Raw genomic sequence first — 72089 nt, forward strand, 5'->3', positions numbered from 1 at the left:
TGCTTGAAACAATCTTATTTTTCCACAATTTTCAAAGGGTGCCAATAATTTTGTCCAGCCCATTTTTGGAGTTTGGTGACATTATGTCCAATTTGCTTTTTTTTCCTCCCTTTTTTGGTTTAGTTCCAATACACACAAAGGGAATAAACATGTGTATAGCAAAACATGTGTTACTGCAATCCTTTTCTGTGAGAAAAATTTCAGGGGTGCCAACATTTCAGGCCATAACTGTATATGTCTTCTTGGGTAGGCTGCCCAATTGCGTCTTCTGCCTAGCACAACATGTTTTGCTGGCTGCCCGCATTTATGTGGCATCCCAGTGGAAGATACCCTCCCTGTCTCTAACAAGGGTTGTAGACAGTGTCAACCTTATTATGCTGAACGAGAAACTATTGGCAATCCTTGAGGATGCTGTGGAGTGCTTTACTAGCGTTTGGGGCCTTGGATGTCCTCCTCCCACTGCATGCCCTTGTATTAATCTTTGTATTGGTATGTTTGGGGGTAGTGGTCAGTCACCATACTTTTGTTTCTTTACTCATTTTATGTTTTTTGTTTTTTTCGTGCCGCTTATATGTTGCTTCACTTTATAGCACTGAGATATTGGATTTTTCTTCTGTATTGTATCTGTGGTTTTCGCTTTGATTTACAATAGGACTCTGTTTATGTTATTGATGGTTTTTCTTGCAAACAATAGAAGCTTCATGGTAGAAACCGTTTAACTGGTAGAAACCTTCCAGCTGTGTTGGCACTGATCAATTTTATTTCTTTCCTTTTCACATACTTTTTGTATAGCATTTTTTGCCCTGAAAAAAAATATATAAAAAAGAAAAAAAACACTTTTTTGGTAATCCATTATGTTTTTGTGGCAAACAACGATTTACACGTACAGTTTTTGAAATTTATGGATGCTGTATATTAAAAAAAAAGTGTCACTGACCTAAGAAATTGTGTCAAGCGGGCAAAAAAACAAAAAAAAAAAACAAAATAGCATTGTGTTTTATATTTCCCTAGTGGCTTCCAGCTAAAATCTGGACATTGTTTTTTTCTGAAAAAAAAAAACCCATCATGCATTGTCCATTTTTTCTTTCCAGACGTTTTTCCAAAAAAAACACCATGAGGGGCATATACTTGTGAAGTGGGCAGGGCTTGCGGTGGAGGGGTGTGCGAGCAGGTGAAAATTTTAGCATAAATCTCTGCAAGCTTATAGCTGGTGAAGATTTCTCAGACTGCCTCCAATGCTACCAGATTTATCAACAGGGGTAAAAAATCCAGTGAACTCCTGCAACTCCTAGGGGTGGGGTTTACTTTAGATCGGTGTGTGAAATGTCTGTCTGTGAATCTCACCCCGTGAGGAAGATTTATCAAAACCTGCGCAGAGGAAAAGTTGACCAGTTACCCATAGCGACCAATCAGATAGTCTTATTTTTCAGAGGCCTCTTTAAAAATGATAGAATCAATCGGATTGGTTTCTATGGGCAACTGCACCACTCTTCCTTTTCCCAGGTTTTGATAAATCTCCCCCATGAGTGAAGCCTCTCTGTTAATGCTTCACCAGGATTTACCCATTGTTTCTGCAATACTACATTGTATATCGTGCAAGACTAACTTCAGACAGTCACACTAAGGCCATGTTTACACGACGGAATAGCCAGCGAAAAAAATCTGCTTGGAAATTCTACTTCACGGAATCCACTTGGAAATGCATCGCCGTCTATGGAGACCTGGTGTACATTTTCAAGCAGCCCCAGTGCCACCTGGAACATGGCTGGGGCGACATTTTCGAAAATAGTAATGAAACATGTGGTCCTAGTGAATCGAACTTAGATCATCACAGAACCCCTAGGAAGTTTGGAGTCCTAGTCTGACCACTGGTCTAAAGACCCTGACAGATGTCATCAAAAATGTGCTCAGGCCTGGACTAATAGGGACCTAAAAATATGCAAGTAACACTTCAAGTTTATATGACATGCCAAACAGTCTTTTTAGTTGTTCGCATAAAAATCATTTTTGTTTTTTTCCAGAGCACTTGTCGGAATTTTTCTAATACGGATTTGTGCAGGAGCCATGTTTGGTTACATGATCAGGATAAGATGTCATTGGGACAAAGCAGGGGAACCCTTCCCTAAATGTATGTGTTCTGGGTATAGAACAACAAGCTATGGTACCAACCTTGGTTCCTATGACCGCTATGACTACGGGCAATCAGGATCCCACAACCCATTTTTTGGTGGCGGGATACAGCTCAGGGACAGAGAGAAGTGGGGGTATTTGCAGAATCCACCATATCCATGCTAAAAACTAAAGATCAGGAGATGCAGATCTGTAACCTCACGAATATAGTTTTAACACCAGATGAATTAGAGGTACTGAAGAGGGGGTTGTCATTTACCCCCACCCCAAAGTACAACTCTTTTGATTGGGTGAAAGATATTAACTTGTTCGCGAGAAAACTTTGCCAAGCGTTATATAGGGTAAAAGCTGATGATTGGTTCCCTTTAATACTGTAGTTAGCCATGTACTGTATTAGCCCTTATTGCAGTGAAAATATACCCGTTTGGACAGTATAGTAAATTACTGTGACTGCTATTGCTGGGGCTAAACACCAATGTGGTTCATGCAGCCAAAGATTGCTATGTCACACCGCTGCACTGCATCTAATGATGCTAAATGGATGGATTACTTTTGATTAAAAGGGGTACTCTGCCCTTAGACAGCTTATCCCCTATCCAAAAGGTAAGGCATAAGATGTCTGATCGTGGGGGTCCCGCTGCTGGGGACCCCAACGATCTCCCTGCTGCACCCAGCATTCGTTTAGAGCGTCTGGTGCAGACGGGACGGAGGCACGTGACTTCACGGTCATGCCCCGCTCGTGACATCACGGACACGCCCCATCAATGCAAGTCTAAGGGAGGGGGCGGTACCATGACATCACGAGCGGGGTGTAACCACGACGGCACGAGCCTCCACCCCGCATCGGCAGTCATCCGGCACGGAGCGACGTTCACTCCGTGCACAGGATTTCTGGGATGCCACAACCAAGATCGCGGGGGTCCCCAGCAGCGGGACCCCCCAAGATCAGACATCTTATCCCTTTTCCTTTGGATAAAAAAAGGTCATGGACACCTGCAGGTTACTTTGTGACTCCATTCACTTTGATTAGCTGCAGACTATAGAAGCTAGGGCCACACAAAAAGATATAGTCTGCGACACGGAATTTCCAAGTGTAACTGCGCTTAGAAATTACACTTGGAAATTCCCATATAGCAAAATCCCATTGCGGTCCACCACTGTAACAGGGATTCTGCTTTATTTTCAGTAGAATACAAGCAGAATATATTGGCATTTATGGGAATGGCAATGTCCATGCGCTGCTGTCCAACTGATTCAGTAAGAACAGGCCACTCTCCGAATCTGCGGACGGAATTTTTCTGGTCGGAGATTCTGCATATGAACCCTTCCAAACATTATCTGAACTGAGCAGCTAATGAACGTTAATGGAGTCACAAAGCGACCCGCAAGTTTCCATGACAATTAAACAAAAAGGAATCCATCCAATTAGTTTCATTAGGTGCAATGCAGCGGTGTGATGTGGCAGTCTTTGACTGCATGAACCATCCATGTTGCTGTGTAGTCCTAGTCTTTTAACCTCAACATGGTAGATCACTTCAGGTACTTTCACACATACACAGATTTGATGCACAGGATTTTCTGCTGCAGATCTGTGTAAACTAAATGACTGATCACAGCTTCTAATCTGCAGTTACAAATCCTGCGCATCAAATTTGCACAGGATCCTTTAAGTGTGAACGTACCCTTAGGGTACGTTCACACGAGCGGATTGTCGCAGCGTATTCGCTGGTTAAGGCCCGCTCTATGCTGTCTTTACATGTGCCTACTCGTAGTGGCAATACCGTTCCGGTGCTCGCGTCATGTATAGGACATAAAAGTACATCCTGGTGCGTTAAGTGCCAGGGCACCAGGATGTACATTTACATCTTATGTCATTAAGGGGTTAAAATACTGGTTTGGGAACCTACGATTTTTTTTTTTTTGCGAGAGGTTATACATTTTTCTTTACATTTCCTACCTGAGTGCAGAATATGATCGCATAAGTGAAGCTGAGCTTTGTCATATGACATGAGATTAATTGATACCTAAAAGGCTAAGTTTCCACTTTGGTTTTTTTCTGGCAATTTCTGAGCCAAAGACAGAAATGTATTCAAAAGGAATGGTAAAAATAAAGGAAGGACTTACACTATTCCTCCCTTATGGATCCACTTTGGACTTTAGCTCAAAAACTGCCAGAAAAAAATAAACCAAGTGGAAACTTAGCCAAAGAGAGACAGTGAGAGTTCTGCTTACCCCGCCCATATAGATTGGGCAGGGTACACAGGACTCTCCCAGGAGTGGAGTGTCACGCCCCCTCCCATAGACTTGCATTGAGGGGGTGGGGTGTGAAGTCATGAGGGGCGGGGCTATGACGACACGACCTCCCGATGCCGGCTCAAGCATTTGGAACAGTTTGTTCCAAATCCTGAGCAGCAGAGTACCCCTTTAAGCTCCAAAAAAAACCTGTAGATTCTGTACTAAAACTGTTTAACTCCTGCTGGTATTGGACATATGTGACTTTCAAGGTTTCTTTAATTAAAAATTAAAGCAGACAATACAAGGTAGGGCAGAAAAATAGATTTTATTACATGCTCTGTTAAAGGGATTACATATTTTAACAATTCACCCATTCAATCAGTCTTGTAGAACTTTAAATACAGCAATGTGCTGCAAAACCATCCAACAGCTGCTCAACCTAAAATAGAAGAAAAAAAAAACCTAATATTTATTGTAGACCCTCATTCAAGAAGGTTGTATCCAAAACGCACATCCTCACACCATAGAAAGACACACAGGAATGTACGTTATTCTTTTTTCCTATCCTTTTTTTTTTTATTTTTTGCTGACATATGTGCAGAAGTGTTAGTCAAAAACAAGGACGGTTGACTCAGCGGTGGATCAGCCACGTTCTGTGATTTATATTTTAGAAGGAGTGTTTCCCCTGAGGTCTACTTTGTAACAGTCTTACAGAATCTTGCAGACTCACTACCTGAGAGGCAGCATGAAAAAAGAAGGTCTGAAGATGAAAGCTACATATCCCAAATTCAGAAACAATGAGTGTTATAAAGAGTAAAAAATAGCTCTTTATCTACAGGCTTGTAAAATATGTTTAAAATAGCCAAAAAAGGCACTGCATGGTTTTCCATTCATTACCTATCAGGAAAGTCCCTGCTCAGTGACCAAATACTGGCATTGTAAGGCCATAGCCCTCTTATAGCTGGGCAGGTGCCAATGGAATTATAAATAAAAGGGGAGAATGGTTCTCATACCCTTTGCTATAGTAAGGCATCGGCTCTGTAGTGTATGGTCAATAACAGGTCTAAGTTCCCAAGCACCACTGTCCACAGGCTCGATAAAAACTACTACCGAGCCATCAAGAGAGATCAAACAGTAAAGCTATTCAGACCAGTCCCTCGCCCATCCACCGTTGCAGCAGACGGATAAACATCTTTGATTCAAGTCAGATATTAGAAAAAAAATATTACATATAATCTCAGTGGCTAAAAACATCAATCACTAAAAATTCCTTTGGCTTTGAGATTTTTTTTTTGTTCCACCAAGTAAATGCGGGGTGAAAAACAGAAGGTGTTAATATGACAGTGTAACTAGTGATAAGTAGCCCTATGTTTACACCATCTGCACAGTGTTTTTGCCATACATGTCTTCGTAATAACAATACCCTGTACATCACTGGCATTACCATTAAGCAGGGGTGTGCTGTCAGCACCTGGACAGTAAAGCCTTTATCTTGAACTATAATATAAATACCATATAGATCCATTTCTAGCGAGACAAGAAAAATAATCTTTTGTGATGGCATCATGACAGTAAAGCAGGTTTCCAAAAAGACACGACTGACTGCAAAGGGCAACAAATGCCAGTGAGTGCCAACAGTAACCAAGGCAAGTGCATTCAGTTAAAAATATGCATATGGCCAGACATTGGCAAGTGGAGAATTAAGGAATCTGTGAAAAAAAAGTGATGTAGGTGTCCCATTTAAGCAGCCTGATCCTTAGCGAGTGTTAAGTTATTGAACTTTCTAAAGTACCTGTGTGTGCCCTTTCAGTTATCAGCATCTTGGCATTGCACCTTCCTCATTCATGTTACAGCCTGACATATTATATTATATGAAAGCTAAACAGTAGTAGAGAACCGAAAACCATAGGTACACGGTACCATTATAAAAAAGGACACTGTCTTCTACTAGTGCACCAAATTGATGGCACTAATAGATCCCTGCATTCACTGCTTACATGCCGCTAGACATGCAAGCCATTAGGAGTGAAAGCCATAGCCAGTTTGCTTGCTAAGGGCAGAGGAATTTCCCCTTGAAATTCTTATTCTGCTTATGAATATCAGTTTTTGTTCCTCTTCCTCTGAGGCCAAAGGCACAGCGAGTGAGAAGTTTGGAAAGACAAAAATAAAAGAATATTTGATATATAAAAAGTCCCCTGAAAAAACAAAGTCAAGACCAAAGAGTCTTAAGGTGCCCTTAGCTGTCCAAGACTTGCGTAAATGTCCTCAGAGTAACTGAGCTCCTCAAAGATTGGGATGAGGCTTAAAAGTTCTGTGTCTCCCATGTCATCAAACCACGACTGCACCGGTACCTGCAAACAGAAGACTTAGTTAGTATCTCATGATAGAGGGATGTGTGCCATTAAATGCATTAAAGGGGTACTCCACCCACAGACATCTTAATCCCTATCCAAAAGGATAGGGTATAAGAAGCCTGATCGCGGGAGTCTCATCCCTAGGACCCCTCAAGATTACCATGCAGCACCAGTGCCTCAACCAGCATTCTAAAACAGAGGCCCTTATTTACTAAGAGTGGAGTGTAGGTTTCTTTGCGGGTTTTAAATCCCTACAATTTATTTTCCGGTGTTTACTAAGGCTTCCCTAAACTTATTTTACACATGCTCTGATCTGTGGGGTTTTCCTCAGCTCAAATCCACCACATTTTATGTGAAAACCTCAGTAAATATGTTGGGTTTTTGTGAAACTGTTGGGAACACGCCCCTTTTACCAACGACCACGCCCCTTTTTTGGGTTTTCTTTGCAAAATGGAGAGTTAGTCAGGATTTTCTCAATTCTGGCGCAAAATCTGGCGCACAGAATTTCTGGCGCACAAGCCGACAAACATGTCGGGTTTGCAATAGTAAATGAGGGCCAGTATGTTTAGAACGCTGGATTTGGGCGGCTGGAGATGTGACGTTATGTCACTCCCCCTCATGACAGCACACCATGCCCCCTCCATTCATGTCTATGGGAGGGGGCGTGATGGCAATCATCCTTGAAGTGCAAATACTAGAATCCCCTAATGCCATTTCGAATGCAAAAGCACAGTAGAAGCTTCTGTATTACATGTGAACATCCACTTTAAACTTTATAGAATTAAAAAAAGGTACAGCTATCCTTTAGTACACTTTTTTTTATACAATGCCGTCCATGTGCCGCAATATGGCTTCTCTCAAGATCTTTATTTTAAAGGCTATGGACACCTTTGCACTGTTTATTTTATTGTTTATTCGTTTCCTGAATGCAACATTTCTAAATAGTCTTCAATCCAATTTTTTGGTAACATTTAGCTGCAAATGAAAGAAAAGATAAGTCGGTCACATGGACTTTCTACTCTCCCTGTTAAAGATAGCAGCATGGAGGAGGGAGGTTACACAGCAGCTCAGATTGTGGACAGTGGGAGGAGAATCTCCGGAGGGCATGGAGAAAGAAAGGAGAGCAGATACAAGGCAGTCTGCAGGAGGAATCAACAAAAGGGCAAACAAACATATGAACCTAATATTTATTGCTGCAGACTCCCTATTCTGCACATTAAAACAAAAAAAAAACTACTAATTTTCAAGCAAAGCTTATGATGTTCCAGTGTTCATGTAGCAGAAAGAACTTTTAATCTTTGTTCTAAAGCAGCTTCAGACATCTGGTATTGTTAATGGTTTCCTAGCAACCGATCCTTATTACCTCTCAATACAATCTGTCAGCAATACTATTGTGTGCAATAATTAAAAAGACGGAGCCTGGAAAATAACAGAGACTCTTAATGATGACCTGTAGCTTCACAAGCGGAAAGCCACGGCATCTGCAGTTCTGCAAGGCAGACAATAATGTTAAATACTGAAGGTTTAATAACATCTATAGACCAGAAGTAGGAGAAAAATAAATCAATAGTCTGGATACTGAAGCAGCTTACCTAGTTATACTAGAAGCTATTTAGCAACATACATAAGTCTTTTGGAGGACGCACGAACAACGCCTCTTCCAAGAACACATTAAGATCACATTATCTTTAACACTTACAGCATTTTCTGGATGGAAGATGTAAGATGCTGGAGAGTTGTCTAGAATGATCGTCTTCTTCAGGTCCCTCCCCAGACGGCTCAAGTCTTTGACATAGCAGCCCTGGTGGAATACACAGGCTTCCCTGAAGAGACGGGAACGGAAGACTCCTTCCTTGTCCAGAAGATCAGTCACTGGATCGGCATACTACAAATAAAGATTGCATCAAAAGAAGTTTAGTCACCATAGGAATCTACATAGTATTAGTGATGTTGCCAATTACAGATGGAAACATGTTGCCATAGTCTGTATTGTAAAAATCCAAAATTATATCTCTGTTCTATACAGTCTACTCCTGTGACCCAAATGTCAGTAGAACCGTATAAGCTATAATCCGATCTGCCCTAAAAATCCTTCCTCAGACTGGAGATCAGACTGAAGTAATGTTCGAACGAGGATTCTTAAGACACATATTTGCATTAGGGATTAGCTTATTTTGAACAAAAATCATCAAAGCCCTTTTTTTAAGCCATAGCTATTTAAGCAAAGAAAGAAAAAGAAAAAAAAAAATAATAATCACTCCTACAGATATCTCTTCCTACTATTCAGTTAATTTTATTCTACTATTCTCCTTTGTCAGACATTTTCAGGTAGAGAGAGGATAACTGAAATGTTCTTCAATCAGTTAAGGACGCACGGCGTACAGGTACACCCACGATCCTGAGTCATTAAGGACTCAGGGCATACCTGTACGTCCTGAGTCTTGTTAAAGGGATTTAAACCATTATCACGAGTGGAGAATGCTTTAAAGGGGTACTCCGGCCCCAAGACATCTTATCCCCTTTTCAAAGTATTGGGGATAAGATGTCTGACTGTGGGGGTCCCGCAGTTGGGGACCCCCACAATCTTGAATTCAGCACCCACCACGGGGAGCTGCACGCCGTACTGCCAGCGGAATTTGAAGTGAAAGTAAAACTATCCCGGCAGCTCAGCGGAGCTTATCGGGACTATTGCGACAGAATTGCGATGTCCCGATCAGCTTACTGGACAACAGGAGGGTCCTCACCTGCCTCCTGGTCATCCGATCGGCGATCTACTGCTCCAAGCCTGCTCATCAGACTGGAGCAGCAGAGCGCCATTAACACTGATTAATGCTATGCTATGGCATAGCATTGATCAGTGTATGCAATCAAAAGATTGCAAGTTATAGCAAAAAAAAAAAAATGAATACATGTGAATAAGTGGTACCGCCCCGTGCGTAAATGTCCAAACTATTAAAATATAGGGTTAGCTAAACCATACTGTCGATGGCGTACACGTAAAAAAAATACCAAAATTCTAAATTGTACATGTTTGGTCACTTCATATACCACATAATAAAAAGTGATCAAAAAGCCCCATCAAAACAAAAATGGTACAGATAAAAACTACAGACCACGGCACAAAAAAAAGAAGCCCTCATATAGCCCCATGTGCGGAAAAATAAAAAAAAAAGTTATAGGGGTCAGAAGAGGACAATTTTAAGCATACAAATTTTGGTGCATGTAGTTATAATTTTTTTTAAGTAGTTAAAATAAAAATAAAACATAAATTGGGTATCCCTGTAACCGTATGGACCTACAGAATAAAGATAAGGGGTCATCTATAACAAAAAGTGCACTGCGTAGAAACAGAAACCCTAAAAAATTTGCTTATTTTATTTCACCCCACAAATATTTTTATTTTTATTTTGCAGTGACATCAGTCATTTTACCCAAAAATCTATGGCAATACGGAAGAAAAAAAAAAAGAAAAAACACCATTTTGTAACTTTTGAGGGTTTCCTTTTCTACGCAGTACATTTTTTGGTAAAAAAAATATACCTAATCTTTATTCTGTAGGTCCATACAATTAAAATAATACCCTACTTCTATAGGTTTGATTTTGTTGTACTTCTGGAAAGAATCATAACTACATGCAGGAAAATTAATACGTTTAAAATTGTCATCTTCTGACCCCTAAAACTTTTTTATTTTTCTGCGTATGGGGCGGTATGAGAGCTCATTTTTTTTGCGCCGTGATCTGAAATTACCATTTTTGTATTGATCTGACTTTTTGATCGCTTTTTATTCATTTTTTCATGATATAAAAAGTGACCAAAAATACGCTATTTTGGACTTAGGAATTTTTTTGCGCATATGCACTTGGCCCAGCAGTTTAATTAATGATATTTTTTTATAGTTCGGATATTTATGCATGCGGCGATACAACATATATTTTTATTTACATGGTTATTTTTTTTAAATGGGTAAAGGGGGTGATTTGGACTTTTATTAGGGAAAGGGTTAAATCACATTTATAAATTTTTTTTTTAAACACTTTTTTTGCAATGTTATAGCCCCCATAGGGGGCTATAACACTGCATACACTGATTGCCATCACTGTTCACTGCAAAGCCATAGCTTTGCATTGATCAGTGTTATCGGCGGTCAATTGCTCAAGCCTGAATCTCAGGCTTGGAGTTATCAATCGCCGATCGGACGTGCCGGAGTAGTGACCCTCCGCTCGCGTCCTAGCTGATCGGGACACCGCATTTTCACTGCGGTAGTCCAGATCAGCCCCGCTGAGCAGCCAGGAAGGTTTTACTTTCGTTTTAGACGTGGCGTTCAAAGTTGTTTGTAAAGGGTTAATAGCAAGCAGCACCGCGATCGCTGTTAGCCTCAGGTCCCGGCTTCAGTTACATGTCGGGACAGACCAGATATGACAGCGGTCACCCCGCATTATATCGCGGGAGCCAGCCATGGACGTAAATATACGTCCGTGGTCGTTAAGGGGTTAAGGTGAAAATGGGCTGAGTCTTTAAGGGGTCAACAAGATGACTGATAATAAAAGTCCGGAAAAAATAAATTTCCATGGTTACTTTTCCCTTGTGTATCGTCACTATTGATTTATCAAAACACATGAGATAGGCGGTTCATCTTAGGGTGCATTCACACCACTTTTTGTACATACGGGTGCCGGTGTAGTGCTGCAGAATGTGTTTTGCCATAGAATGTGATAGGGTGACTCAGCACTTTTCAGTGCTTCAGCATCACAGCCCCATCACATTCTATTGGCTGACACTCGCACACCCAACCGCTACCATTGGTTACTGTGGGGTGCGAGTGTCATGTGACATATCTTTATCCACAAACACTGTTCATTGGAGTGCGACTTTGGCTACCACAGCTAGAAGATGTCTCTTGCTGTGATAGCCGAAGCTTCATGGGGGCTCGCGCTTGCTTAGCGTGTCAAGCCTGCACCCACGGCTCACAGTACAAGATGACAGTGGGAGGATGGATGTCTCCTCCCGCTGTCAGCAGGCCCTGTGCCCGCGGCTCACAATACAAGATGACAGCGGGAGGATGGATGTCTCCTCCTGCTGCCAGCCAGCCCGCGGCTCACAGAGTACTGAATACCCTGCATCAGTGCTGCAGCTGTATATTCAGTGCTGCAGCTGACATGTAACACATTCCCTGCAAGGGGGACACAGCGCCCGTGGGGGATATCAATATGTAAGCGCAGCGGCTAACAGTTAATCCCTCCCCCACCATGGGGACCGTGCACCTGTGGGGAGAATCGGTTATCATGGCAGGGAAGGGGTTAACTGTCAGCCGTTGCGTTGATACACCGATTCCCCCCACGGGTGCACGGTCCCCATGGCAGGGGTTAACCGTCAGCCGCTGAACTTATACACTGATATCTCCCATGGGCGCTGTGTCCCCATGGCAGGCAATGTGTTACAATACCCAGCCGCATCGCTGATCCTAGGTATTCAGTACACTGTGAGCCGCGTGTGCAGGGCCTGCTGACAGCAGAAGGAGACATCCATCCTCCCGCTGTCATCTTGTACTGTGAGCGGTGGGCGCAGGGCTGACACACTAAGCGAGCGTGAGCCCCCCATGAAGCTTCGTCTATCGCAGCAAGAGACATCCTTTTGCTGTGGTAGCCAACGTTGCACTGCAATGAACAGTGTTTGAGGATAAATATATGTCACGTGACACTCGCACACACCCCCAGCCCCTGCAGTAACCAATGATAGGGGGTGGGTGTGAGAGTGTCAGCCAATAGAATGTGATGGGGCTGTGATGCTCAAGCACTAAAAAGTGCTGAGTCACCCTGATACATTCTATGGCAAAACACATTCTAAAGGCACTACACCGGATCCGGCGGGGGGAGGGGCAAAACGGGCGCTCCCGTACCCCGGCCGGATCAGCCCGTGACTCCATTTACTTTAATGACCCAACCGGAGTCAAACGGTGACTCCGGTTGGCTCAGTTTTGACCCGTATGCGGTTTCCTGACCGGACCTAAAACCGTAGTATACTACGGTTTTAGGTCCGGTCCAAAACCGCATACGGGTCAAAACTGAGCCGACCGGAGTCACAGTTTGACTCCGGTTGGGTCAGTAAAGTAAATGGAGTCACGGGCTGATCCGGCCAAGGTACGGGAGAGCCCGTTTTGCCTCCCCCCACCGGATCCGGCACCCGTATGTACAAAACGTGGCGTGAATGCAGCCTTATTACACAAAAGTGATGGTGTGCCACTAGGATGATCTGTGTTGTTCTGACCACTGGGACCCACACTGATCCCAAGAAGGAAGGGGACGCAGCATGGACTAGTGCTGCATCATCCTGTTTTTTTTTTGTTTGTTTTTTTGCAGTTGCCACCTGCTTCATAGGCAGCTACAGTATAACCCTTTTATACTTAGAAGATGGTGGCATACTAAGTCAGCATTGATGCCCCTTTATTCTAAGGATCATTTGGGGTCCTAGAGCTTGGAGCTCCACCAATCATAAGGTGATGGCATATAATAGCAATAAGCCATCACTTTATAGATAAAATATTTAATATTCTAAGGCCTCTTACAAAACAACCAATTACAGCTCATTGTTGCATATTACGTTTCCATACAACAAACACTGGAGAACATAATCAAAAACTGTCTAATTCTTAAACAGTATAGCCTCGGACTAAAGACAGTCACAAATGTGTGCCAGAAATTGTGCATTTAAGCTATGCCTCCATTCTGGTGAGAATATGCCCACTTGCTGGCACATCATGCCCACTGTCAAGCAAAAGTGTGGTGCAAGTCATGCAAGCCAATTGCACCAGATTTTTGAAGTAGGCAGTTTTGCAGCACATGTTGATGGAGCCATTCTATCCTAGAATACTCAAATTTTTCCATTATTGTAGAAGCTTCTTCTTACCTTGGCAAGGCTAGCAGTAAATAGTACACATTCATAGAGCTCTCCCATTCTTTCCAGAAATTCATCCACATAAGGCCTCTTGAGAACATACACCTTAAAAGGAAGAAGTAATATGAGAGAAACTGGCCAATTAGATCTTGGTCTTACCATGGAACACAACCAGTTGTCTAACATCTACAAGTTGTTACATAGATGTCCCACTGTAATAAGACTGGCACATGTATTCTTGTATTTGGTACTGTACACTACATATATAGATGCAGTCACTAATCTACTGTTATACACCCCATATATCGCTACAATGTGAAATAGTGAGTGTGCAGCCCATGTGACAGGGTTTGTGTCCCCTCAAAATAATTAAACACACAGCCATTAATGTCTAAACCTTGGCAACAAATGTAAGTACACCCCTTAACGGAAATGTTCAAATTGGGCTCAAAGTTTCAGGCTCTTGGCAATCCTCGTGTAACCTCGGCATGTTTATGCAGAGCAACAAGTTTTTTCATATCCTCAGAGAGTCCTTTGCCATGATGAACTTCCAGTGACCAGTATTACAGAGTGTGAGAGCGATAACACCAAATTTATGACACCTGTTCCCCATTTACACCTGAGATCTTGTAACATTAAGGGGTCACATGACATCAGGGAGGGAAAATGGCTTATTAGGCCAATTTGGACATTTCCACTTAGGGGCATAGTCACTTTTGTTGCCAAGGTTTAGACATTAATGGCTGTATGTTGAGTTATTTTGAGGGGACACAACATTAACCCCTTAAGGACACAGCCCATTTTGGCCTTAAGGACACAACCAATTTAATTTGTGTTTTCGTTTTTTCCTACTCGCCTTTTAAAATCCATTACTCTTTTAGATTTCTATTTACAGACTCATATGAGGGCTTGTTTTTTGCACGACCAGTTGTACTTTGTAATGACATCAATAATTTTACCCTAAAATGTATGGTAAACCCCAAAATAAAATTTTTTTGTGTAAGGAAATTTAAACAAAAATCATAATTTTGCTAATTTGGGGGGGGGGGGGGGGGGGGGGTGTTGGGGTTGTTTTCACGCTGCACACTTTACGGTAAAAATGACATGTTTTCTTTATTCTATGGGTCGATACGATTAATATGATACCCATGTTACATACTTTTCTATTACTGTACTGCTTTTAAAAAATCTTAAACTTTTTTATTTTTTTTTTTTAATTTACAAAATCAGTACGTTTAAAATTGCCCTATTTAGACCACCTCTAACTTTCTTATTTTTTCCATATTCAGGGATGTGTGAGGGCTCATCTTTGATCTGTAGTTTGTTTTAGTACCACTTTTGTGTATATGTTTTTGCAGTTTGAGGTGACAAACAAGCTGAAATTTTTTACTCTATTTAATTTTTTTTTTTTAAACGTTTATGCCGTTCGGGATCATTAACATTATATTTTTTATAGTTCGGACATTTAAGCACGTGACAATTCCAAATATGTTTATTTATCGTTTTTTTTTTTTTTTACACTTTTGTGTATTAATATGGGGAAAAGGGGCGATTTAAAAACTTTATTGGCGGAGGGACTCACTTTTTTTCCACTTTTTTTAAAAAAACTTTTCTTTTACATTTATTTAAAACCTTTTTAGCCCCTATAGGGAACTATTTATAGTAATCATTAGATTTCTAATACTGTTCATGCTATGCATAGGGCTTAGTACTGATCAGCATGATCGGCGATCTTCTGCTCTGCTGGAAGGCAGATCAGCGCAGAAGACCCGGGAGATGGACGGATGCAGGTGAGGGGACCTCCGTCCACCATCTTGGCTGATCTGATCCCCGCGGCAGTGCCATGGGCGATCAGATCAGCCATTTATATTTATCACGGCATCTGAGGGGTTAATGGCAAACATGAGAGCGAATGCAGATGTCCGCCATTACCGGCGGGTCCACAGCTGCTGATAGCTCCTGCACTCACTTCACAGCTGCGACGTAAATGTAAAGCGCTGTGCGCAAAGTATCGCTATGCAGCGCTGTACGTTTATGGCGCGTGTTAAACACTTACACAGGATGTGCACTCACTACTTTACATTGTAGCAGAGTGTAATTTCTTCAGTGTTGTCACATCAAAAGATATAATGAAATATTTTTATATGTGAGGGATGTACTCGCTTATGACATACTTATGGTACATTATAGTCAACATATAGATATGGTTGGAATATAAAGTCCTAATGCTATAACCCCCAAAGGGTCAGGTATAGACACACAGGGCATATTCAGTTCCTTTACCAAAGATGGAGTGCTTCTTCCTCTGAATGGAAATCCCAACCTTCTTCAGATGTAATATCAGCTACTTCCTGAAACAAGTAATCAAGAGTAGGCCGCGCTGTGAGGAAACAGCCTATCCTGGATTACTTGAACCGGGCTACAGCCAAGACTATGTGAGGTCTTCACTGTTTCTTCTCACAGTTATAGGGCAAATAAAAGTGATTAAAAAAGAAAAATATATATAGTGTCCACGCCTTACCTGATGAGTGGTCCCCTCAATCTCTACGGGAACGATAAAATCTGCATTGTTGATTGGCTACACGAATAATAAACAGAAAGGTAGAATAATTTAATTCAAAAAAGAACATTCTCTACAGTCACAAAAGGTCCTCAGTAAAAATAAGTTGAAAATCTCCCAATGACACATCTGTAAATAATATTTGTGTATACAATCACATTCTGTGATGTCAAAACCTAATGTTTAAACAGAGATAAAGGACATTACACAAGCACTAATCTTCCTACAGTAGCAGACTGTGTATTATATGGTTCTGGATACCTTACCACTGTCTATTGGGACAATCCTGGATTTCGGGCACTTTCTTGGGAAGACAACCACATACTCTGATGTATCCCGTGGCATCAAAAGCACAAGGCTTTATTTTTCTTTCATGATACTCCGGATGAGCACCACTTTCAAATGTATTTATGTCCCATGATTCAGGTGAATACAATGGTGTAGCCGGGAGCAGTCAGCTTCCTCCTCCACCATTTACTCTGACAACACTGTAGGGCGCCGCAGCAATGCACTAAAGTCACTACACTTACCTGTGCAGCTAAGAAGAGGCCTGCACAAGGAATAATGTATCATTTCACTATAAATTATGAAAATATTAACAGCGGCCTTAGATTTTTGTGACCTGTATAAAAAGCACTTCCGGGGAGATCCATAGCCCATAGCAACCAGATTGCTTCTTTCTCAAAAATAAAAGGAAGCAATCATATTGGTAGCTATGGGCAACTCAGCAACTTTTCCTATGGACAGGTTTTACAAAATCTCCCCCTTAGTCTTGTTCTTCTATATTGTCATTAATGGGTTTGTCCAGCATAAGGAGATTTTAGTATGTACCTGGCAGACAGTAATGGACATGCTTAGGAAGGATCTGCGCTTGTCTTGGGGCTAAATGGCTATGTTGTGAAATTACCATAACACTGTGGCTAGCTGTTAGTGAACTGGGTATTTCCTGTTTGACTTTTTCTTTATTGACTACAAATCCCACAATTCCATCTTCCTCCCTCCCACACATCAGCCACCCCACCCATTGAAACATAAATGAGCTGCATCCATTCAAATCAGTGTGGTTTTCAATCAGGGTGCCTACAGCTGTTGCATTAGTTGCAGATTGATCCCTCCACCCATTGAAGCAGACAGGCTCCCTGTCATCAGCTGACTAGTGAGGTCAGGTCTCAGCCGCATTGCAAGCTGGGAAAAATCCGAAATAACAGTCATTTTGTATGCTGGTAAAAATATTGGAGTGAAAATCACAAAAAGAATTGTGAGAAAACCGTCACACACAGGTACAGACACTATATTATGAACTACACTAACTTCACAGCCCCTGTAGCATAGTCAAATAAAAAAAATTCCTGGAATACCCCTTTAAATCCCTTTGTAACTTCTAAAATTTTTATAATAAAGACAAGATAGGAGCCATCATCTCATACCACGCATTTTCTACCTTGTAAAGAGCAATACCCATGTACTTCACCATTTTCCATACAACATAATAGAATATTCACCTGTATATAGTTAATCCGTACCTTAAAAGAGCTATGAACCAGCGTTTCGTCTAAGTCTATCACCATGCATATTTTTCCTTTATCTTTCGGCACTACCTCAGGGAGTAATGAGGTACCTGGAATCTGAGAAAGAAAAAAAAAAAAAACATGTAATATATTAACTTACCTGGGCGCTATAAAAACAGCATTATGTGGGAAATACAAACAACAGCCTAATCTGACACTAATCATCTATGGTAAACAACAAGCAAAGGAAATAGGAAAGGTCAAGACTAAAGTGTTCTATAAGCGCCTGCTAAACAGGTCTTTTCTCCTGCCCCACCTGACGAAACATGCATCAAAAATTAGCCAGAAATATGTGTATATATTTAGGTATTTTGATCAAATCATGCCACGTAAATGGGAAAAAAAAAAAACAACAAAAAAATTTATATATATATATAATATATATTTTACACACACACAGTGATCCCTCAACTTACAATGGCCTCAACATACAATAGTTTCAACATACAATGGTCTTTTCTGAACCATTGTAACTTGAAACCAGACTCAACATACAATGCTATGGAATCTGTGAAACATGAATGGATATTTCACTGGTAAATCCCCTGCATTCCTAAAGTGCATGCACTGACTGGTGTCTGGTAGCGCCCCCTACAGTACAGGGAGGTATTATATGTTCTGTACTCTTTACCTGTACCAGGGTTAGCTGCTCCTTTGGACATCAGGTGAGGGCGGTTCCAATTATTTTATTTTTTTTAAAAGGACATTGCGTGTTCTGTACAGGACCCAGAAGCAGCTTCTGTCCTCTAGTCCGGGCATGCTGGGAGTTGTAGTTTTGTAACAACTGGAGGCACCCTCTTTGGGAAACACTTAAATAGACAGTGATTACAGCTCCCAGCAGATCTTTATTACTTTTATATGTAAGGATTTGCTTTATCTGTATTAGGTATCTACTTATTTTTCTTTAATCCTCACTTTTTCCTATTTTTGGATGATATTCTGGGGCTTCAGAACCAATTACCAGGTTTCCATAGAGTTATGGTCTCAACATACAATGGTCTCAACATACAATGGTCGTGCTGGAACCAATTAATATTGTAACTTGAGGGGCCACTGTGTATGTATATGTATATATATATATATGTATATATATATATATATATATATATATATATATATATATATATATAAAAAATAGAATGTTTTTTATATTTTATTTTACATAAAATATTTTACCAATTTGTTGAGTTGAATTAAAAAGTAAATACAAGGATGTTCAATAATAGTGCTGCCCATTTTCATGCATGTTTCATTGAAAAGGTGCATGGTACCAAATACACTAGTGGGACTTAAAAAATCCTAAGGGTTTCCCAACTGGCAGCCATTTCTCTTAAAGGGAGTGCTCACTATCTTTCTGCAACACAGGGGGGGGGGATTAAATCTATTAAAGCAGTCCTAATGTACCCTCTGGAATAAAAATGGTTTTACAAATACAGGAAGACATCACTTCAATGACCATCGGTCTTCAATGTATCTACCTGGAAAGGATGTAAGAGTGAGCAGAGCTAGCCGAGGATTAGATCCTGCGACCTGCAGGTCACACAGATGCTTCCAGGCAGGAGTCTCAGCTGGCTGAGCACCCTCTTCGGTCCCACTGGCTGAAGCATTAAAAGTGCAGGTAGGAGAAGCTTATTGGTGAAGCTGCATTTCACATATTTATTTCTTGAGATTTTATGAACTATGCACAGAAAATGAAAATGAGAACAAAAGTCTGGGGACAGGGTCGGAGGGTTACAAGAAATGGAATAACCTGAGATAAGTAACTTCACACCGGCATGAGATTCATTGTCATCTTAAGATGCGACAACACAACTTTTAGGGGCACTGTGTGACTGGCCCTAAAAGGGGACACAATCTGTGAACAACCAGAACTAGAGCGATGGCAGAGCCTCTCTGATATCTGCCACATAAGAACATTTGGTTTCACTAAGTAGCCCTTAAGTGATATTCCTGTTCTTAAAGGGGTTATCCAGGAAAAAAGACTTTTTATATATCAACTGGCTCTAGAAAGTTAAACAGATTTGTAAATTATGAATACAGTAGAGAATAGAATAACAGCGGCACTCACCGGTCTCTTTAAAAAGGCTTCTTTATTAATACATACTCACAACATGAAATGCAGTAAGGTAGAGGGACCCGTGCAGGGGGGGGTAAGTAGTAGGCAACAGACTCTGTTTCACGAGCTTCATCCAGCCATATCTACCTGGAATTCTGTGCTGCTTCTTATACAGGTGGGCGGCCAATTGCAAACGCTCTGGACCGCCCTCCTCTCCTGACACACCTGGCAAGTTCTCATTAGAGTCTCACCATTGGCTAACCACCATTTTATTTAAAGAAAAATACAGAGAATACATGGCTAGAGAAATGTACCCCGAAAGGGAATTTTGCATGTAAGTCATGTAGTTTCTGTAAGTATAATGCAGAGTTAAAAACTATGAGATTGGGTGCAATTACGCACACAGTAACCGACCTTATTACTTGTAGAACTAAAATTTGTGGTATATGTCATCTATTGCCCCTGTGGGTTCTATTATATAGGCAAAACTATAAGACAATTATGTGCTCGTATTAGGGAACATCTATATTCGTTCCGTACCTTGAAAGGAGCACCGCGTCTTATTGCCCATATGATGGAAGCCCACAAAGGACAATTGGATCATCTCAAATTTTCTGGGATAGAAAGAGTTAAACCCAAACCGGGGATAAGTTTGGACCAATACCTATTGCAAAGAGAAACATATTGGATTGTACAAACAGCAGCAGCAGGTCCTCTCGGATTGAATGATAAAGTTTATTATGCACCATGTTTTTAAATATTCAGTTTTTAATATGCACATGTCTTTGTATATGCTTTCTTATACTGACGCACTCACAAAAATGGTGATGGTTAGCCAATGGTGAGACTCTAATGAGAACTCGCCAGGTGTGTCAGGAGAGGAGGGCGGTCCAGAGCGTTTGCAATTGGCCGCCCACCTGTATAAGAAGCAGCACAGAATTCCAGGTAGATATGGCCGGATGAAGCTCGTGTAACGAGTGAAACAGAGTCTGTTGCCTACTACTTACCCCCCCTGCACGGGTCCCTCTCCCTTACTGCATTTCATGTTGTGAGTATGTATTAATAAAGAAGCCTTTTTAAAGAGAAGACCGGTGAGTGCCGATGTTATTCTATTCTCTACTGTATTGAAGATTTGAACTTTGCTTCTACGTCAGAGCACCACCACATCTCTATTGGTTTGTCCTAGTCACACGCCCGCCGTACAATCCAGTCTAGCCAGTAGGAGCAGTGCCGAATATCACATCTTCTCCTTGCCCTGAGATTTGTAAATTACTTCTATTAAAAAAAATCTTAATCCTTTCAGTACTTATGAGCTTCTGAAGTTAAGGTTGTTCTTTTCTGTCTAAATCCTCTCTGATGACATGTTTCTCGGGAACCGCCCAGTTTAGAAGAGGTTTGCTATGGGGATTTGCTTCTAAATTGGGCGGTTCCCGAGACACGTGTCATCAGAGAGCACTTGGACAGAAAAGTACAACCTTAACTTCAGAAGCTCATAAGTACTAAAAGGATTCAGATTTTTTTTATAGAAGTAATTTACAAATCTGTTTAACTTTCTAGAGCCAGTTGATATATATATATATATATATATATATATATATATATAAAAAAAAAAGTTTTTTCCTGGATAACCCCCTTTCAGTAGGACTGTACCATCTTAGCTGAAAAGTATACCTAATGCAATGATGGATGGGGTATATTTATTAAAGTTACACAGCCACAAAGTAGGGAGTCCCAGTAGAACATAGAAGAGATTCTGATACAAGGCCAAACAGTAGTGGACCAAAAATCATATTTATATCAGATATAAGGCCTACAAAAGTCAGTGTCTAAAAATTTGAAGCTTTGATGGAGTTCTCCTTTAAGAGAACTTGAATCAAAGCTTTAAAAGGGGTACTCCGCTGCTCAGCGTTTGGAACAAACTGTTCTGAATGCTGGAGCCGGGAGCTCGTGATGTCATAGACCCGCCCCCTCATGACATCACGCCCCACCCCCTCAATGCAAGTCTACGGGAGGGGGCGTGACAGCCATCACGCCCCCTCCCATAGACTTGCATTGAGGGGGGCGTGACATCATAAGGTCTACTTAGGACTGTAAGACTCTACCTGGGAGGTATTTTACAAATAGTGAGTCCATCCTCCTCATGTAAGTAATAGCTTACATGAGGAGGATGAACCAGATACTTTGAGTACATTGAGGGACAAAATAAAATACAATAAAGTTATAACACAGCTAGTATTATAGTAAAGTCCTTGCACAATCAGCAGCTTGCATTGCTGTCTGAAGAACAGGAACAGTAGATATTTTTGGGAATTCTCCCATATATACTGAGTTTTATTCCATGAGACTACTCCTTTAATTTCATAGAAAAACTAGATTTTCTATAGACTTTCTAATAGGCTAGCATTGAGGGAATCCTTAACAGAACATGGCAGCCATTGTACCTCGTGACTATTGATGTATGAAAAAGCTCCAAGTACTAAAAAGATACATACCTGGTAAAACTGATACTGAAGACACTGAAGTAACTCCGACTGAAAGAAAAAGAGGAAAATACCGCAGGTAAGCCATCCTTATCTTTATTAAAGTTACACAACCACAAAGCAGGGAGTCCCAGTAGAACATAGAAGAAATTCTGATACAAGGTCAAACGGTAGTGGACCAAAAATCAAGTGTGGACTAGTCACAATTTGGGCCATATGAGCTAAAAATTAATTTTTAGTATTTTGGTCAGCATTAATTTTTTTTTGCCCAAACCAGGAGTGGGTAACAAAACACAGAAGAATTTGCAAATCTTTCCATTATTGATGTTCTGTGTGTTAGTTCCTCTCCTGGTTTTAGATAAAAGTACAAAAAAAACATACTGACTAAATTCTACATATGAAACCAGCTTTAAAATTTACACCACCACTTCTGTGGACAGTACACAACTATTGAAAGTACCTTTGGGGTAGTTTGGGTATCCTCCTTTTGGGTGGGAGGTTCACCGGTGCCTCCTTGTCGATTGACATTCTGTGCACTGAGGCAACAGAAAAGTGCCTTAAATATGCTCCGACTTCTAGGCTTCTTTGGCGAGGACCTGGAGACTAGCCCTGGAAAAAAAGAAGAAAAAAAAAAGAAAAAAACAGTTTAGCATTAATTTAGCAAGGTTATTCACTTTTTTGAACACTAGGTGGCGGTTTGTTTCAGGTCGTCCACAAGTTTAAATAAATACATAATAGAAAAAAAAAATTATAATCATGTTGGCAAGTTGTAAATCATACTTTACCAAACAAATGGCAAAACACTAGGAAAAGAATGGGGGAGATTTACTAAGCCGGAATTAGATTACAAAATGCTGCAGTCTATATTTACCCTCATTGACAGCTTTTACGCCTACCTCAACAATTTTGAGTTATGTGAAAGGGGTGCGGCTAGGAGTAGTCTAAAATGTACGAAATGTATTGAAAACATGCACCATTTTTGTATGCATAGTATTGGTGTATGTGTACAATACCATGAGATTGCACAATGGAAATACACAATGCCCACATGCAATTCACTAACCTTAAAGGGGAACTCTGGTATATACATTCTCATCCCCTTTCTGATTGCAAGGGATTAGACCCCTGGGACCCCCTGTAATCTCCTGCCCAGCACCCTGGTTCTCCTCACGCACGGAGTAACCTCCGCTCCGTGCACAGATTGTCGACCACCAAAGTACGCGGTGGTCGACAAGTCCCCTCCAAGCATCTCTACGGAAGAGCTGGAGATACACGAGTACAGCGCTTCGGCTCTCCCATAGAGATACATGGAGGGGGCCCGTCGAACACTGCTACGTGTGGTGGCCGTACTATACTGTCACCTAACACTAGGGGGCAGTCAAACCACTGATTGTATTAGACTATGTTCCAACAGGAAAAAAAAACACCAAACCCATTTAAAAAAAGAAGAAAAAAAAAAAAAAAAAAAACACCACACACAGCACATTTGATTTACAGACTTGGATATGAATGAGCAATAAAAGCAGAAATATATATAGCCGTAGTTCATAAAAAGAACAGGAACGATTGTGCAATAATCCTGTAAATCGTGTGCAATAAGCGTAAAAAGAAATATAAAGCAGCCCTGAGAAGTTTGGAGTTAGAATAAGAAATTTGGGATAGGAAAACACAGTAGTCTATTAGGCCCTGATTTATCAAACTGTGTGAGAAAAAGGGGAGGGATTTTCCCACAGCGACCAATCACAGCTCAGCTAACGAGCTGTGGTAAAGTGAAAGCTGAGCTGTGATTGGTCGCTGGGGGAAATTACTCCACTTTTTCCTCACACAGTTTGATAAATCTGGGCCTACACAGGGGTATAAGTCTGAAGCATTGGAGGACTTCAGATTATGCAAAACAACTCCTCCCAGCATGTCCGGACAGCCGACAGCTGTCTGGGCATGCTGGGAGTAGTAGTTTTGCAACCACAGTTTGATGATCACTGGTCTAAGGCTTCAAACTAAAATCATGTGCCAAAATAATTTAGCACCGACCATGCCTCCTTTGTCAAAAAATGCAAAACTAACCAAATATTTGGCATGTCAGTTTTTGTCGCAAATTGCCATAGTAACCCTTGCCATCATGGACCAAGTTGTATGGGCGACAATTATAATAATATCCCGGATTGTATCTCCGAACATTAAATACTCAACTTTTTCCATCAAGTTAACCGAAGCTCACTACATTTAACTATTTCACCGCCAAGACTATCGGGATTGGGCAGACACCACTGTACCGCAGGGACCATTTTAGCTTGAACAGAAGCTGCAGAATGGAAAAAAAAAAAAACGACATCACCCAAAAAATAAAAAATAAAATAGATCAGATTTCAGGAAATGCCTGAAGGTGAACGCAAGTTTTTTTTTTTCTTCGGCTCAAAAAACAATTAATCAAAAGTTCATATCAAAGAATTCCACGCATCACAAACAGCCTTAATAGGTCATGTGGAGACGGCGCAAAAGGCAAGTTACTGGAATGGCTCCAAGACTGTTCATTGCTGTTGGTGATCCCAGATAGGATCTACAGTCTAACCTCCAAAAATGCATTTGGTTAATCGTGCTTACTTCCCCCTCTTAGCTTCAGAGGTCAAGAACAAGTTATAAGATAGCATCTTCAAGAAATGTCTAAAATCGACATCACAAACTATATCTTAGGAAAAGTAGTTGTTCATATAAAAAGGACTGTCAGAAGAAGATAAATATTTAAAGAGGTACTCTAGGGTATCCTGTGGTTAGGGGATAAGTTTTATGATCATTGGGGGTCCCATTTCTAGGATGCTGCGCGTTCAGAGAATCACCAGCTAAGTTGGGGGCCCGTCTGAGCCTGGTGATGGTCTCCGAGGGTGGGGGACAGAGCGCACTGCGGATGGGAGAGTAGCCATTGAACTCATGAGGAGCAGAATGTGACTAGTGGCCTTGGATTAATGGGGTACTCCCGTGAAAAACATTTTTTTAAATCAACTGGTGCCAGAAAGTTAAACAGATTTGTAAATGACTTCTATTAAAAAAAATCTTTACCTTTCCAGTACTTTTTAGCAGCTGTATGCTACAGAAGAAATTATTTTTTATTTATTTTTTATTCCTTTTTTGTCTTGTCCACAGTGCTCTCTGTTGACACCTCTGTCCGTGTCAGGAACTGTCCAGAGCAGCATAGGTTTGCAATGGTGATTTTCTCCTGCTCTGGACAGTTCCTGATACGGGCATCAGGTGTCCGCAAAGAGCACTGTGGACAAAAGAGAAATTCAAAAAGAAAAGAATTTCCTTTGTAGAATACAGCTGCTAAAAAGTACTAGAAGGGTAAAGATTTTTTTTTTTTTGTAGAAGTCAATTACAAATCTGTTTAACTTTCTGGCACCAGTTGATTAAAAATAATAATAATAAAAATAAAACGTTTTCCACCGGAGTACCCCTTTAAGAACTTACATTAATAACCCACAACAACATGGCCCTGATTTACAAAGCATTGGGTTTTTAGTGTGGAATGTTGTCTCCTCTCTATCTACTATCAGGACATACGCATCGGGAAAGTTGACCACAACTTTTTCTCGTTGGGAATTTCCAACCATATATAGTAACAGGATTTTAGATGGGGGATGTGAGGACAGACCCCATTTGGACTACCCCACCCCCCTTTTAAAATTTGAAGGCTTATTTTGCACAGTGCACAACATTCTGGGGCACCACCCAGGTTGGGTTCACAATAGTAAATCACAGATTGCAGTCAGCTCACATAGGGCTGTATGTTCTCGGCTTCAAACAGAGCGCGCGGATGGATAAAGGGAACATCCTAACATTCTGTGGTAAGAAAAGTATATAACTCCAGCGCTTCTTGAAGTAGAACATTTTAAAGTGAATTTGACAGCTGGTTCACCCGCACTAAATCCAATACACAGGGTTGTAATAAAATGATTACTTATTACGATCCTTGGTCCTGTTGTAGCCTTAGAGCCTCTGTTGCCAATTTGCAAATATGCTCCTTTGCGAAATGGAGGCAGGAGCCCGCCCTTTGAGCTTACCTGCCTCTGCTTCTATATGCCTGCCCACATCTGAATATGTATATTCTCTTCAGAGTGATCATATGGGCATAGGCTCTCACATCATTAGAACGTGATCTGAAGAGGATAAGCATATTCAGAGGTGGATAGACATATGGAAGCAGAGGGGGCGGAGGCAGGGAAGCTCGGAGAGCAGACTCCCACCTCCATTGCGCAAAAGAGCATATTTGCAACAGAGGCTCTAAGTCTACACGGGAACACGGATCGGAGTGAGCAACACAATTTTACTCATGTTCAACGGCACTTTAACCCTGTGTATTGGGTTTAGTTTGGGTAAAACAGCTGTCAGGTTCACTTTTAATTCTTTATTCTCAGTAGTGTGAAATGTTGTCTTGTAATTTTTATTACTAACACGTTTTAAGCCAGAATGTGGCTCTCCCTCATAGTAAGAGGAAAGGTCACATGCTGGATTGAAAAGCATTAAGGGTTAACAGTTTTGTTTCCTTGGATTTCCAATACTATTTTACTCAAATGAACATTAAAAGGGGTACTCCGCTGCTCAGCGTTAGAACAAACTGTTCCGAACGCTGGAGCCGGGAGCTCAAGACGTCACGCCCCCCCCCCCCCCCCTCTCAATGCAAGTCTATGGGAGGGGGCGTGACGGCTGTCACGCCCCCTCCCATAGACTTGCATTGAGGGGGCGGAGTGTGACGTCACGAGGGGGCTATGAAGTCACAAGCTCCCGGCGCCGGCTCCAGCGTTATGAACAGTTTGTTCCAAACGCTCAGCAGGGGAGTACCCTTTTAATAGAATTTTATCCACAATTCATCACTAGTCAAATGGCTAAATCTTGTGTAATAGGTAGGAACTTAGTTTTTCCATTGTATGGAGTTATTACAGGGAAAAAATACAAAAAAAATCAGATTCCATTTCAAGTAAAAGGATTATATTTTTGAAATAGAAAAACTTAAAGTATGCTCTATATGAATGGATTCCAGAAAACTATTGACTATTGAATGTTGGAATCAGAGACGTTTCTACATGATCGTTACTACCCTCTGGATGCTACATCTGCCTTTTAATCTTAGCGTCCCACTCCTGAATGACAATAGATAGATGCACATGAAAATAAAATGAGCAGAATATTCAAAAGTAGTAAGATCTGGTCTATGGTGTCACCAGCAAAACACTAGGATATAGGGTTACATGGTCAATAGCATCTGGAAGCCACCTCTGATTAAGGCACTGCAGACGGCCAGACAGTAGTAAACACTTAAAAAGCAGGTGTGAAATTACCCAGACTGTTTCCGCTGCAGACGTACAGCGTATGAACCTACAATACAGCAAGTACAAGAAGCGCTTTTTGTGAATACTTTTTTATAACTTCCATGAGACACTAGTAACAGCTCCCTGACCTCGTGGTTAGGTCCCCCAGGTCATTCTAGCTGTATTGAGTTGTCTCCTTCAGGAACCTATAAACAGCCACAACTATTTTCCCAGGGCAGGGGGCCGCTAGTAAAAGGATACCAATATAGACCACCAACAACTTGCTTTACGCCATGAGGAAGGTAGTTTGTCCACTGTAAATTATAAATATACTTTAGAACAGTGTTCTGCAACCTGTGGCTTTCCCTCTGTTTAAATACTACAACAACCAGTGTGCATCAACAACTTGTGGAGTAGTTTTGGAGAACATTGCCCCAGAATATTTTTTTTTTATTAATTATTATTATTATTATATTATTTTATTATGCTTTTTGCCTTTGGATAAGTGACGGGGTTGATGTCAATTTGCTCTGGTTGGACCCCTGTTATAACCAGTAAAAAATAGGCACTGGATCTACGGCACTGCCGAGTGGTATAAATGCAGAGACACACTAAGCCCTACCTGTTTTATGAATGCAAATCCTATTCTACTGTCAGTGGGTCATTGCTGCTCTTCTCAAAGTGATACGTCCGAGTCAACCTACGGCAACCTTACCTGGATGTAGCCAAATCCGCAAGAGAGTGATTGATAAACGTTCTGACAAACCATCTGAATAGCCCTCAAAGCAACTAAAAAGGATAAAGGTTATGATAAATGACTACTGCGGGCAGAAATTCATCCAAAAATCCGCCATACCTTACATACCTATAGGGCTGGGTTCACACTTTGATGAGTATATTTAGCCAAAGTCAGGTCAGTAGTGAGTGTGGCCAAAATACTACAACTTAGTTTTTAAGTAGGACTCCTCCTCTTTTCATTTAGAGTCCTGAATAAAAGTCATTATTCTGAGACTCCAAGTATTAGTGTGATGTGGTATTCTAGAAGATCATACACAAGAAGCAGGAGACATCTCCGAGACCTCAATCTATATGCTTCCGGAGATGACAAATGATCCCAGGTAAAACATCATGAATAGTCTTAATCCTAAGAACTTTGTTTCAGACAGAGATAGTGACCATTATATGACTAACAAAGACAGATGGTTCTGGGAGTAGAAGCTTCACAATTGCCTCCTGATGTGTGCTTCTATATATATGTATATCCATTGTAGTAAGGCTCTAATTATAGGACCACAGCTTCCTTCTCTGGGAGTTCCTACGAGTTCTTTTGAATTGTCTTCCTTTAGGCCAATAATGACTTCCTGGCAATCTTCAGATCCGATCTTCACTTCTTGGATATATACCCATCGTATGCATCAGCTGACCCTAGTCATATCTATTCCTTCCCTACGCAATATAGAAGTCATGGTCTTCAGACGTAGTAGAGTTGGTGGTGTACGCTACAGAAAAGCTTTAGAACTGAACAACCCTACAGCTTTCTAGTATACTTTTTTTTTTTTTTTTCTTTCAATACTGTGCCATCTTGGTGCAGCCCCCGGCATTCTGTGCCGGCGCTGCCTCAAAGGTGTGATGTCACGGCCCTTCATGCAGTCACGCCCCCTCCATTCATATCTATGGGAGAGGGTGTGACGGCCATTACGCCCCCTCCCATAGACATGACTGGATGGCACAAGGGCCGTGACGTCACGGTCTCTGAGGCAGTGCCCGGCAAAGAATGCCGGGGGCTGCACAGAGATCGCAGGGGTCCCAGCGGCGGGACCCCTGCGATCATACATCTTATCCCCTATTCTTTGGATAGGGGATAAGATGTATAAAGCCGGAATACCCGTTTAATAGACGACTTGCAATAGTCATCAAAAGCTCCAAAAGGCTTCCTATCTCCTACATAACCTGAGCTATTTCCCTGAGGCAGGACAAGACTCTAAAGCAGGGGTCTCAAACTGGTGGCCCTCCAGATGTTGCAAAACGTCAACTCCCAGCATGCCTGGACATGCCCAGACCGCCATTTGCTGCAGCTAGCGGCTGTCGGGAATGCTGAGAGTTGAAGTTTTGCAACATCTGGAGAGCCACCAGTTTGAGACCCCTGCTCTAAACAGACATGGAATGTTTTCTGTTGACATGCCGGTTACGAGCAATACAACAAAATGCAGTGAGCAGCTGGAACACAGTACATTATGTCCTATTCAATTTCAATTACAGATCTACAGTGCATTGCAACAGGAGGATGGACCCTCCTTGAACATCTGTTTAACACCTTAGCAGACAGCAAAGCTAAATGAGAGCAGCATCCATACGTGGCGAGCAGCTGTGCAGAACAAACATCTATTCACTAACATTCTAGGCCAAATATACACTTCGAGAGAACTTTAATCTCCATGTACAAAGAAATGGAACTATGTGGGCTACTTTAAGCTGCTGACAATCAGATTTTTTTTTGGTAAGTGTTATAAAAAAAAAAAATTATTAACATTTGACCACTAAGCGGTCACTAAGACCCTAAATTCCCACCCAATATAAAACTTAACGTTTAATGAGCCAAGATTAAAATAACCTCACACATATTGACCCATAATGCATTGATTGGCATGACACTGCATGCTATATAAATGAATTGAAAAAATAGATTGTGGCTGCAGTCCACAATCTATAGTGTGAGACAATTAAAAATCTAACACATTGCCCGCCCGCCCGACGTTTCGCCACAGGCTGTGGCTTTATCAAGGGCTAAGAGGCAAATGGCGTGCAAACAAGCCTTGCAGGGGTTTAAATAACCTCCTGTCTCTGACGTCATTGAAACATGTCACTTCCTGTATTATCATGACATCTCATTGGTCACAATCCCGTGCAGACTATTGATTGATCGCTTCCTGGCCAATAGAATTTAGACCAGGATGCATCTTGCTAAATTCACATAAAAAAAAAAAAAAAACACACACACACATTAAAAATATCATAAAATTCCTAGATTATGAAAATCTGCACCCAATAGTTTTATATAGTACACAGTAGTCAATTGTCAGTCCAGATTTATCAGACTGCCCAATGCCCGGCATGTTGACGATCAAAGTCTGCAAGTAACATTTTATAGATTATGCCACAGATTTCCCCACCCGAAATCTAAAAGGGGTACTCCACTGCCCCAGTGTCCGGAACATTTTGTTCCGAACACTCGGTGCAGTCAGCGAGGGTTGTGACATCATGCACATGCCCCCTAGTGATGTCATGCCACGCCCCCTCAATGCAAGTCTATAGGAGGGGGCATGGTGACTACCACGCCCCTTCCCATAGACTTGCATTGAGAGGGCGTGGCATGACATCACTTGGGGGCGTGTACATGACTTCACGACCCCAGTAGCCCACACCCAGCGTTCAGAACAAAATGTTTTGGACACTGAGGAAGTTGAGTACCCCTTTAAAGAAATTGGTTAAACATCACATATATGGTAATTTTTTTTTAAATCCAAAGCTTGCCCCAAAATTCATGCAGATTTTTTTCCTGTCATGTAAAAACAGGATGTACTATACTTTGTTGTAGATTTTTTTTGTACACAGTCAAATACCAATTGATGCATAGCCTATTCCTTATATCTGAGATGTATGGCACTGGATTCAGAGTACAATAATAACACATCCCAAGTGCTAGATAATAGGATTTCCTAGAGGAAATACTAAATATATTAAACGTCATTTGTTGCATTCTATAAGGACAGGAGCTTACAAGCCGGCCATAAGTCTGTCACTTGCGTAAGATCCACGGATCACTCAGGACACACTTAAAAGGAGTAGTCCAGTGGTGAACAACTTATCCCCTATCCTAAGGATAGGGGATAAGTTGCAGATCGTGGGGAGTCAGACAGCTGGGGCCCCCCGCGATCTCCTGTACGGGGCCCCAACAGCCCGCGGGAAGGGGGCATGTCGACCACCGCGCGAAGTGGCGGCCGTCACGCCCCTCAATACAACTCTATGACAGAGCCGGAGCGCTGCCTTCGGCAATCTCGGGCTCTGCCATAGCGATGTATTGAGGGGGCGTGTCGGCCGCTGCTTCGTGCGGTGGTCGACACCTGCTGCCTGTCCCCCGTACAGAGAGATAGCAGGGGGCCCCAGCGGTCGGACCCCCGCAATCTCGAACTTATCCCCTATCCTTAGGAAAGGGGATAAGTTTTTCACCACTGGACTACCCCTTTAAGGGGTTTCCTATATTTATGATTAGAGATGAGTGAACTTAGAGTAAATACGATTCGACACGAACTTCTCGGCTCGGCAGTTGCTGACTTATCCTAAATTAGTTCAGCTTTCAGGTGCTCCGGTGGGCTGGAAAAGGTGGATACAGTCCTAGGAAAGAGTCTCCTAGGACTGTATCCACCTTTTCCAGCCCACGGGAGCACCTGAAAGCTAATTTATGCAGGAGAAGTCATCAGCTGCCGAGCCGAGAAGTTTGTGACGAATCAAATTTACTGTAAGTTCGCTCATCTCTATGATCTTAACTGTATCAAATGGATCAATGTCCATCAGAGAGATGACACCAATAGAAGTAATGAGAACCTCTAGTTGACAGCATCTGAGAACAGTGTAAGTGGCAGCTACTGGATCTCCATTAATTCAATACTCAACATGGTCATTGACATGTTTGTTACCAATGTCACATTTTCTGAACCCCTATATTACAATCATGATCACTAGTTTTTTTTTAAATTAAATTATTTGTTGGTGCGCCCTATACTTTGAACTGACCATTCTATTCATAGTCCCGCCAGTAAAAGAATCAGGTATTTTTTTTCCTGACTGGAATAGCCAGTTTACATCCTGCGCATCCACGTGTTGCTGTATACTGGTATAAAAAACATTATCCGTCAAGCCATCTAAACTACCACGAAGCACATAAAAGCAGCGAGTCACTTGTTTATGTACTGTCGTAACACTACTGCTTCTTCACGTGACTGTTCCTACCTCCATATTTACGAGATCACACAGGTATATATTACTGCACACTGCAATACAAATGTTGGAAATCAGCATTTAGCCAGGTTCCTTAAAAAGGAAAATGGTAAACCTGTTCAACACTAGACCTAATACATTGGCTTATAGTGTGGGTGAACAGGAGACTAGCAACGGGTAACTTACTAAAATATGTCCAGAAGGTCTTCAAATTTGTCCCCCAGAAGATCAATTCAGAAGCTGAATTCAGTGAACTGTGCGCAGGATGTCGAGTGACAGACAATGCATGCGATTCACTGAATTCAGCATAGGATTTTCTGGGGGACATATTTCAGGAACTACTGGACAAGTAAGTGACCCCTTGTTGGTCTCCTGTTTACCCCACACTATAACCCAGTGTATTGGATTTATTGTGGGGGGAACAGGCTGACCGTTTTCCTTTACAGTGTTCCTGCAGTTGTAGCAAACTTTTCACAAGTACACCAGAATGAAGGAAACAATGCCAACTAGCTTTCCGCTCACCATATATCAAACTTGGCCCAATATGGATAATTCTAAACTGGCTTAGTCATTTAGGACTGAGTACTATCTGACCATAAATGTTATTTGTTATATATTATTTCTATAATGTCTCTTTACAGTTATGAGGTATATATCTTAAAAGGGTATTTCAGTTTTTTTCAATGCATTATGCCCTGGAGGAAACATGAAATAAATATAATATATACAATTAATATATATAGGTGGTGTTTTAAAATTGTTAATGGATCCAACACGTCACCCAGTCAGAGGCTATATACCCAACAGAGGTGAGTGGATACGAGCATTAGGCTCAGAATTTGTGTGTTAGGGTCCCATCCTAAATGAGGCCACCTCCCCGTGGTGGATAGGGGGGGGGGGGGGGGGGGGGGGACACGTTTTGATCAAAAAGTGCGCTAAGAGCCTCAATTTTTTGACCTATGTGTGCTGCTGCAATTCTTTTTTTGTATAAAATATTATATATTTATTTATTTAATACATTTTTTTATTATTATATTGACTTCCCTTCCTTGCTTCCATCGCTGTTCTCTGCAGCACAGTACTGGTTGTCTTTAGGGTTGGAGCATACATTGTCCACTCAGCCAATCAGCAGCTGAGGCTTCCGATTTGCTGAACGGGCAGTACACGCGCCGATCCTTAAAGCACATCGCTGTTCAAAAAGATAACAGTGGCAGCAGGAGTAAGAAAGTATATTATATATTTATATTGTTTTCTTTATTATTTTCCCTAGGCTGAGCACATAAAAATTAAAACTACTCCTTTAAAACCTTCGTAAAATAAAAGGATGTGGCTTTGCTTGAAGAAAAGCAAAAGCGCTGCCCTAAGCTGCCCACAGCCGCCAAAGAACAGCAAGGGCTACAAATACACACGTTATGGCACCACTGTAGAAAAAACATTTTACACTACTTATACAGCGCAAACTGTAGACTATATATAGTTAACAAATGTGCCAGATTAATCACAGTGGCTCATAATATATTTTATATCATTTGTATAAAAATAGCAAATTAAGAATAACCCTACAGTGTCGGACGACCCACAGCCAATGAAGAAAATTATATATAATTTACAGACATAGATTGACTTGGGGAGGCAGTGCTTTAATGTAGCATGTAGGAGGCAGATGGTGCTTCAATCTGTCTAGTGGATCCTATATCATAGAGAAAAGAGAAACAGGGCACTTCTCAAGCTGTCCTATGGAGAGGCCACCCCAGGAGAGAGGACCCTCAGATTACATGTGTGCCAGAGATCAGCTGGAGGTGAAAGATTTCCCGTAAGACGCTAAGCAAAACACTGTGTTATTTCAGGGTACTGGGAGCCGTGCTGAAGCGGTAATAATAAATTAGTCTCCTAATAATGCTACGCCATTAGCGTGTTTTTATAGCTAAAGAACAAGAACTGGGAAGTATTTGTACAAAATGTGCACAGCCCTGAGAGATTCATTAGGGAGCACAAATGAACAACTATTCAAGATGGACAAAAAAAAAAAAAAAAAAAAAACATTTAAAAAATCTCTCATACACTGCTCAAAAAAAAAAAATAAAGGGAACACAAAGTCAATCACACTTCTGTGAAATCACACTGTCCACTTAGGATGCAACACTGATTGACAATCAATTTCACATGCTGTTGTGCAAATGGAACAGACAACAGGAAGTTAGAAGCAATTAACAAGACACCCCCAATAAAGGAGTGGTTGTGCTGGTGGTGACCACAGGCCACTTATAAGTTCTTATGCTTCCTAGCTGATGTTTTGGTCACTTTTGAATTCTGGTGGTGCTTTCACTCTAGTGGTAGCATGAGACAAAGTCTACAACCCACACAAGTGGCTCAGGTAGTGCAGCTCATCCAGGATGGCACATCAATGCGAGCTGTGGCAAGAAGGTTTGCTGTGTCTGTCAGCACAGTGTCCAGAGCAAGGAGGCGCTACTAGGAGACAGGTCATTACATCAGGAGACGTGGAGGAGGCCGTAGGAGGGCAACAACCCAGCAGCAGGACCGCTACCTCTGCCTTTGTGCAAGGAGGAGCAGGAGGAGCACTGCCAGAGCCCTGTAAAATGACCTCCAGCAGGCCACATATGTGCATGTGTCCACTCAAACGGTCAGAAACAGACTCGATGAGGGCCCAAAGTCCACAGGTGAGGGTTGAGCTTACAGCCAAATCATCGTGCAGGATGTTTGGCATTTGCCAGAGAATACCAAGATTGGCAAATTCGCCACTGGCGCCCTGTGCTCTTCACAGATGAAAGCAGGATCACACTGAGCACGTGACAGACATGACAGAGTCTGGAGACGGCATGGAGAACGTTCTGCTGCCTGCAACATCCTCCAGCATGACCAGTTTGGTGGTGGGTCAGTAATGGTGTGGGGTGGCATTTCTTTGGGGGGCCACACAGCCCTCCATGTGCTTGCCAGAGGTAGCCTGACTGCCATTAGGTACAGAAATGAGATCCTCAGACTTGTTTTAAGGACATTACATCAAAGTTGGATCAGCCTGTAGTGTGGTTTTCCACTTTGATTTTGAGTGTGACTCCATATCCAGACCTCCATGGGTTGATAAGTTTAATTTCCATTGATAATTTGTGTGATTTTGTTGTCAGCACATTCAACTATGTAAAGACAAAAGTATTTTATACGATTAGTTCATTCAGATCTAGGATGTGTTGTCTTAGTGTTCCCTCTATTTTTTTGAGCAGTGTAGAACATTGTATGAAATGAATTCACATGCCTATAAATAGGAAAGCAAAGAGAAAGGTTCTGGTTGCACCTTGTGGTAGTAGTGTTACAAGTAGATGGCACTATATTGGCAAACTACAATTTCCAGGTATGCAGGGAGTAGTAGTTTTGCAGTTGCTGGAGGCACCCTATTGTAAAACACTGCATTAAACAATGCAGGAAAGGATGGGTCCCCAAGGGCATCAGACACTCCAGAAACGTTGTCATTCTTTAAACATGGCTGTCATTAGAAAAAAAAAAAAAAAAAAATTTAAAAAAAACATTTCACATTTCACATTTGACACTTGTCAAAGGTTTTGATCAGTCGGGGTCTGGGAAAAGCACACGGCTGAGCACTTGGTCTTGCCACAGTAGACTGGCTTCACAGACTTCCTGTAGAATCTCTCATGCAGAGAAAAGGAGAATAAAATAGAGTCGGGAAGAGAGGTGTTCGGCAGTGATCGGAGAGAGTCTGAACACCCAGACTCCGACCAAACAGTAACGCTATAAGGGACAACGGTGTGTGACTGCTTAACAATACATTGTGCCTCCCCTCGTCCTGTGTGCATATCTACTGTAGGCTTTGGAAAACCCCAATGAGCTAAATATGGGGAATTCCAGCTGCCTGGTGCCTAGTCAAGTAAACAGGCATCAGATTGGTAAATGCACAGGTGTGCCAATGCTGCCCTTTATAGCAAAAGAGATCTTACATTCAGCAAAACACCTGGCACCTGTTCCCGAGCCCGGCATCTTGTCACTACGATAACATACTGACCTATATAGTTATGCAAGCACAGGGATGAACATATTTTACGATATCACCAAAGTGCTATACCCATGAGAAGAATCCCCAATGATAGAATAGGGTCTACTATGTTCATCAAGCCACTACGACCATTATATTCAGGTCAGAGAAATTTCTTCCAGAAGAATTACCTTTATGTTACGTATGGCCATTTCCTTCCATACAGTATTTTTTGTGATACAGGAGATGCAACCCAAATATACTATTTGCAGAGGATGGGTTTTATCCTCTGAGATAGGGATGGCTAAACTATTACAAAATGCAAGTCCAGAGGGTCTCATAAATGATGCAAAAACATTAGAAGCAATGTAAAGCCAACAGACCTATAAAAGCGCCTTGTGTATGGGCACTTTACTTTTTCCTTGTTGACGGGTCCCTACACATGTCCTATTTGGTTGCACCGATTTCCCTCAGGCCAGGATACATCAGGTCAAGCATTTCTGCACTGCTCATGTACTAGAAGGGATAATAAATTGACCAACCCACCCCATGACACTCATCAGGTAATCTGCATACACCGTGTGCCATACTTTATGATTAGAGATGAGCGAACTTACAGTAAATTCGATTCGTCTCAAACTTCTCGGCTCGGCAGTTGAGGACTTATCCTGCATAAATTAGTTCAGCCTTCAGGTGCTCCGGTGGGCTGGAAAAGGTGGACACAGTCATAGGAAAGAGTCTCCTAGGACTGTATCCACCTTTTCCAGCCCACGGGAGCACCTGAAAGCTGAACTAATTTATGCAGGATAAATCCTCAACTGCCGAGCCGAGAAGTTTGTGACAAATCGAATTTACTGTAAGTTCGCTCATCTCTATTTATGATGCAATGGGCAGTTTTCTGGCAGTTTAGGGATGCAAAATGTGATGACAGCGGCATTAAACCTACAACTGAATGCAAAAAAATAAATAAATAAAAAAAAGTATATTTTAGATCTGCAAAATATATAATAGATCTGCAAGAAGGATGAGGAGTCTAGATGTGTATTTTTTTTTATTATTTTTTTTTTTAACGACTCAGATATAGCAGAGAACATGATGTTAGTGATGTTATTATTCACTAAATCCTTTTCTTTTCTTAAAATAGAAAAATTTAATAGAAAACTGAAGGTACTTTTTACTGGCAGCCATAACTAGGTCTTATTAGTTATCTTCTTGCCAAGTTCTTTACTGAAGACTGTATCACTGCAGTCTCCACCAGCAGGGGACACTATCTGCAGCACAGAGGAGATCAGAGCGTTTCGGATAACTCTGCACATCAGTGTTTCCCAAGTAGTGTCTTTGGCTGTTGCAAAACTATAACTTCCAACATGCTGGGAGTTGTAGTTTTGCAAAAGCTGGAGGCATGCTAGTTGGGAAACCCTGGTCTAGATGCACAATTCTCTACTGCAGGCTGTAACACGGGAGACACAGACTGACGGCAGTGGAAAAAGTGACATAAATCATTCATAGGACACAAGTAGTTCTATTACTACAGTGGTATCGTAGCTTTGTCAGATTTGTTGGGACAAGGAAGTGCATTGTCCGTATAGACATAGATCAGCTGTGCTAAGTATACACCTCCGTGTCAACCAAAAATAAAAACAAGCGGTCTGAACGGAAACCGACGATCTCTAATAGACAAAGACCATTCATGCTGGTATAAACAGCACAAAGGACACTGATGACAGAAGTGACTGTTAACACAATGATGACTAAATGACTCTTCAGGCAGTTCCTAGGAAGGTGGGGAGAAGGGCCTTGTGTGGTGTACTGTATTCTGGTGCTGGGGTCTAAACACTATTTACGAGCATTAACTATAAAACCTATGAGTCCAAACATGATTTTGGCAAAGTATTGTTAACGTAGCATCCACTGTCTTTACACTAGAGGTAAATGCAGAATGTAGAAACTAGCCAGTCAATCCTGTGCATCAAGGAACAGAAGTAGACGTATGTATAGAAAAAAGCAACCCAGCACTGAAAAAATGTGTAGAAGTTAATTTGAAAAAAGAAAAAATGCAAAAGAGCAAAAAAATAGGGACAGGAAAAAATTAGACCAGGCAGTGACAATGAGTGGAGGTGCACACGAGGAGACAAGATTGCATAATGGGCAAGTAATAGAAAAAAATTTGTTGCACTCACCATGGAAGATTTTCAAATGATTCAAAGTTTATTCATCAGTGCTGTACATATAGACAGGAGGGAAGGGAGGGGAAGCAGACATCAGCTCCGTGCAGCTGACAAGAAGCGACGGATCGTTTCGCAGTAGGTCTGCTTGTTCACGCTGCGAGCAGCGTGAACAAGCACACCTACTGCGAAACGTTTCGTCGCTTCTTGTCAGCTCCACGGAGCTGATGTCCGCTTCCCCTCCTGTCTATATGTACAGCACCGATGAATAAACTCTGAATCATTTGAAAATCTTCCATGGTGAGTGCAACAAATTTTTTCTATTACTTGTCCAAGGCACAGAAGTAGGATAGCGGACATATTTGACTCCATACATGAAGCACGACTTCTCATTTTTGCACTCTCCCTCTCTCTCTCTCATAAGAGTTATGTACAGACAAGGAGAGCGCTCCTAGTGTGATACCGTAATGCAAAGATAATATAAACAGACAAGAAAACTTGCTCACCAAGTATAGTTGTACTGCGACCAAGTACAACTATGGTGAAGGCGTGAAGTGACCCTGCAACGGGCGAAGAACGGCAGCTGCTCCTGGACACACAGGCGAAGTAATTAAACGGATCCCTCCAAGGAACAAACCAGGATAGAGGCAGCGCACAGGACTTCAAAGGTAAAATGGTTTATTTACCCGGCATGCAACGCGTTTCGCTGGATAACCAGCTTCATCAGGCATGTTGAGGGTAGAGACACATAAGGTATTTATACACAACAGTTAACCCGCACATTGTTGGAATAAAAGCTCCTGCCTATGGGCTCCTGCCTATTGCTTTTATTCCAGCAATGTGCGGGTTAACTGTTGTGTATAAATACCTTATGTGTCTCTACCCTCAACATGCCTGATGAAGCTGGTTATCCAGCGAAACGCGTTGCATGCTGGGTAAATAAACCATTTTACCTTTGAAGTCCTGTGCGCTGCCTCTATCCTGGTTTGTTCCTTGGAGGGATCCGTTTAATTACTTCTCATAAGAGTTGTTATCTTGTTAGAAATAGTTCTGATAACTTTATGTTGTCATCTCTGCTGGCCGCACATGGACGGTGTGATCTACAACTGGGAGGAGGCTGAACTGATTCTAAGGCTATGTTCACATGTAGATTATCGCTGTGGATTTTACGTAAGGAAATCCACAGGTAAAGCCTGCAGCGTGTCGTTTTCTCCGCACCCAATGCTGTGGATTTGATGCATTTTATGTTTTATCCAGCGATTGAAAGAATAAAAGTGAATATTAAAACTCACCAAAAACAATTTAGATTTAGATGAGATAAGTTACTACTAAGTAACAAAATGGCCCCAGTGTAAGGTGCAGTTAATGCAAAAAAGCTGGAATCTGGTTGCCATGGCAGCTGCTTCAATTTCCCAGAGCAGGTTCGGAAATGAAAGAATCGCGGCATTCCTTACATATGCTAGCCAGACTGTTCTGCATTTATAAAGTGTCATTCATGTGGAAACAATAGTGTAGGTCTCCATCTTCCCTGCTACGACCTAGATAAGTACAACTACCTCACAAAGCAAGGAACTGAAGAGAACTTCAGGCTTTACTATGGTATCTGAAGTCTAGTGAGAGTCGCGCAGCAGGTGCCACTGTAGATTCCTTCACAGCCTGTTGCCATGGGCAACTGCAACCAGATCGCAGAGTCATGAGGTGAAAAACCGAGTCAAGTCCCTACTGTACAAGTCAGCGATAGAACTTTATCAATAATGGCTGATGTGTATGCTATCAAGACATATAGGAAAGCAATAACATTGTCAAGTTAGCATAAAAGGAGGTTTCAACAGAATAAGGACTGATGCTCCTATTTGTGGCCAATATGGGGCTCATATAAAAAGGCTGCACTATATGCTTGTTCTCTGTGACAGATGTGTTTTGTGACAGGATAGGTGACAACCATCCCAACATCCTTTACATCTCCTATAAAAAGGTAGTTCCTTAGCTTTACAAGTTTAAAGGGGTACTCCGCCCCTAGACATCTTATCCCCTAACCCAGGGGTCTGCAACCTTTAAGACAAAAAGAGCCACTTGGACCAGTTTCCGAAGGAAAAAAAAGACTGGGAGCCGCAAAACCATTGCGACATTTAAAACAAATATAACACTGACTGCATATATTGTTTCTTACCTTAATGCTATATACACAGGATCGTGTAGTCAGCTGTCAATCTGAAGGAAAAAAAAGGACTTTCACTTAATGTAAAATATATTTTTGGGGTGGGCTTTTTTTTGGGCCCAGGCCTGGGATGGGCTTTATTTTGGGGCCCAGGCCTGGGAAGGGCTTTTTTTCGGGGGGCCCAGGAATGGGGTGGGCTGGGGAGAGGGGGGGGGGTTAATGCTGTCGCGGGGTGAGGGGTTAACGCTACCGCTGCCATGGGGTGAGGGGTAACTTAACCCCTCACCCCATGGCAGCGGCAGCGTTAACCTCTCACCCTGCGGCAGCGATAACACTGCCATGGGGTGAGGGGTTAAGTTACCCGTCACCCCATGGCAGCGGTAGCGGTAACCCCTCACCCCGCGGCAGCATTAACGCTGCCGCGGGGTGAGGGGTTAACGCCCCGCTGTCAAGTGAGTAATGTACTTTACATACTCGGCGCTCCTCGCGTGGAGTCTTCCTCTCCCGGCGGCGCTCCTCGACTGAGGCGCAGGCCGGCGACGTCACTGTTATGTGAGGTTACATTGTCACATGACAGTGAGGATCCGCACAGCCCCGGAAGAAGAGACTCCGCTCCGATGGCACCAGGGCAGGTAAGTAAACCGACGGCGGCTCACGGGCTCAGATCATTCCGGGACACTGCATTGTCCCGGAATGAGGGTGAACTGGACCCGGGACAGACTCGCGGAGCCGCAGCAAAGGAGTAAAAGAGCCGCGGGCTGCCGACCCCTGTCCTAACCAAAAGGATAGGGGATAAGATGTCAGATCGCCAGGGTCCCGCTGCTGGGGACCCCTGGGATCTACCATGCGGCACCCACAACTGCTGGAGGTCCTCAGGCTGAGTTCATCTCGACCACGGGTATGGAAGATCATGACGTCACGACTCCGTCCCCATGTACCGTCACACTCCGCCCCTCAATGCAAGTCTATGGGAGGGGGCATGACAGTTGTCACGCCCCCTACCATAGACTTGCATTGAGGGGCGGGGTGTGGTCGAGATGGACTCAGCCTGAGGACCTCCAGCGGTTCCGGAAGCCGCTAAAGGTGGGTGCCGCATGGTAGATCCTGGGGGTCCACAGCAGCGGGCCCCCGGCGATCTGACATCTTATCCCCTATCCTTTGTATAGGTGATAAGATGTTTAGGGGTGGAGTACCCCTTAAAAAAAAAAAAAAAAACATAAAACACATTGCCACTTTAAAAACCCTTGACAGGTTATCGAGATATGGAAACCGGTCATGCTGAAAATGTGGTGCAACCTTTGGCTCATTCTGGGCTAAGTAATCATGTGGGGGGGGGCTTACCAGTGATTGACAGCTAGCTGTGTAAGGGAGCATAAAGATAAAGTTGTCAATCACTGATTAGGACCGCCCATATGACTACTAAGCCTAGAATGAGCAGACCATGAATAAAATGACAAGTTATCTACATATGAATCTGCTCAGCTCCTCCTGCTCTATAACATGATTCCTACAGACTGGACTACACATTCCATGTGACAGGTTCCCTTTAATTGTACTTTGCCTGTCAGTTTTTACAGCTATACCCAATATATTCCGTATAATTTCTTATGAATTCACTTCCTGTTTTTTATGTGAGGAATTAAGTGAAGCTGAATGTGAATGTCACATGACAAATCCCAAGAGGAATGAATGAGACGGTCACATGACAAGGTGTAAAGCTAGCTAGAAGAAATGACCTAATGACAGGTTATGTAAACATTCCTAAGGATGCGGCTGCCTCACATCTGATGTTATCTGGCTTTACATTGGTGACATGTAAGCATGGCTTACCAGAAAACTCTATACACACACACACACACACACACACACACACACCACCATTGGGACTGTCAACAGTGCCATAGGTGGGTTACCAGGAACTTTTGCTTTTAGATAAGGCTATGGTTCCTCACATTGAGTGCCATGACCACAACAACAAAATCCTAGCAGAAGCCATTATGAGTCAATGGGGACTGCACAAGTGTTCATTATGGCTCCTGAACAATATTCGCTTTCATCATAAGTCCTATGTCTTCTACTGGGGCAAGATTCATCATACTTTCTGGTACTCAGATACCATAAGCAATAAATCTTTCTATTTTACTAGGTGGCAATAATAATCCCAGCTGAAGTCTGTCGGCCATGTTCATAACCCTTCAGACTCGAAGTTTAAAGAAATCTTAAAAGGCCACCTATTGGCCACATATACCCCTAAAGAACGCCCTTTTGGCATAGATTATATAATGTATTTTTTTTCTCCCTCAATAATATTCTAAATTCAGCTACAGCTTTAAATAAAAGTGGATCCTGCATAGTTTTGGCAGCACTATAAATGTGCATGTGAATGCAGTTCCCTAATGTAATGTGAACACAGCCTGAGCAGTACAATTTGTTGGGTTGTGCACCAAAACATGTTGCATTTGGCCACAAATTGTGCCTGTGCCAAAATTTCACCAAAAAAAAAATATAAAAAAAACACAACACACAACACCACCCAACTATGCATTTTACTTAGAAAACCCCAAAAAAGGAGCATGGTCACCAGGAAAAGGGGCATGGTCTGACATTTTTGAAAAATCACAACATATTTACTAATGTTTCCACAGAAAATGTAGAGAATATTGCAAAATGTAGGGAAACATTAGTAAATACCATGAAAAAATATATGGGAATTAAAACCCAAAAAACACAAATAAAAAAAAATAAAAAAATAAAAAAAAAAACCACAAAACTAGTACAAGGAAAAACCCCAAGTGGATACAAATGACCAAATAAAGATAACATCCCAATGACTAAAGCACTTGACTTATTGGACAAGAAGCTGCTTTCTAGAAACATTATTTGGCATAACCAGAACGTAGACGGCAGTGAGCCTCGCTCAGAGCGTCAAATGTCTCCAGTTTCTCGGATCAGGATCATTAGATAACAACAGATGACGTCTCATGTCCAACAGTGATTAACAATCCACGTCAAGAAAAAACTAGGAGGAAAAAACTGGCATGCTTTCTAGTGTTTAGTGTACCAGTAAGTAAATCCCGATACACATCCACATTACATGATTTGTTTTAAGCCCTTGGCAACCAGGGCCATATTATAGATGAGTCCGTCCCAGTTCCACCCCCCCCCCCCCCCCCCCCCCCCCGCCAAATTTAGGTTCCGTTGTTGCTGCTTGTAAACGGATTACAAACGGTTGTAAAATAATCCCATTTTTTACAATCCGTTCACATCCGTTTGCACCAGTCTGCGCTCGGTAAAGCTTACAAAAAAAAAAAAAAAAAAAAAGGGTTAAAAACCTGATTAAAAAATAATAATAATAATAATAATAGTAATGTAACTGTTAATAACGGATGAACAACATCAGGTTTTAAGAAAAAAAAAAACTCATTAAAAATAACAGATGGTGGTCATCAGTTATCATCCGTTATTACATCCTCCTCCCCCCCCGTTATTGTAAAATAACGGCAGTAAAAAAGCAGGACGATACCTGTAGTGTGAAAGGGGCCTTATTAGGAAAAGAAGGCGCTACTCATTGTATGAGAAAGTACACAACAATCCTTACATAGTGTGGTTCATGTCAGCACGTGTGTTCTCGACTTCACGAGGTGTTTCACATACCTGTATAATGAGGCCCAAGATGAGGAAGAGTGATACAACGTATACCCTACGCAACATTTCTCTCTATATGTCAGGCAACGTTAGGTGCCATTCTATCATATCTACTCTTCTGCCAACTCATCTGTGCTACCGAGAATAATGCAACATTGCTATATAAATGTTGCTGGTTGTGTCTACCATGCCACAGACTGAATAAAGACTGCCATAAAGCAGACGGTAATATGTTGTCAATAGGAGTATCCATTTTATATATTTTTTATTATTACTACAAAAAATATCATCTATATAAAAGAGAATTGATTGGTCCCTGCTTACTCTGTGTAAGGCCTCATTAACATGGCAGAATTTCCATGCGGAATTAGGCAAAAAAAAAAAAAAAAATCTGCTGGGAATTTCAATTGCAGCAGACTCCCATTGTTTTTAATTGCATTCTACTGCACTACACATAAGGCAGCAAAACATCTGCCATGAAAATTACGTATTTGGACTCGATAATTAACAGGTTAATTCTTTCTGCAAAATCTGCTCAGAAGTGCACTGCAGTCTATGGAGCTGGCGCATTTCCGGGTGGTCCTAGCGCTGGCTTGTTGTCGGGAGCATGCAGCCTTCAGAAGGTTTGCCTGGAAATTTTCCAAGTTGACATTCCGCTACGTGGAACTTCCGTTGAGGAATTGGATTCACCCAGGAGAATGAACATGTTCATTCTTTTAGCTGAATTTTTGCAGAAAAGTCCATTTTCAATGCAACTTTGAAAAACGTTGCGAATGTTGGTTCTTATTTTCATGGCAAATTCTGTGCAGATTAAGCACCATTTTTTGGGTGGCACAGATCCGTGTGGAATTCCCCGTGTTAACATTAGCCCTTAGGCTGCTGTCACACATGGAGCAGCAGTCGTTTTCTAAAACAAAAACACAACACGGTCACGTGTGATAGCAGAATGATGGATGGTGCATTCTCAAGTTCTTTTGTCACGCGAGGCTTTTCTGTACCAGTGTACAGTACATACAGTGATGACTGTCAGTCCCTAAGCAGGACCACCCACTGGACTCCTGAACTCCTTAACCAAGAGGCTGATCAATACATTTTAAGTCATTTACAATAGTATTCCACAAATACAGTAAACAGTATACATTAATCTGCTCAGGTACTCCTGTTCTGCCATGTTGCCCCCACATCATACTGCACGTTCACCATGACAGGTTCCCCTTAATGAGGTACTCCGGCCCTGAGACATCTTATCCCCTATCCCCCGCAATCTTGTTTTTGTCACAGTGCCAGCTCACAAACAGCCGGGTGGTGACCACAGGGCCTGAGTATGGTGAAGTCACGACTCCGCCCCCGTGTGATTTCACCCGCCCCCGCTATGCAAATCTATGGGAGGGGGCGTGACCCCCTTCCATAGACTTGCATAGCGGGGGAAGGGGGTGACGTCACACGGGGGCGGAGTCGTGACTTCACCATACTCCGGCCCCGTGGTCACCACCCGGCTGTTTGCGAGCTGGCACTGCGGCGTGCAGCTCAAACAGGTGGGTGGCGAATACAATATTGCGGGGGTCCCCAATGGCGGGACTCCCACAGTGAGACATCTTAAGATGTCTCAGGGCCACCCCTTTAAGGCCATGTTCACAAGGCAGAATGTCCACACAAAATTCTTTAAAAATAATAATAATTCTACACTGCCATTTTGCTGCAGCCAAGTCCCATTGATTTCAATTGGATTCTGTCGCACTGTGCACACAGCGGAAATAGACAAGTCTATTCTTTCTGCAGATTCCATTAGAAATGCATTGGCGTTTAAGAGACAACGCATTTCTGAGCGTTCCTAGCTTGCTGTCTGTAGAAATCTTCCAGGTGGACATTCCGCCATTTGAACATAGCCCAAGTATGACCCAGAGATGTAACGGAGGCCATGTTCACAAATAGCTTTCAGTCCAAAATGGCAGAGAAAAGTTCTTTTAATTCCAGCAGTTTAGTGTTATGTCCATAACTGTTATTGACAAAATTAAGTGCCAGAAATCCCCCGCACCACTGGGACCATGACATGGCTGTCACAAAACTTCCACAGTTCACCAAATGGAATGTAAATTCACAAACAATATACTAGTTGTTTACTGAACATATTTGCTATTATTTTCTTTTAAATAAGTAGAACATTTCTAGAGAAGTTTGACAACTTCAAGAAAGAGGAAGTATAAAAAAAAATAAAAAAATCATGTCACATGGGAAGTTAAATATGCAGATTAGATAGATTAATACATATAAAAGCTATTTCATGTCCAAAGATACAGTTTTTATACCAGTTCAAAATTTTAAAAAATTCAAAAAACATAGGCTCCGCCTACATCCCCCACCTCTTTTTTAATAGAAGTTCTCCAAAACAGCGGTTTCCATCTTGGCGCTGTCCAGCTGTCGCAAAACTACAACTCTAGGAGAGCTACAGAGACCACTGCTCTAGAATAAGTAGCTGTAACATGGGAAAAAGGGAACACACACAAACAGGTGCCCCCACCCATAATACAGGGTGCTGAATGTCATATACATATTTCAAATTTTTTTTTCTCAAGTGCGGTGGGGGGGGGGGGGGGGGGGGGGCGTCGTCATTGGTCAATTGACATAAGGGTACGTTCACATGCACAGATTTTTTTGTGGGCTTTCCGCTGCGTATTAGAAAGTGGGCAGGGGGTTCTTCTCGGCTGTCCGCATGCAGATTTTACGCGGCGGAATTTACGCTGCGGAAAATCCGCCACAGTCCCTACTGACTTCAATGGGGCTTGCGGCGGATTTTCCGCAGTGTACATTCCGCCGCGGAAAATCTGCTGCGGACAGCCGAAAAGAGCCCGCCCACTTTCAAATACGCAGGGGAAAAGCCGCTGAAAAATCCACGCATGTGAACGTACCCTAAGCCTGGCTCTAGCTTTTCTTTTTCACTGACTGTCCAGCATTCTATTCATCATAAAAATTAAAAATTAAATAAATGCAAAATATAATTTAAAAATAATAAAAATTAAAAATAAAAGTGTAAAACCATATAAAAAAATAAACTAATAACACAAGAGCACATAAAACATACCAATGCTTTGATATCAGTTAAAGCGATGGCTTCCTATAAACCAACGAAAGACAGATTCACCCTTATAAAACCCATAGGGGTTCTATGGAACAAAGATTATTATTTGTTATTAAATTCAGTAATAATAAACTAAAAAGTATATAAATAAGTAAACACACACACACACACACACACACACACACACACCACTCCAGTAAGGAAATGTTCTGTCCTGTCACCTGTCAGAGACTGTTGTCACTCACTGTCTTGCAAGTTCATTTACACGAAGAAAAAGAAATAAAAAATTGTAAAAACAACAAAAATCTATAGCAAGCAAAAGGGCACAAAAGCGGCAAATGTAGATGACCTGTAAAAATGGTCGAAAACATCCCAGATGGTTAATGGCAGTGCATTAGATAATCTGAACAAACAGCTGCACCTGATAAGTGCACATCAAAGGGGCTGCGGGGAACATCAATCTGTACCCAACACTGGCCTCTTTGGCACAGATAGGTTACCCACTTACGCCTTAACCCTTTTACTACCAGCCAGGCGCAGCCCTATCACAACAACATATGACTGGGATGTGTTCGGTGACTAGCAGTGGTATACAGACAGCCATCACATGGCCCCCCCTACAAACGAAACAGATGCAAGGAATCCATTTTGAGCTTAGCATGGACTCTTTTTACTAGATCGCAAACACATATGGAGAAATCTATGGAAAACAGAGATTTTCTGCAGAAAAAAAAATGTAAAAAAAAAATATAAAAATTGTCTGCAGAAAGGACTACTGGCCCATCCAGTCTGCCCTTGTATAATTTCCTTTTTTATTTTTAATCTTCAATAGATACATGTTTATATTTACCCACCACATCTGCCGGAAGTATGTACTACTGCAGTGTATTCCCAGTGTGCCTCCAGCTGCTGCAAAACTACAACTCCCAGCATGCCCGGACAGCCAAAGGCTGTCCGGGCATGCTGGGAGTTGTAGTTTTGCAACAGCTGGAGGCGCCCCGGTTGGTAAACACTGTACTACTCTGAGCAAATTACTAAGAAAATAACAGATCACAGAGCTTATATTGTGTACAGCCAGCTGTGGTCGGGTTATGCGCGCGAGCAGCAGGATCACAACACGACCACAAAGAGGCGTGCAGCAGCAGATACCTGTACGATTCTGGGAAATGGCTTGTTTGTTTTGGTGAAGGCGACTTCTGCTCTGTATAGCAATGCAGGTGGAGCAAAGTTATTTACCTTCATATACAGGGAAAATAAATAAAATTACATAAAATAAATATGCCTAGCACAACCTTCCTAGGAGTTGTTGTTATAATAAAAAGCCAATTGGACTCCTACAGACCACATGATTTCCAGAATAAAAAAAAAATAAAAAATAAAAAATATATATATATATATATACACACACACACACACACACACACACTTGTATTATGTAAACAAAGACAATATATGTGTGTGTGTTTACTTAATAAAAATGTATATATCATATATATATCTCAAAAAATATATTTTTTTATATATACATTTTTATTAAGTAACACACACACACTGTCTTTGTTAACATAATAAAAATGTGTGTATATATACACACACTTATGTAAACACACACACACATATATATATATATATATATATATATATATATATATATATATATTCTGTTAACAAAAATGTATAAATATATATTTTTTTATATATACATTTTTATTATGTAAACAGATTATATATATATATATATATATATATATATATATATATATCTATCTATCTATCAAAAACCAAAACAACCAACGTTATGAGAAGTAATGGGATGACCACCGCAGGTACATAAATACAATGCATCCCCCTTTAGTGACACAACCTTACAATACCTGTCAATGGAACAAATCTCAAGAACCAATTATAAAAGAAGAAGCCTCAACAGATGTGGGGTGATCCCCCTCCCAAAAAATAAAATAAAAATAAATATGAGAAAACAGCAGCAATGACAGGTTCATAACACAGGCTCAATAGGCTGGTACTTCTTATGTAAACCTCCAGCAAGAGGAAAAGCATTATTTAAAAATGTGCCCAGATCACACCCCTACATACAGGGAGGGGTCTCCACTTGTTTTCCTCTTCAGAGGCGCCAGGCATCAAAGATACAATGTAACAAAATAACCAAAAACATAAAAGGTGCAATAGGATACATAGAATGAGAGGGGCACAGGATACATAGAATGAGAGGATACATGGGAGGGGGCGATGAAACATGTGCGATAAACAAGCGATGATCGCCCCCCCCCCCCCGATCGCAGCAATGCTTGTCACAGCAGAGGTTTCGTTACCTTGTTTTGGATGCACCAGAGGCTCTTCTCGCTGCACTTGGGTGATGATACAGCTGCTTTCCATCTAATACTTGCAGGGATCCAGTGCTGATCTTGTCTTCCCAGATCTGATCTGCAGATCTTCTCCTCCACCCCAGCGATCTCCCCTGCAAATCCCGGACTATACAACCGTATCGTGCTTACCGAGCTCAGGGTCAGATCGTGCAGCCGGGGAGACGATGGTGCACATAACATATAGCGCATACATACACAGGCAGGTCCCAGCCCAAATATCAGAATTGGTTCAACATGGAGAATCCAGACTAAGAGAAGCAAAACAACAGAGGAAATAGGACATCGGCTGTTTCAAGGTCCCCCCAATACTATAGATAAACAACCTGCCCGGATCTGCCCCTTCTGCACTGCGATCCCCTTTGGAGCTGCACCCCGGGAACGTAACTTGGCCGAAAATAAAAAGCGATGGTCGTCAGAGAAGGGGGAAAGAAAAGATTTCGTGGAAATTAAGCTTTGTTTTCCTAGAGCAGGGCTGCGTGAGCGGGGAGCCTTGAAACCGCGGCCGCCTCGGATTGGCTGGCAGCTCTGTGGGCAGTATTAGGGGGCGGGGCCTTGCTATGCAGTGTTTATCTAAGTACATTCCAGTGCAGGAGCCAGTGATGGGAATCTAGTGCATCCTGGGGATCGCTGCACGGGGATCTACTGGCTCCTGAGCCACAGGGAAAGGGCGGGAAAATGGGTTCCTAATTAAGATATTAATAGTCAATTATGGGGAATTACAGTGCTGAGAGGGGACTACAGTAAAATCAGCCAAAAATAACAAACAGATGGCAGAGAAATGGGCATCAAACTGGGCACTTAATATTGTGGCTTTAAAGAAAAATTGATTTTGGGTCATTGATATAGCACAGAGGAAGTGCTGGGGCAGGACAACATCCTCTATCCCAGTCATTCCCAACCAGGGTGCCTCCAGCTGTTGCAAAACTACAACTCCCAGCATGCCCGGACAGCCTTCGGCTGTCCGGGCATGCTGGGAGTTGTAGTTTTGCAACACCTGGAGGCACACTGGTTGGGAAACACTGCTCCATCCAAAGGATTGGGGATAAGTGATTGCAGGGGGTCCAACCGCTGGGACCCCCACTATCCTCTGCATGGTGCGCCTGCCCTCCATGTTTCTCTATGGGAGAGCCGGAGATAGGTAGGTGGGTTCACGCTACGTTTGTAGTGTACGGCTGCTGAATCCGGTTGGGAGGGGCGAAAACCATCCGCTCCCGTATCCCAGCCAGATCCGGCCCAAACCCCATTAATTTCAATGAGCCGACCGGAGTCAAACGCTGACTCCGGTTGTCTCATTTTTGCCCCGTATAAGGTTTTCTGACTGGACCTAAAACCGTGGTATACCACAGTTTTAGGTCCGGTATACCACGGTTTCAGGTCCGGTCAGAAAACCGTATACGGGGCAAAAATGAGACAACCGGAATCAGTGTTTGACTCCGGTCAGCTCGTTGAAATGAATGGGGTTCGGGCCAGATCCGGCTGTTTTCCCGCATATGGCAGGTGAGAGCTAAAAACTTGCTCTCCCGTATGTAATTCATTTCAATGAGCCGACCGCAGTGAAACGTTCGGTCCGGTCGGCTCATTTTGGCCCCATATGCGCTTTTACAACCGGACCTAAAACAGTGGTCGACCACGGTTTTAGGTGCGTGGAAAAAGCGCATACGGGGCAAAAATGAGCCGACCGGACCGAACGTTTCACTGCAGTCAGCTCATTGAAATGAATTACATACGGGAGCGCATAGAAAGACATACGGAAGCGCAAGTTTTTAGCTCTCCCCTGCCGTATGCGCTCCCGTATGGGGGAAAACATAATGGGAACCCAGCCTTGAGATACGAGAGCGGACGGTTTTTGCCCCTCCCAACCGGATCCAGCAACCGTGTGAACCCACCCATACAAGACTACTGTTGGGGAGATTTCTCAAAACCTGTGCAGAGGAAAAATTGACCAGTTGCCCATAGCAACCAATCAGATCGCTTCTATTACTTTTCAAAGGCCTTTTTTGAAAATGAAAGAAACATTGTGATTGGTTACTATGGGCAATTGGTCAACTGTTCCTCTGCACAGGTTTTGATAAATCTCCCCCTTTATGTGTGGCTCTCCCATAGAGATATATGGAGGGGTCGTGTTGACCACCGGTTCGTGTAGGGGTCGACGCGGAACCGTTCATGCAGAGAACCGGGGCGTCACTTATTCAAATTAAGAAAAATGACCTGTCTTGCACACTTTGATGCCTGTTTTTATACCCAGAACCACTTCGGGTCAGGCTAGTTGCATATGATGTTTGGTATGTCTATCTGTGTTTTGGAAGTGTAAGATCAGTGGCCCAAAGTGAATTATTCTTTAGAATCACAATATTGCCTGTTTAGAATTATGCCGATAAGGCTAGGTTTACACCATGGAATTTCTGCCTGCAATTCCGCTTTGAAATTGCAGGCAGAAATTCTGCTTTCTAAAATGTATAGTGTAGTGAATGGGTTTTCCGTTCCCAAATTCACACTTCGGAATTTGTGAACGGAAAATCCTCTTTAAAATTTCCGCCTGAAGAATGTGTTGCTCATTCTTCAGACGGAAATACTCACTGAACACATTGCAGACTATTGGAGACTGCAGTGTCCGCACGGTCCTAGCGCCGACTGAATCAGTCGGAACTCGGAATCTCCGGAATTTTCTGCCTGGAGATTCCGCAGTGTGAACCAAGTTTACTATGCCAACTTTTTAGTATCTTTGTCTGTTTTATGCTCTCATCCTTTAGGGTGCTTGGGTTAAATGCAGCTGACTATATATATATACATTTTCACTATAAAGAAACAAATAAAAAAAATAAAAAACTTTTCCTGTGAATAAGAAACTAGCTTCAGCATCAAGTGATCTTCATTCAAAAAATTAGTTTATAAGATCAGTTAAGTTAGTTCTTTTGGTTCCGTTTTTTCACGGATACGACCTGGTCAGCTGATGAACGAGCATTTGGCTGATGGCTGGCCCTTTTCTGCAGTGATATCTGCATGTTTGGCCAATAACCTCCCCATGTATTAGGGCCCTAACAAGAGAGGGATTTTATCATGAAACCTACTATGTATTCAGAAAGTCTTCAGACCCTTTCTGCTAAAATAAAATAAAAATCAAGTTTTCCCCCATCATTCTGCTCTCAATATCCCATAAGGACAAAGTAAAAAACAGAATAATTCAAATCTTTGCTAATTCATTGAAAAGGAAAAACTAAAACATTACATTGACCCTTCACATAGTACTTAGTTGAAGCCCCTTTGGCAGTGATCACAGCCTCCAGTCTTCTTGGGGATGATGCCACCTGGATTTTTTTATTTTTTTTGCAGATCCTCTAAAGCTTGGATGAGGACAGTCGGTAGAAGCCATTTTCAGGTCTTTCCAGGGTCCAGGGATGTTCGACTGAGTTCAAGTCAAGGATCTGGCTGAGCCACTCAAGGGCGTTCACAAAGTTGTCCGAAAGTCACTCCTGTGCTGTCCTGGCTGTTTGCTTAGGTTATCATCTTGTTGGAAGGTGAACATTCATCCCAGTCTAAGGCCCAGAACACTCTGGATCAGGTTTTCCTTGAGAATATCTCTGCACTTTACTCCATTCAGCTTTCTCTCAACCCCAGCCAGTTTCCCTGCCATAGCTGCTGAAAAACACCCCCAACAGATGGATAGAGCCACCACCATGCATCACTGTAGAGATGGTATTGGGCAGGTGATGGCAAACTCCAATGGGCTTCTATGTGTCTTTTTGTGAGGAGAGGCTTTTTTCTGGCCACTCTGCCATTGAGCCCAGATTGACAAAGCGCTGCAGTAATGGTTGACTGTCAGGAAGTTTCTTCCATCATTTTTTATTGTAGCACAAGGCCGCAACATAACCAAAATTGAAAAAAGTGAAAGACACTGAAGACTTTCCAAATTCACTGTACAAACACACAGTCACTGGGATGGGTAGAGGAAGACTAGTGCAGTTGCCCATAGCAACCAATCAGATTACATTTTTTTATTCTTTTTATTTTACCTTTTATCCTGCTCAAGGATGTAGAAGCTGAACTTCTGCTGTAGGAGAGATACCAGGTCACTATTGCAACAGTGGTTCAGATTTGGTGGCAAGGCAAGCCAGAACACCCTGGTACCAAGCATCGGGAATACAAGCAAGAGAAGTGAGCTGGCGCTGTACTTGTACCTAGTAGTGCAGAGCAAAAGAGTACAGAATAGTGGAGCTGAAATGGTGTTGTAGTAGCGCGGAGTCTGTAGCACAGCAAAGCTGAGAAGCTTGGATGCAGCCAGGTAGTACAGGCTCAATAAGCGCACAGGCTTGGTGTACAGTCTGGATTATACAGTGTTGAATCGGCAAGGTACCACATGGATTTTGTGCAGATTTTATATAATGTTGGACTATGCTGCTAGTGTAAATGCTGTGGATATTCCACTCAGAAATTCTGCATCAGAAAATCCACAGCATGTCTGCAATGTGTGACACTACCCTAATAAGGTTAAGATTACTGACTAATCAGAAGAGGCATTTTACTGGTAAAACACCTATATTACAGAAGTGTATGCACTGACTGGCTGTTTAGTTACGCCTCCTACAGTACTAGGGGGTACTACATGTTCTTTACTACTCTATAGCAAAGGGTTCGGGGCTCCTTTACCAGGTGAGAGGTGGCTCCATTTTGCTTTTTTGGGACACGGTGTGCACTATAGAGGACCCTGAAGAACCTTCTGTCCTCTACATAGACAGTGATTTTCAGCTTCCAGCTGATCTTTTCTACTTTTATATGTATATGTTTCATCTGTATTAGTTATCTGTTCATTTTTATTTAATCCTCACTTTTTCCTATTTTTTGGTTGACATTTTGGGGGCTAAGAACCAATTACCAGGATTACATAGAGTTATGGACTCAACAAACAATGGTTTCAGCATATAATGGTCATCCTGAGACCTACTAATATTTCTGTATTCTTTTGGGCTATACCCTCAAAAAAAATCACAAAACCCTTGTATTTTGGGGCTATTTTCAAGAAAAATATATTAAGTCCTTTATATGTTTTGTGAACACACTCAAGGTAAAATATTTTATGCTGGGAGTTGTAGTTTTGCAACAGCTGGAGGCACCCTGGTTGGGAAACACCTAAGTAGAGAGAAAACACTGAATCCCCCACTATTCACAGAGATCAGCACCCCCTCCCTCTTGAACATTGGTCTCCAACCTACGGACCTCCAGATGTTGCAAAACTACAACTCCCAGCATGCCCGGACAGCCAACGGCTGTCCGGGCATGCTGGGAGTTGTAGTTTTGCAACATCTGGAGGTCCGCAGGTTGGAGACCACTGCTCTAGAATGACCTCTGAAAAGGTAACAGAGAATGGCCAGTAGACAGGTCCTATTGTTGTCTATGTCCATGGGTCCTGCTGTAAAGCATATCACTAATAGTGTTGCTCGCGAATATTCGCAATTCGAATATTATTCGCGAATATCGCATATTCGCGAATTCGCGAATTTCGCGAATATAGCGCTATATATTCGTAATTACGAATATTGTTTTTTTTTTTTTTTTTTTTTTTTTCTTCCCAGTACACATCACAGTGATCACCCCTCTCTGCTTCCAGCTTGTGTGGTGTAAAGAAGGCTCTAATACTACTGTGTGAGACTGGCGCGCGAAAATTCGCATATGCGAAAATAAGCATATGCTAATTTTCGTATATGCGAATTTTCGCATATGCTAATTTTGAATATGCTAATATTCACATATGTTAATTTTCGCAAATGCGAATGTTCGCATATGCGAAAATAAACCGAGAATATGCGAATATTCGCGAATATATGACGAATATTCGCCCATATATTCGCGAATTCGAATATGGCCTATGCCGCTCAACACTAATCACTAAATGCTGATAAAAACGGCACAGCGAAGATAGCAGCCCCCATAATAATGTACAACAATAAATAAATAAAATAAAACACAAAATTGCAATCAGAAAATAGAAAAAACATGTTTTAGCAAGTGGCTCTAGGTGATACACTTTACAGCAGGACCCATGGACTGCTTTACAGCAGGACTTATGGACATAGACAACAATAGGACCTGTCTACTGGCCATTCTCTGTTACCTTTTCAGAGGTCATTCTAGAGCAGTGGTCTCCAACTACTTTTGTTTTACTCATATTTATGGTGGAACCACATACACAAACATTGGTTACATGGAAAAAGCAAAACATTGCCGAATGGACAAGAAAGGAGAAGGGACCTCACAGAGATCCGAGGTCTATATGAGGTGTCTACAAGAGGTGACAGTCAGATCAGGGTGTAAGTTATAATGGTTCACCAGGGTTTATCAAACTCCTTTATCATATACATACACGTATACCCTTAGGCCGTGTTCACATGTCAGAGTTTCCGTGCCGGATTCTGCATTGGAATACGGAACGGAGATTCCGGAGCAGCAGAGTTCCGTAGAATTCAACCGGATTCTGCTGCATTGTTCACACTGCAGAATTTCCGTGCCAGATGTTTCCAGCACGGAAATTCCATTTTCTGTTTCCGTATGGAATGCATAGCCGTCTATGAGACGGCAATGCATTTACTGTTCATGGAATGTCCGCATGTAGATTCTCCGTGCGGGCATTCCTTTGTGTGAACATAGCCTAACTCACCTTTTCGTCAAGGCTAAGTTCATTTACATCCCCCCAGCAATTCCCTTGGCTATAGAAAAGTTCATAATGTTCGATTTTTTTTACTATGCTTTGTGACTTAACAATCGTCATGTTCTTTCTTTATTTCCTTTTTTGGTGTAAAAACTACAGATGACGGTGCAAAAACATATCTATTTACAATAGCTGTTGCTTAATGCTCAGCCGCCCCCTTCCTGCACAATGACCTTGTACAGGCCACAGAGCATGCCTAGAAAAAGCTTCCATTATAGTGAATAATGTTTCATCCATTCTATGTTCATGGGGCTTGTTGCTCTAAATGCTGTTTAAAAACAGCTCAGTTAAGATTTTCTTACTCTAATTGATTTAAAAAAAAAAAACAAAAAAAAAAACTATGCAATACATTCCATTTAAAGGGGTACTCCCGTGGAAAACATTTTTTTTTGTTTTTATTTTTTTTTAATCAAATGGTGCCAGAAAGTTAAACAGATTTGTTAATCACTTTTTTTTCAAGTCACTTTGGCGCAATACTTTGGTGCAGTGTCTTTTTGCGCCAAAGTCTTCTCCACTGTCATTTTTACAACTTTCCCAAAATCACACGTTCCTGTGTGTGATTTTAACTTTAGTCAGTGATTCATCATTTGCGCCAATCGATCTTTGGCGCAATTTTGTTTTTTTGTTTTTTTTGGTGCAAATCACCGCCAAGAAATTTTGCACATGGAAAACACACTTAGCAATGTCAGAAAATGTAAAGGCGTCAAAATACATTAACATTTTTTATGTGTGAAATCAGCGACGCCTCCAGGGCTGCTCAATACTATCCTGCGACATAGTTGTCTCTGAGGAACCTTCACCCTCCGTTGAGCCAACATTGGACATGGCCGCACAGGTTCAGGAAAGGTAAAGCACTAAAGCAGTGGTCTCCAACCTGCGGACCTCCAGATGTTGCAAAACTACAACTCCCAGCATGCCCGGACAGCCAACGGCTGTCCGGGCATGCTGGGAATTGTAGTTTTGCAACATCTGGAGGTCCGCTGGTTGAAGACCACTGCACTAAAGTAACAAAAAAAATAAATAAATACTCAAGTTGAAAATAAAATCCATTTCATATGGTGGCTATAAACCCCACAAAAGAAAATAATTCATGTCGCTTGCTGATATACTGCAGGAGGGACTCCGAAATGGCTGCTCTACAGGGTAAAATACGCGTCCTCTGTGGTGGTAAGTTCTGTGTAAAAGGCGCTGTGAACGGCTGATTTCAACATTTCAGCCAAAATTACTAACAACTTGCACCAAATGATAAATTTGGTGAATGTCCACGAAAACCAAAGTGAAAAAAAAAGGGTAAAAAGAAACTGTCAACAGGCAAAATTGATAAATACCCTCCAATGTGCATATGCACTGTCACCATAAATGGCAAATCAGTCAGCACAAAATTATGAAAAAAAAATTAACATGTTCATTCTTTTGGCAAAGTCTGGAATTTTAATTTCCACCACATAAATTCTGTATGCCCGATGCAGCAGAATCTGTGGTAAGAATGTAGCCTGAGGCTATGTTCACACTTCAGAATGTCCGCATGGAAAATCTCCGTACAGACATTGGAGGAGATTTATCAAAACATGTGCAGAGGAAAGGTTCCTGAGTTGCCCGTAGCAACCAATCAGATTGCTTCTTTCATTTTGTAGAGGCTTTGTTAAAAAGGAAAGAAGCGATCTGATTGGTTGCTATGGGCAACTGGGCATCTTTTCCTCTGCACAGGTTTTGATAAATCTCCCCCATTCTGTACAGACTGCAAGTGCCAGCAAAATATGCCCGTGCTAGGACCACACGGGAATGCGCCGTCTCATAGATGGCTATGCATTCCGTGCAGGGTCCGCAGAAAGAATGGACAGTTCATTCTTTCTGTGGACACGGAAATCGGAATTTCCAAGGTATGAACATGGCCTAAGTCTCTGGGTGTCATAATTGTGTACAAAGCCAGTGGGGAAATCCAGCAACTGCAGCGACAGTCTGATTTATCATTTAGGGTATGTTCACACTACAGTGTGTGAATGGAATCTCCGCTCGCTGAATTCAGCGTGCGGAGACTCAGCCTGGCAGCCGGCGGCGGCGGTAGGACCGCGCGGCACTGAGCCGTCATCACTGACGGCTATGCAGTGCTTGCGGACTTCCGCGCAAAGAATGCACATGTTCTTTCTTTGCGCGGAACAATTTCAGCGGCGGAATTGTCCGCCACTGAAATTCCGCAGTGTGAACGAGTCTCGCGGAGACCCATTCACACTAATGTTAAGTTCACACCGCGGAATTCCGTAGTGTGAACATACCCTTACTCTCTGTGTCTGTGCATAAATGTGAGCAAAGTTATAGACACTTTTAAAGGGGTACTCAGGTGAAAACCTTTTTTCTTTTAAATCAACTGGTGGCAGAAAGTTAAACATATTCGTAAATTACTTCTATTAAAAAAATCTTAATCCTTCCTGTACTTATTAGCTGCTGAATACTGCAGAGGAAATTCTTTTCTTTTTGGAATGCTCTCTGATGACATCACGAGCACAGTTCTCTCTGCTGACATTATTATAATAATAATAATAACACTTTATTTATTGTTGTCCTTAGTGGGATTTAAACCCAAGTCCCCAGCACTGCAAGGCAGCAGTGCTAACCACTAAGCCACCATGGTGCCCTTAACAAACATCTGCTATGCACGGTTGCTAAAATGGACAGAGATGTCAGCAGAGAGCACTGTGCTCGTGATGTCATCAGTGTTCCAAAAAGAAAGGAATTTCCTCTGTAGCATTCAGCAGCTAATAAGTACTGGAAGGATTAAGATTTTTTAATAGAAGTGATTTACAAATATGTTTAACTTTCTGCCACCAGTTGATTTAAAAGAAAAAAGGTTTTCACCGGAGTACCCCTTTAAAGGTGCTTGGGTACAAATATTGAATACACAGCATCAAATTTATGTGTGAATTTTATGGTTTTCATTGTTATGGAACCGTGACAACAGTGTCAGATTTATCTCAATGCACACCGATGGCATCCAATATACTAGGACTGTTGGGGACCATCATGGTGTCTGACACTGGAACTACTGATGGAAGTTATGAATGTGTGAACAGAACATATATAAGGTCTTTATGTTCCACAAGGAAAAAGGATTTTTTGTCCCAATAGACTAATCTATGGCATTGGAAAAAATATTGAAAGGGTTATCTACCAGTTGGAACTGGTATTACATTTTTTAAATAGTCACCACTGCTTAGGTGTCCCTCACAAACCTTCTGAGATGATGCCATGTACATTGTTCACCTTACACTGCAGCCTGTCCTAGGCCAAAGGTATAGATGATGATGATGATGATGATGATGATGATGATGAAGAGCATGGGTTCATGCATAAGCCTTAGGAGATGCCAGCACAGTGAAACAAGTGGTATGTGAAAACACACTAAAGAAGGATGCAAGAGTAGCATAGATCTCACCACAATACATGACAAATTCCCAGCAAATTCAATACCAGTGGTCCCTCAACATACGATGGTAATCTGTTCCAAATGAACCATCGTTTGTTGAAACCATCGTATGTTGAGGGATCCGTGCAATGTAAAGTATAGGACAGTGGTCTCCAACCTGCGGACCTCCAGATGTTGTAAAACTACAACTCCCAGCATGCCCGGACAGCCGTTGGCTGTCCGGGCATGCTGGGAGTTGTAGTTTTGCAACATCTGGAGGTCCGCAGGTTGAATACCACTGGTATTGGAGGTTATACTCACGTGTCCCCGCCGCTCCGGACCGTCACCGCTGCCCTGGATGTCGCCCTCCATCGCTGCCGGTGCGTCCCCGGGGTGTCTCCGACGCTCCGGGAAGGTCTCTGCTGCCTGGGAACGTCGCTCTCCGTTGCCACCATCACGTCGCTACGCACGCCGCTCCTATTGGAAGACGGGAAGGCGACGTGATGACGAGGAAGGAGATCGCCGGCGATCCCGAGGCGTACGCTGGGGAGCCCCGAGGACAGGTGAGTGATTGTCAGCGGACCACACGGGGCACCGTAAACGGCAGCTGAAGCAGTCTGCGCTGCCGGATAGCCGTTTATGCGATGGCCCCGACATACAAAAGCATCGTATGTTGATGCTGCCTTCAACATGCGATGGCCTCTGAGAGGTCATCGTATGCTGAAATGATCGTATGTCGGGGCCATCATAGGTCGGGGGGTCACTTGTATATTAAATCCAAACTTTGTTATGCATTCCTGCATGTAAAGCTCATAGATACGATTTATAAAATCTCACCCACTTGCTTGTTACTGTAAACCTGTGTGGATTTTACCTATGCAGATTCTTGGTTACTATCCATCAGCATTTTCTCTATTTGTGAATTTAGTCTATATGATGACTTGGTGAATGGATTACTTGTCTATGGCCAGTATCAGGGTCAGATTAGTAATAACAACCCCATCTCTAGCCTAATATCTCATACAATTACCCCCAAACTAGATTTACTTGTTATATATAGTATATACCTGAAGACTTGTCAGGAATGAGAACTGCAATGACCTAGAAACATTACAGGGAATCTGAAAAAAGTATGTGAGAGCCTGTCCAGACATAAACCTTTTCCCAGCATAGAACAGAATGATTGCAGAAAATTACATATAATAAAATGAATATATCCTAATGAAGAAAATTTACAGCCATCTTGAAGGAATGCATTTTGGACAATTAAGGAAATCTGTCGTCAGTTTCACCTACACGAACCTGTCGATACAGTCAGGTAGTGCACGCAACACTGATGACCATGATACTTACTTGGTCTCGTTGAGTGGTCTGGTTCTTTTGCAATCTTCCACCATATCTTCTGTTCCAGGGCCAAATTGGAGCATGGGCTTAGTGATGGGAAACAGCAGCGGTGATGTTACGATGCTCCAAGTCGGCCCCGGAACAGAAGATATGGTGGAAGATTATGGAGAACCAGAGTACAGAACAGGACCAGGTAAGTATCGTCACCAGTGTCATCTGCACACTTGCACACTGTTCCATGATGGGAGGAGTAGTTCCTGTACAAATAGACAGATCGCCCCAGGTGTCACTCCTGACACCCAATGCGATCATCCATAATATAGCAGAGATGCGGAGCAGCTCTATACAGTGCTCACATCTCTGCTCTTTACTCCGGGCTGGCCAGTGATGTGAATAGAAATTCACATCACTCATTCATATTTTCCACCCAGAGTGGTGATTGGCCGGATGGTGGCAGCCAATCACAGCTCTCAACGAGAAATATGAATTGTGAGTGGCGGCCAGAGTACAGAGCAGAGATGCGAGCACAGAAGAAAGCCGCTCCACATTTCAGGGATGAAGGATGATCGCAGCGGGTGTCAGGAGTGAGACCCGCTGTGATCTGTCCTTAACTGCAGGTACTACTACTCCCAACATGGAGCACACTCTGCTCCATGCTGGGAACTGTAGTACCTGCATTAATAGACAGATCGCAGCAAGTTTCACTCCTGACACCCGCTGTGATCCTCCTATATAATATAGTAGTAGTAGTAGTACCTATACTAATTGACAGATTGCCCATGTCACTTCTGACGCCCGTTGCAATCCTCCTGTATAATGTATAGATGCGGCCGGCCGCTCTTCTATGGTCCCCTGCACTCACGTATATATACACATATTCATATTTCCTGCAGAGAGCTGTGATTGGCTGGAACCATCTGGCAGTGCAGGGACCATAGAAGAGCAGCCAGCCGCATCTATACATTATACAGGAGGATTGCAACGGGCGTCAGAAGTGACATGGGCAATCTGTCAATTAGTATAGGTACTACTACTTCATTCATGGAACAGTGTGTTCCATGCTGGGAGTATAGTACTACCTAAAAAAAAAAAAGGAAACACACACTACATTTTTATTATTATCGGCTACATTTTTAGTGCTTGCACACATAAATTGATCCCTGTTTAAAAATTAATTAAAATTTCGTTATAATAAAGATACATTTCGTTAAATACAATTTTTTCCATCACTACTGTATTTTTTTAATATTATTTTTAATTGTACCCTATGAAATTTTATTAAAAAGGTATCGCCATCACTTTTTTGAATCACTAAAGTCCAAAAAAGAATAAAAACCGCCTGCAAAAACGCCATAGTTAAAACCCACATGTCGTTTTTCTTGGCCTTTTTTTATTTTTTTTATTTTTTTACCCCCATAGACTTCTATGGAAGAAAAACGCCACTATTTCAGGGTTAAAAAATGCCATAGACTTAACATGCTGCGACTTTGCAAAACCGCCAAGGAGCTGAAAAACGCCAAAAGGATAAAAAAATTTAATAAAATAAAAAAACAACAAACTGAAAAACACAAAGCTGACATCTGGCTGCAGCGTTTTTTGGCCGAAAAAAATGATGTCATGTGGCAGAATTGGTGTTTTTCTTGGAAACTTAGCCTTACATGTTTTCTTACTGAACATATTCACTAACTTCACTATTGTCTTTTTTGACACTTTTTAATACTATTTTCTATCATTGATAGGTTTAAAAACTTTATAGTCACACATACTAGTTTTTTTGGCTCCTTCTGTATCTCGGATGTCAAAAATGTTTGTGTGGTCATTGCATATGTTGATAAATTATGTTGCAATATGATATGCATGCTTTTCCTTATAACACCCTATTTTACTTATTTTTGTGGTAATACATTTGAAAATTGTCAAGGTAACCATATGGAACAATGAGGACTTCGGAAATATGCAGGACCACCCGGCGCTGATTGGAACAAGAAGAGCAGGACAATGGAACCTTCACGTGAGTAACTTTATTGGTCCAGCATGCAACGCGTTTCGCTGCGCATGCGCAGCGAAACGCGTTGCATGCTGGACCAATAAAGTTACTCACCTGAAGGCTCCGTTGTCAAGCTCTTGTTCCAATCATTGCCGAGTGATCCTGCATATTTCCGAAGTCCTCATTGTTCCATACATTTCTCAACAGGCTGCAGATGGAACCTATTTGACACACACTTCACATTGTTGTGTATGATACACAACCAACTTTGGTAAGCGGCTGTCTTCCTGCTCCCCCCCCCTTGCGGGTTTACTTAGAGTCCTTTACATCAGAGCGCCTTCTCCCATTTTTCTCTTCTAAGGTAGCCATATGGGAACATAATAAATTTAGCACACACTATGTACTTCAAGTTTTGTTTGTACATTTTGCAACGAAACACTAACTGTATCAATAAGGTACAAAAAATCTTTGCACAAGTTTCTCACGACCTAAATATCTGGAAAAATTATAGGACCCACTTTAGATTCTGTAAGGGTGTGTTCCCATGATGAGGCAGCTTCATGTGGACAAAACCAAGGCTACAGGTGGGGGCCAATGGCTTTATGATTTTGCTGGTAATATTTTGACATTAAAGGGGTACTCTGGCCCTAATACATCTTATCCCCTATCCAAAAGGATAGGGGATAAGATTTCTGATTGCGAGGGTCCCGCCGCTGGGGACCCCGGCAATCTGTCATTCAGCACCCACCTTTGCAAGCTCTCCGCAGCACTGGAGGCTCCAAGCCATACTCTGTCCCTGTGGTCGTCATGCTGCACACTCGGAGCCTCCAGAGCTGCAGAGAGCTTGCAAAGGTGGGTGCTGAATGACAGATTGCAGGGGTCCCCAGCGTCGGGACCCCCGCAATCAGACATCTCATCCCCTATCCTTTGGATAGGGGATAAGATGTATTAGGGCTGAAGTACCCCTTTAAGTCAGCAAGGGATGTTGCAAAATTTGAACTCAGGATCAGTACAGGATTAAAAAAAAAAAAAAAAAACTACAATGAAATAAAAAAATAAAAAAAACTCTCCGGTTTTGCCCATAACAATCAATGACAGCTCAGCTTTCATTTTACCAGAGCTCCTTAAAGGGGTACTCCCGTGGAAAACCTTTTTTTTTTTTTAAATCAACTGGTGCCAGAAAGTTAAACAGATTTGTAAATCACTTCTATTAAAAAATCTTAATCCTTCCAGTACTTTTTAGGGGCTGTATACTACAGAAGAAATGCTTTTCTTTTTGGATTTTCCACGGGAGTACCCCTCTAAGATATGAGAGCTGAGCTGTGATTGACTGCTATGGGCAAATTACACAGTTTTATTTATTTATTTATTCCCTCAATGTTATACAATGTTATTTGTTATTATGTAGATGATTTCAATATGTACACTATAAAATGGAGTTCAAAGTTGAATATACACTCCGATGAGGAACCATGAACAATTCTATGCATGGTGTTCATTAACCTTTCTCTTCTCTCCAACTATTATTCTTGAGGTTGGAGTACCATTCCCTGCACCATGGGTAGCCTGTAATTTTAGAAACGTGGTTCATGGGGACTGAGAAAATTGGCTAAAATGACTCTAAAGAAGTCAGTTGAATGTAGGAGGACATCTTGGGGAAAAAAAAGAAAAACTTTACGTGGGTGACATGTTTACTTTTGTAATCAGGACACAAAATCCCGCTCCACCTTAGGTATTTTCCCAACCTACTTTGTGAGAAACTTGTCAATCTGACCACGTCAATGCGGCATAAACAGACACTAGGAATGTCTTACTTCAAGTTCAATCACACACAAGCTCACCAGTGATTTCAAAGAAAAACATATTTTCCTCCATGATCCATATATCCCATGAGACCTATGCAGTTTCAAGAGAGGCTTGTTATTCATGGTCGATCTGGAGGAAAGTGTAGGACATTGAACAAGGTATGGTATGTCTCCGACTTAATTAAGTGGTAAGGTCTGGGCCGAAGAAACACACTTGGTAGCAGATCTGACTTTACAAACAAAATAACTGGTAGAAAATATTTTATCTTTCACAAAATGAATTTTGTAATGGGTGCAGATGCCTGTGTTCTCAAAACTTTATGACTGGCCAATCCCATATATACGCTGACTTTTTCAATTATTTGTTTAGTTAAAATGTCTTGAACTAGAAGTCTAAGGCTATGTTCAAACACACTATTTGGTCAGAATATTGGTCAGTATTTTTAGCCCAAACCAGGAGTGGAACTGACAGAAAAAAAATCAGAATAGAAAGATTTGGCCAAAAATACTTATTAAAATACAAGTTTTTTATTTGTGTTATCACGTAAAAAATAGGGCAAAGATCTAAATTTAAAAAAGGAGAAAAGATAAGAGATAAGAGAAAAAGAAGAAATCAGAATTAATGATCCCTTCTAGGTTACTTGCAAATATTAAAGGGGTACTCCACTACCCCAGCACCCGGAACACCCCGCTCTGAATGCTGGGCGCTGGCTGCCACGCCCCTAAAGGCAAGTCTATGGGAGGAGGCGTGGTATCTGTCACACCCCCTCCCATAGACCCGCACCAAGGGGGCACGGCCACGACGACACGACCCCCGCTCCCAAACCAAATGCCCCGAACGCCGGGGCAGTGGAGCACCCCCTCATGGTCAAAGCTAACAAACTCTCAAAAACTTGCTTAAATTTTCAAAATGAGTAAAATACACCTCCTGCTGTCAATGACATATGGGGGCTGTATACTTTTTCACACTGGTCCCTTCAACAGCAAGTTTTTAAAGTATGTTCAGCTGATTTTAAATAAAATTGTTAGATTGGTGCCGAATTGTAGATTTTGATTTTCTGCAGCTCATACACTGATTTCCATCATGTGAACAAACACCAGCTGCAATGGGAGTCAATACGATCACTAGAGGCGTAGCGTGTAGCTTCTGGGCCCAGATGCAAAATCTGCAACAGCGCCCCATATGCCAAATATAATTCTGGTCTCTTATGGGGCAGACGAGTTGTGGGGCCCCCGTGCAACTGCTACCTCCATAGCTACGCCCCTGACAATCACGGCATGCTAAACAGTTAAATATGGTGGATTGAGGAATTCTGAAGGCCTCCATGCCGGCTATACTGGCTCTTCTAATGTAGTCTGCCTCAGGAGAACTGTAGTAGAGTACTCTAATCGTAACCATAAGGCTATGTTCACATGGCAGAATTTCTGCACGGAATAATGCATGAAGATTCTGCAGTAACTTGCGCAGATATTAATAGCTCATTCACTTCAAAGGAATTCCTGTAGCGGAAATTCTGCTGTATGAATGGGACAGCGGAATCCCATTGAAGTGTATTGGCTATAAATTCATGCAGAATTTTTATGGAGAATTCCATGCAAAAATTCTGGTGTGTGAACACAGCTTTTTTAATAATAAAAAACCTATAGAGGTTAATCAAGAAAAAAAACAATATACATTGTTTATTTAATGGAAGAAAAAATAAATCAAACCTTTGACCAGGTGTTAAAAGTCAAATATTAAACCTTAAACTTACAATACTTGTTTATGGTGTTTTTTGGGTCAGTTTTTCCTAACACCACATGATGTAGCTATGAATTACAGATAACTATACAAGATTTATTGTTCTCTACATACATACACATTTTTTTTTTTTTTTTATCTTTTAGAATTTTTTTTTTATTCTTCATCATTTACTTTGGGTTCCCCCCCCCCCTTTCTTCCATCCCTTTTCTCTTTAAGTTCAGCATACATAAATAATATGAGGTCATATATTTTATAATTGACGTGAGGTGTTGATTTTAACCCCTTAAGGACGCAGCCCATTTGGGCCTTAAGGACTCAGACAATAACATTTTTACATTTTTCGTTTTTCCTCCTCGCCTTCAAAAAATCATAACTCTTTTATATTTTCATCCACAGACTAGTATAAGGGCTTGTTTTTTGCACGACCGGTTGTCCGTTGTAATGTCATCGCTCACTTTACCATAAAATGTATGGTGCAACCTAAAAAATACTATTTGTGTGGTGAAATTAAAAAGAAAACCGCAATTTAGCAAATTTTGGAAGGTTTTGTTTTCACACTGTACCATTTACGGTAAAAATGACATATGTTTTTTATCCTTTGGGTCAATACGATTAAAATGATACCAATGATAATATACTTTTCTCTTACTGTTGCGCTTAAAAAAAATTGCTAACTTTTTAACCAAATTAATACGTTTAAAATCCGCATATTTTGAAGACCTATAACTTTTTCATTTTTCTGTATAAGCGGCGGTATGAGGGCTAATTTTTTGTGCCCTGATCTGTACTTTTTATTGATACCATATTTGCTTATATAGAACTTTTAATCCATTTTTTATGAATTTTTTTTAGAATAAAATGTTATAAAAAAGCATCTATTTTGGATGTTTTTTTATCTTTACGTTCACGCCGTTCACCGTACGGAATCATTAACATTTAATTTTAATAGTTCAGATATTTACGCATGCAGCAATACCAAATATGTATATAAAAAAAACAGGGAAAATGGGACAATTTACATTTTTATTGGGTTTTTAAAATTTTTTTTACTTTATTTTTTTCACCTTTTTACTTTTATTTTTACACTTTAATAGTCCCCATAGGGGACTATTTATAGCAATCACTCGATTGCTAATACTGTTCAGTGCTATGTATAGGACAGAGCACTGATCAGCATTATCGGTCATCTTCTGCTCTGGTCTGCGGGAAGGCAGATCAGAGCAGAAGACGCTGGGAAAACAGCGGAGCGAGGTGAGGGGACCTCCGTCTGCCGTGCTGGATGATCGGATCGCCGCGGCAGAGCTGCGTGCGATCTGATCATCCATTTTACTGAATGCGATGCTGCAGATGCCGTGATCTGCAGAGGAGCCCCCTGGCGTCACGAGTGGAAAGGGTTAAACAGACCCCATTGGAGCACCGCACAGCTACACCCCATATAACCTACACCCCCAAGCTACCACATAGCGATATATATATATATATATATATATATATATATATATATATATATATAGTGAGAAGTGTCAGGGATCGCCCTTTTGCTGAGGGAAAGGGACACATGTCTGACTTTATCCAAATCAGGCAAACAGCAGCAAGTTCATGCAATCTGACTCTTTCAGGTTTATTAGAAAGGTTACAAGCCAAATAAAAACAACAATACAGGAACAAAAGAAAAACCTTGCCTGTCCGGCACTAACTATACAAGTGGTGACTCTCACTGCCAGCTAACAAAAATACTTTCAGCAACCTTTACTCACATGAGTCTCTCCACATACAGAGAGAGAGATCTGCCCTCCTGGCTTCTCTTTTATATCCGCCCTCTCATTCACCTCAGGTGAGAGGCTCTGGAGTTACCTCACATAGGAAAGGAACCTGGGAGAAATATACCTGCCTTCCACCACCAAACCTGCATGACTGTCACAATGGGGGAGATTTATCAAAACCTGTGCAGAGGAAGAGTGGTGCAGTTGCCCATAGCAACCAATCAGATTGCTTCTTTCATTTTCCACAGGCCTCTAAAGAGGCCTGTGGAAAATGAAAGAAGCAATCTGATTGGTTGCTATGGGCAACTACACCACTCTTCCTCTGTACAGGTTTTGATAACTCTCCCCCAATATGTATAATATTTTTCTGTGAACTTTTTAGTAAATAAAAACAAAACAAAAAAAAACCCTATTCCCACCATACCCATAAGAGAGAACCTATCAATAACTCTTTACATCTTTTTGCAAAAAAATAGATTTGAGATCAAGTACTTTTTTCCCCCTTTCTAGACTTCATAGTCGGGAAGGTAGATAATTTATTCTAATCCCATCATTTATTGCATAAGAGTTTTTAGATACAGTCATTCATTCAGCTTTGTGTTTTACATATAATAATAATAATAATATAATAATAAGAATTTTTTTTTTACAGTGGTAAATTTTATTTCTCAGATTCCCTTAAATTAATAGTTACTTATTCTACATTTCTTAAAGATAAATATATAAATATATTTTCATTTTCACCAGGAAAGATACAACCCTAAGTAGCTAAAAATCCATTAACATTAATTAAAAATGTAATAATTTCTTAAAAACACCCATTATATTCAGAAATTAATTTTTGGGTAACTTATCCAATAATTCTTCAAAGAGATATACAATTTTTAGCAAATAGAGCTGTTATTGTATGACCAAAGTATTAAAGGGGTATTCCAGGAATAAACTTTTTTTTATATCAACTGGCTCCAGAAAGTTAAACAGATTTGTAAGTTACTTCTATTAAAAAATCTTAATCCTTTCAATAATTATCAGCTGCTGAAGTTGAGTTGTTTTCTGTCTGGTAACAGTGCTCTCTGCTGACATCTCTGCTTGTCTCGGGAACTGCACAGAGTAGAAGAGTTTTGCTATGGGGATTTGCTTCTACTCTGGAAAGTTCCCGAGACACGTGCCATCAGAGAGCACTTAGACAGAAAAGAACAACTCAACTTCATCAGGTCATAAGTACTGAAAGGATTAAGATTTTTTTTATAGAAATAATTTACAAATCTGTTTAACTTTCTGGAGCCGATTGATATATATAAAAAAAAGTTTTTCCCTCGATAACCCCTTTAAATCCACTTGGATTTTGAGAACTTTTCTACCAGTCATTTAACAAGAACCTTCATTGATTCACCTGTATAATTGTCACATGACCAAGGCAAGTTTTTATCCACTGGTAGTAAACAGTGACAGCAAGTAGAGATCTAAGTATTTAGGACAATTTTAATCAGCTTTATTTGCTTACACCTCTTTTTCTAGATTATTGAGCATGATTTTAAAATTATGTTTCCTTTTAATGTAGTTGCATATTTAATTTTGCTCAACGTAAATCATACAGTTAATTAGAAAAGTAAAGAAAAAAAACTGCTGAACAGGAATAATATAACACTTTGATTAATTTTTAACTGCGATAAGGAAACAGATTAATTATGTTATTGTTCACATTGTAGCTATAGGAGCAGTTTATTTTCTGTTGCAATCGGAGAATCAGGGTGTGACTTAGACTTGCACAAGAATGTGACAACATTTACAGCCTTTCACTTTCTTCATGATTTACTGAGCAGCAGGAGCAAAACTAAGAACTTTATCCATAACTAAAAATAGAGCTAAGAAACTTTACTTTTGCAATAAACTACAACGGTTGTACTATGCCAGGTCGATATCAAAGATTGTGCTATACCAAGGCAAAAACAGATTGTACTACACCGGGTCAGAATCAAAAATTGTAATACACTATGTCAGAATAAAAGATTGATCTATACAAGGTCTACACCGTGTCATATTTAAAGATTGTACTATGCCAGGTCAATATCAAAGATTTTACTACACCAGATTGGAATCAAAGATTGTACTACGCCAGGTCAGAATCAAAGATTGTACTACACCAGGTCAGAATCACAGATTGTACTACACCAGGTCAGAATCACAGATTGTACTACAGCAGGTCAGAATCACAGATTGTACTACACCAGGTCAGAATCACAGATTGTTCCATTGTTCTACACCTGGACAGAATCAAATATTGTACTACACCAGGTCAGACTAAAAGATTGTACTATGCCAGGGCAGAAGAAAAGATTGTACTAAGCCAGGTCAGAATCAAAGATTGTACTACACCAGATTAATATTCTAGATACTAGAGACAACATGATTTTTTTCCAAATATTTTCTGCCCTTTTAGCTTTTTCCCACTGAATTGTTAATTGCATTTTTTTAAATTAAATTCTCAAAAATACAATATCCCAACTGGGTCAGAATCAAAGATTGTACTACACTAGGTCAGAATCAAAGCTTGTATTACACAAGGTCAGAAGCATAGATTGTACTACACCAGGTCAGTATCAAAGATTGTACCATACCTGGGCAGTATAAAAGATTGTACTACACTAGGTCAGAATCAAAAATTGTACTACACTAGGTCAGAATCAAAGCTTGTACTACACCAGGTGAGAATAAAAGATTTTACTACACCAGTTTAGAATCAAATATTGTACTATGCGAGGTCAGTATCAAAGATTGTACTACACCAGGTCAGTATCAAAGATTGTATTACGCCAGGTCAGAATCAAAAATTGTACTACACTAGGTCAAAATCTAAAATTGTACTAAGCCAGGTAAGAAGAAAAGATTGTACTAAGCCAGGTCAGAAGAAAAGATTGTACTACTGTACTGTACTTTTTCCCACTGAATCATTTTTATAAATTAAATTCTCAAAATACAATATCCTAACTGGTATTAAATCTAAACTATACCAGGTTTGAATCAAGGATTGTACTACACTAGGTCAAAATTAAAGATTGTACTATACCAGGTAAGAACCAAAGATTGTACTACACCAGGTCAGAACCAAAGATTGTACTACACCAGGTCAGTATTCTAGTAACTGACAACTTTCCCCCTGAATAGTTAATTGCATTTAAAAAAAAAAAAAATATATACAATATCCCAACTGGTATTAAATCTAAAAACAAGTTTTACTCACAAGTTTACTTACAAGTTTTACCAACAACTTTTGTTCCCCTAATATAAATGACTAGAGATGAGCGAATTTTTGAAAAATTAGATTCGGCCAATTTGCCAAATTTCCGGAA

At 41.5% G+C, this 72089-nt stretch overlaps 1 protein-coding gene across 1 annotated transcript; it reads right to left on the reverse strand.

Annotated features, from left to right (window-relative positions):
• Positions 1-4671: 4671 nt before the first annotated feature.
• CTDSP2 (CTD small phosphatase 2) lies at positions 4672-50490 on the reverse strand. Its single transcript, XM_056562630.1, has 8 exons — positions 49943-50490; positions 22737-22885; positions 22289-22327; positions 17696-17797; positions 16134-16190; positions 13625-13717; positions 8419-8604; positions 4672-6716 (listed from the first exon to the last, which is right to left on the reverse strand). The coding sequence occupies exons 1-8, from the start codon at positions 50004-50006 to the stop codon at positions 6591-6593; spliced, it is 816 nt and encodes a 271-aa protein (XP_056418605.1). The 5' UTR covers positions 50007-50490; the 3' UTR covers positions 4672-6590.
• Between the last annotated feature and the right edge of the window lie 21599 nt (positions 50491-72089).

Source organism: Hyla sarda, chromosome 2, assembly GCF_029499605.1.
Source record: "Hyla sarda isolate aHylSar1 chromosome 2, aHylSar1.hap1, whole genome shotgun sequence".
NCBI lineage: Eukaryota > Metazoa > Chordata > Amphibia > Anura > Hylidae > Hyla > Hyla sarda.

Bases quoted from the DNA above. Each gene is read 5' to 3' on its own strand.
- CTDSP2 (XM_056562630.1), bottom strand. From the start codon at position 50,006: ATGGAAAGCAGCTGTATCATCACCCAAGTGCAGCGAGAAGAGCCTCTG. The intron at 17,798-22,288 runs GTATGTATCTTT...TTTCTTTCTCAG, and splicing joins TTCAGTATCAGTTTTACCAG to ATTCCAGGTACCTCATTACT. The intron at 8,605-13,624 runs GTAAGAAGAAGC...CTTTATTTGTAG, and splicing joins TTACTGCTAGCCTTGCCAAG to TATGCCGATCCAGTGACTGA.